This window comes from Podarcis muralis, chromosome 7 (assembly GCF_964188315.1).
Source record: "Podarcis muralis chromosome 7, rPodMur119.hap1.1, whole genome shotgun sequence".
NCBI lineage: Eukaryota > Metazoa > Chordata > Lepidosauria > Squamata > Lacertidae > Podarcis > Podarcis muralis.
Window position 1 is genome coordinate 91,402,823 of NC_135661.1, and position 69,841 is coordinate 91,472,663.

Sequence of the window (69,841 nt, forward strand, 5' to 3'; positions counted from 1 at the left end):
CCCAAGAGTCATCTAGTCCAACCCCCTGGGGTGCAGGGATCACAACTAAAGCAAAGCTCTCCTTCGAAACCTCCAGGCCTTCCAGTCTTCCTGGTTTCAGGGAGAGGGCAGAGCCAAGGATGTGCCAAGGCCAGGCTGCAGCCCATGCCAATCATCATCATCATCATAATTTTTATTTATACCCCGCCCTCCCCAGCCAAGACCAGGCTTAGGGCAGCTAACAACCGATACAAAAACAAATTGATTGAAATACAACTTAAGAAACAAGATTAAAATACAACTTTAAAACATTAAAATGCCCCCCTGCCACATTGGGGGGGGGGCGTTTTCTTTATTCCAAGAGGTGGGGGGGCGGTATCACTTGCAGCCACTCCCTCCCTCCCTCTTCTCCTTTTGAGAACAGAAGATGGAGAAATGACTGAAGGGAGAGAGGGAGAGACAATCACGCGGCACTCCACCACCCCCCCCATCTGGGGCGGGGGGACACCCCACCCATCCTAGGTGAAGAGCGCAGCAAGAGTGGGATGTGACTCAGATTGCCATGGCAACGGGGACCAAAGCACCAACAAGGTTGGAGGAGCCTTTCAGCATCTTTCTCATCCCATGAAATTCATTTTCTCTGGTCAAGGCCAGATTCCAGCAGCTGGAAATGTCAGTGCTAAGTGGGAGGTTGTTGGGGGGGGGAGAGAGATGCCCAGGATGAAGACCCCCCTGGGAATGCCCTGGTTGGGGGGGATTCCAGATGTGGCCACCAGCCCTCCCTGCAGAGTCCCCTTTGGCCAAGGTGAGAGGGCTGGCTTTCTTCACATGCTTGTGGGTTGGCAGCTGCAACACACCCCTTCTCAGGACCCCCACCCCAAAGAAGGAGGCCTGTGGGGCAGGAGCTGAGCAGCTGCAGCCATAACCCAGTTGCTGCCCATGAATTTGTCTCATCTTCTTTTAAAGCCGCCCTGTGGGAGGGAGTTCCACAGTTTAACTCTGCGGAGCACGAAGAGCACTTGGACCTCTGACCAACAACAAGAGGACACCATCACCTGTGAGCAAGTGGAACAGTTGCCAAGAGAACACCTGGGCTTCAGGGTCAAGGACCACCTGCACCAATATAGGATGGGGAACACCTGGCTTACTGGCAGGACATTTTAAAAGGATCTTGGGGTCTTGGTGGACCACAAGCTTCACACGAGTCAACAGTGTGAGGCAGCAGCAAAAAAAGCTAATGCTATTCTAGGCTGCGTCCACAGAAGTCTAGTGTCCAGATCAAGGGAAGTCATAAAGGTAAAGGGACCCCTGACCGTTCGGTCCAGCCGTGACCAACTCTGGGGTTCATCTCGCTTTATTGGCCGAGGGAGCCAGCGTACAGCTTCCGGGTCATGTGGCCAGCATGACTAAGCCACTTATGGTGAACCAGAGCAGTGCATGGAAACGGCGTTTACCTTCCTGCCAGAGCGGTACCTATTTATCTATTTGCACTTTGACGTGGTTTCGAACTGCTAGGTGGGCAGGAGCAGGGACCGAGCAACGGGAGCTCACCCCGTAATGGGGATTCGAACTGCCGACCTTCTGATCAGCAGGTCCTAGGCTCTGTGGTTTAACCTACAGCACCACCCGCATCCCAAAGGAAGTCATATAAAGGTAAAGGTAAAGGTACCCCTGCCCGTACGGGCCAGTCTTGACAGACTCTGGGGTTGTGCACCCATCTCACTTAAGAGGCCAGGGGCCAGCGCTGTCCGGAGACACTTCCGGGTCACATGGCCAGCGTGACAAAGCTGCATCTGGCGAGCCAGAGCCGCACACGGAAACGCCGTTTACCTTCCCGCTGGTAAGCGGTCCCTATTTATCTACTTGCACCAAGGAAGTCATAGTTCCACTCTATTCTGCCTTAAGTCAAACCACACCTGGAATACTGCGTCCAGTTCTGGGCGCCACAATTTAAGGAGGATGTTGACAAGCTGGAGCACATGCAGAGGAAGGGTCAATGAGGAAAAGCTGAAGGAGCTGGGAATGTTTAGCCTGGTAAAGAGGAGACTGAGAGGAGATATGAGAGCCACCTTCAAATATCTGAAGGGCTGTCCCATGGAAGATGGAACTAGCTTGTTTTCTCCTGCTCTGGAGAGTAGGATTCGAACCTGTTGCAGGAAACCACCCCCCCCCATCATTCAACTCCACACACACACACACACACACACACACACACACACACACGACATACATGATGCCTCATTCAACTCCACACACACACACACACACACACACACACACACACACACACACACAACATACATGACGCTTCTGTTATAAATTCATAGAAAATCAACCATACATCGGATCTGCACCGTTCCACTTTTATTTTACTCCACAAAGGAAGGACTACAGAATGGGGAAGGTTTGATACTGGTCAGCCATAATCTCTTGAGGGTACCAACAAGTTGGTCTAGGACCAACCTTGATGGTCCTAGACACAAGACCATCACACTCACAAAGGACCTGCATGTGGAAGTGGATTCAGAGGGACTGAAACAAGGGACAGTGATCAGCTCTTTCCTCTGGGGGCAGGAAACAGTGAACTCCCCTTTGTCCTCTGGAAAGTACTCATGGGGAGGGGGAAAGGAGGAATCGGCCAGGTGACAAGACACTCAGGTTACCACCACAACTCCTCCCTCAACCCCTCCTCTTTGTGATGTGTCAATGTTGTAGTCATGATGTACCGGTAGTTATGATGTAATCTTGGGGGTGTAACATGCGGATTAGTAGCTAATAAAAGTTGGGGTCTTCTTTTGCTCAGGGCTTCCATCTTGTTCCTGTCATGACAGTCTTCAATCAAGACCAAGCCTACTGGCTGCTGTTTTGCTCCGGCATTCCTGGCTGGTGTCCTTGTTTTTTCTCCCAGGGAGCCCTCAGATTTCTCTGTTAGCGGAACCCATGGCTCCAAAGAAGGGAGGTTCCAACTAAACATCAGGAAGAACTTTCTGACAGCAGGAGCTGCTTAAGAGTGGAACAGTCTCCCTCCTTCCTTGGAGGCTGGATTATGGCCACCTTCCCTGGATGCTTCCTCTGCCCTCCCTCTCTATGGGTCCAGGAGCCTCCAGGAATTGCTCTAGGGCAGGGGTAGGCAACCTAAGGCCCGGGGGCCGGATGCGGCCCAATCGCCTTCTCAATCCGGCCCCCGGACGGTCCGGTAATCAGCGTGTTTTTACATGAGTTGAATGTGTCTTTTTATTTAAAACGCATCTCTGGGTTATTTGTGGGGCATAGGAATTCATTCATTCCCCCCCCAAAAAAAAATATAGTCTGGCCCCCCACAAGGTCTGAGGGACGGTGGACTGGCCCCCGGCTGGAAAAGCTGGCTGACCCCAGATCTAGGGGATAATGGCCATAAAGGAAACCCCCCCTCCAGCTTCCACCACCAACCCCCTTCTCAGCCCACCCCCATGAGAAGGTGGAAGAGCCAATCTGGCCCTGACGCAGGGGGTGGGAGGAATATTTTCTGTTTTGCAAGTTGATTGGTAATTATGAAGGGATCGCAATCCCACATACATATCAGGCAAGCTTTGCTGTTTCAAAGTTTTGACCCTGCTTAGGAAATGACAGCAAAATAAACATGCTAAATTAGATCTCTTTTTCCTCCCCAGCAGATGAGATTATTATTCTCCTGATGCTAATTACCCTCGTTTGGTATTGGAAGAGTTTCCAATCATTCAGAATATCCCAGGAAGCCTCCATTGCTGCGTGCTAGATCAACCAAGAGGCATCGTTCTGGTCTGGCTTCATGACTAACCCTCTGGACTCTGCTGTGGGAGCTGAGATCCCTGCATTGCAGGGGGTTGGACTAGATGACCCTCAGGGTCCCCCCCCAACTCTGCACTTCTATGATTCTAACTCCCACGCGTCCAAAAAAAAAAAAAGGTATGCAAGCAGGCACAGGAAGGCCACAGCTCTCCCTGAACCTTTCTGACCCCCACATCTCCTTGCCCCCCCTTCTGTCTTGGGCAGGAAGGAGGTGTTAACGGAGAAATCTGAGGGCTCCCTTGGAGGACCCCAGCCAGGAATACCAGAGCAAAAACAGCAGCCAGTCGGCTTGGTCTTGATTGAAGACTGTCGCTACAGGACTCCCACCTGCCACAAGGTGGAACAAGATGGAAACCCTGAGCAAAAGAGAACCCTGAATTTTATTAGCTGCTAATACCCCAAGCTACACCCCCAAGACTACATCATAACTACATCATGACTACATCATTGACACATCACAAAGAGGAGGGGCTGAGGGAGGAGTTGTGGTGGTAACCTGAGGGTCTTGTCACCTGGCGGGTTCCTCCTTTCCCCCTCCCCATGATTACATTCCTGAGGTCAAAGGGTCACTGTCCTTTGTTTCAGTCCGTACTGAATCCACTTCCATATGCAGCTCCTTTGTGAGTGGAATGATCTTCTGTCTCGGACAGGGGTGTCAAACTCAAATTTATCAGGGGCCGCATCAGCAGTTTGGTCACCCTCAAAGGGCCGGTTGTATCTGTAGGACTTTACATGAATGCGTGTAGAATGGCCGGCGCTGCTAGAGGGCAGACGTTCTCTGGCTTGTAGACTGCCGTGCATGCGCTGAAGAGGCGGCTTTCTTGTGTCCAAAAAAAAAAAAAGAAAGCAAGAATAAAATGTGAAGGCTGGCAGCTGGCGGCGGCTACACGGGCCACATAACGAGGTCTGGCGGGCCGGATTCGGCCCGCGGGCCTTGTGTTTGACACCCGTGGTCTAGGACCATCAAGGTTGGCATGCCAACTGGATAGGGCTCGCTGCGGACGTGTTGGCTGTCTTCTGTCAAGTCCCACCCCCCTTTGATAGTCCTTCCTTCATGGTGTAAAATAAAAGTGGAACGGTACAGATCCGATGTATGGCTGATTTTCCATGAATTTATAACAGAAGAGTTGCGTATGTTGTGTGTGTGTTGTGTTTGTACAAACTGAATGATTGGGGGGTTCCTGCAATGGTTGGGACCCCCCAGGGCAAGGAGCCCCACTTCAGATGGGTTAGGCTCCCCCACTTTCTCTTTTGCCCACCCCAAGGAGCAGGAGGAGGAGGGAGAAGCCAGCTGCCCAGGAGGAAAAGGAGGAGAGTCAGGATCCAGCCCATGTCTCAAACAGGGCCCTCCTCACCCTGCCACCCACCCCCCACCCCTGGCCAAAGCTCCAGTAAACTGTGGAGAGATTCAACCTCCATGAGAGAGAGAGCAGGAAGACGTCCTATACATATATAAATCTATATATACACACGCACAAACTCTTTATTGATCTAATAATGCCTGCCAGAAAGGTTTAGCTTTGGCTTGGCTCTTCTGCTGCTGCTTTTAGTGACTCTCCTCCACTCTCTTTCAAGGTCCTGAGAAATAAACTTCAAAAAGTTCCGGGATGCTTTTGCAACCTCCCAGGCTCCCGTTTCGCTTCCTCCTTCTGTGTCATAGAATCAGAGAACTTTAGAGTTGGAAGGGGGGCTCTAGGGGTCATCTAGTCCAACCCCCTGTGAGGTGTTAGGATAGATATTTCCGTTCCACCTTAAAAGGGAGCAGGCTTTGTGAGTCACCGAGTCTGCGTATTTCCTGTTCACAGGATGTTTATGCTTTCGTTTCTCTCTGTGCCTGAGACATCGAAGCAGGCAGTCATGTTTTTTTTCTTTGTTCTGACCAACGCTGAATAAACTTGTAAATATGCTCTCCTGAGTGCATTACCAGGAATAATCCAATCAGGACAAGCCAGACTGGATTGCTTAACTAAAGAGATTTGAACCAATCTACCAACTAGCTCCCTACAATATACAGGGGAATGTCACCCTGTTGCTGACACGCAAGCGTGAGTGGCCCCCGGGGGAAGAGGATGCTAGGCTAGATGGGCCATTGGCAAGATCTAGCAGGTTACTTACTATCTACGTTCAGAAAGCAAAATACCCGGATGTGCCTCTCTGGTAACGGCAGAGCCGACATGAGCCGACAGGATGGGGGCCGCCAAGAAGACGAAAAAGTCCCCCGAGTCCATAAACTCTAGACTTCAGCTGGTTATGAAAAGTGGTAAATATGTATTGGGATACAAGCAGACTCTGAAAGTGATCCGACAGGGCAAAGCCGAGTTGGTCATCCTAGCCAACAACTGCCCAGCTCTAAGGAAATCAGAAACTGAATATTATGGTATGTTGGCCAAAACTGGTGTGCACCACTACAATACTGAATTGGGTACAGCTTGTGGAAAGTACTACAGAGTGTGTACACTTGACCCAGGTGATTCTGACATCAGTAGAATTATGCCAGAGCAAAACAGTGAGAAGTAGATCTTGCTGAGCTTTACATTTTGTGTAATAAACTGGTTACAAATCTGAAAAAAAGAGAAAAAAGAAAGCAAAATACCCCCGGAGCAGCGGGGAAATGTCCCAGGCTTATTTTACTCCCACAAAATCCAAGTGAGAAGTCAGGTTGCGCTTGGGGTCTCCTCCCTCTGTGATGCATCCGGAGAACAACACGCCTTTTAGCTGGGGGGGGGGCCTCCCCAGTTGGTGGCACCGCCAGTTGCCACCTTCCCACCACACCCACCAGGCCCCTCGGGTGACCTTCGACAGGGAAGGCGCGCCCATAGCCCACCCCCTCCAGCAGCAGGGAGGGAGGGGGTTTCAGGAGCTGGTACATCTTCTAAGTCAATAAATAAAGATAATCCTTAAATGCCCATTTAGCTCCACTTCCCGGCAGAACCTCAATTGAATTTAAAATAAGCCTCCGGCGAGCAAATGCGCCGCTTGACAAGGACCTTCAGGGATGCTCCGAGAGTCGCCTAACCCCGTTGGCAAATGCGCCCAGATTTGCAAATCGTGCAGAAAGCGAGCCTTTTATCCAGCGCCATCTGCTCAGAGCGGCATCGCGGAAGACACAGCCTGCCTCCCGGAGATAGGAGGGGGGAGCGGGAAACATGGAGAAGGGGCTTCGGAGATTCTTCTCCACCTCCCCACACCCTCCCAGCTCCTCCTCCTCCTCCTCTGGGCAAGCAGAGAGGAGAATGCAATACTCTAAAGGAGGGAAGAACACGAGCAGAACCAAAGGAGACCCATCTGGTCCATCCTCCTCTTCTCATGGTGAACCAAGCAGAAGAGAAGCCCACAAGAAGGATTCGAACAGGATGGATGGCGGCCAACAGATTGAGGTTGAATCCTAACAAGACAGAAGGACTGTTTTGGGGGACAGGGGGTGGGTGGGTGTGGAGGACTCCCTGCTCCTGAATGGGGCAACTGTGCCCCTGAAGGACCAGGTGTGCAGCCTGGGGGTCATTTTGGACTCACAGCTGTCCATGGAGGCACAGGTTCATTCTGTGTCCAGGGCATCTGTCTACCAGCTCCATCTGGTACACAGGATGAGACCCTCCCTGACCGCAGACTGTCTTGCCAGAGTGGTGCATGCTCTGGTTATCTCCCGCTTGGACTACTGCTATGCGTTCTCCGTGGGGCAGCCTTTGAAGGTGACCCAGAAACTGCAAGTAATCCAGAATGCGAGAGCTAGACTGGTGACTAGGAGTGGCCACCGAGACCACATAACACCGGTCTTGAAAGACCTACATTGGCTCCTAGTACAGTGGTGCCCCGCAAGACGAATGCCTCGCAAGACGAAAAACTCGCTAGACGAAAGGGTTTTCCGTTTTTTGAGTCGTTCCGCAAGACGAATTTCCCTATGGGCTTGCTTTGCAAGACGAAACGTATTGCGAGTTCTTGCGAGTTTGTTTCCTTTTTCTTAAAGCCACTAAGCCGTTAATAGCCGCTAAGCCGCTAATAGCCGCTAAGCCGCTAATAGCCGTGCTTCGCAAGACAAAAAAACCGCAAGACGAAGAGACTCACGGAACGGATTAATTTCGTCTTGCGAGGCACCACTGTACGTTTCCGAGCACAATTCAAAGTGTTGGTGCTGACCTTGAAAGCTCTAAATGGCCTCAAAGGCCCAGTATCCCTGAAGGAGCGTCTCCACCCCCATCGTTCTGCCCAGACACTCAGGTCCAGCGCTGAGGGCCTTCTGGTGGTTCCCTCCCCGCGAGAAGTGAGGTTACAGGGAACCAGGCAGAGGGCCTTCTCGGTGGTGGCGCCCGCCCTGTAGAACACCCTCCCACCAGATGTCAAAGAGAAGAACAACTACCAGACTTTTAGAAGACATCTGAAGGCAGCCCTCTTTAAGGAAGCGTTTAATGCAGTACTGTATTTTAATTTTGTGTAAGAAGCTGCCCAGAGTGGCTGGGGAACCCCAGCCAGATGGGCAGGGTATAAATAAATTATTATTATTATTATTATTATTATTATTATTCGAACACAAGAGCAACATTCTCCCCTCCTTTGGCTTCCAGCCACTGGGGTTCAGAAGCCTTCATAACATAAGACTAGCCTGCTGGATCTGGCCCAGCATGCTGTTCAGAGAGTGGAAAAACACCCCTAAAAGCCAGAAGAATCCAGATAGACTTCCTCTGGACCTGGAGGTTCCATCAGGTGTTCCCAAGCAGGGCCAATTTCCATGCTGAATTCAAAATCCTCCTTAAGGGCACTCATCTACCCTTCAGACGTGCCAGCAGGGGGGCAGGCAAGCCAGGCCCCCACCTCCTGCCTGTCCCCTGTGATGCCCAGAGGGGGGTGAGGCAGACCCTCAGAGGCAGGACATGGGCTTTGCCCAGTTCCCATCTCCTCCAAGGGGGAATAGGTGAAGTGCAGAAGAAGGGAGGGAGGAGGGGAGCCCTGGAAATCCTGGTCCCTGCCTTGCAGGTCTTTTCCCACCTGGCCTGAGAGGGCAGGGTCCGGACTGACTCCAACTACAAAAAAACCCCTGAGGCTGCTGAACAGAATCTTGGGCGGGGGGGGGGGCCGTACTGTTTGGAGAGGGGGTCGTTGTTGCTGCTATTACTGCTTTTGGCTTTCTGTGGCTTTGTTTTTCATTTTGTTGTACAGTAATTTATGTGGCAATTGTTCAGTTTGGTTTTGTATCCTTTAAAGCTTTATTTATTCTTTATGAATGACAACCTATGTTGCAGATACACTTTCTTTTCATGTTGTAAGGCAGCCTCAACATGGTTTGAACCATGGAAATGCAGGATTAGAAGAAGGAGGGAGGGAGGGAGGAAAGGAAGGAAAGAGGGGAAGGAGGGAAGGAAGGAAGGAAGGAAGGAGGAAGAGAAGGGAAGGGAGGGAGGAAGGAGGGAGGGAGGGAGGGAAGGAAGGGAGGGAGGGAGGGAAGGAAGGAAGGAAGGAAGGAAGGAGGAAGAGAAGGGAAGGAAGGAAGGAAGGAAGGAGGAAGAGAAGGGAAGGGAGGAAGGAGGGAGGGAGGGAGGGAGGGAAGGGAGGGAGGGAGGGAGGGAAGGAAGGAAGGAAGGAAGGAAGGAAGGAAGGAAGGAAGGAAGGAAGGAAGGAAGGAGGAAGAGAAGGGAAGGGAGGGAGGAAGGAGGGAGGGAGGGAAGGAAGGAAGGAAGGAAGGAAGGAAGGAAGGAAGGAAGGAAGGAAGGAAGGAAGGAAGGAAGGAAGGAAGGAAGGGCGTTTTTCTCCTGCACTCCTGCAGTGTCTCCCAAGACAGAATGAGGGTAGGACTCGAACCCATGGCTTCAAGTTACAAGAAAGGAGATTCCGACTAAATATCAGGAGGAACTTTCTGACAGTCAGAGCTGTTCATGGTCTCCCTTGGAAGGGGGTGGACTCTCCTTCCTTGGAGGGTTCTAAGCAGATGCTGGATGGTCATCTGTCATGGATGCTTTAGCTGTGGTTCCTGCTTTGCTGGGGGGTTAGACTAGATGACCCTTGGTGTCCCTTCCAGCTCTGCAGTTCTATGATTCTACCTTTGTATCATGTTTTCTTCAGAGTCGCCTCCTGATTCCAGAACTGGCCCTGTCACAGGCACCACAGAACACCTGCTCCGCCTTCGGAGTGGTGGCACCTGCACTCTGGAACTGCCTGCCACTTGACACCAGGCCTTCTCCGTACTCTTTTCCACACCTGCTAAGAACATTTTTCCCTACCCAGACACGGACGGTGCCAGTGTACGTTTTAATCTCTTTTCATTTCATTGCTGACTTTATTTCTGAGTGTTTTAAAGAGCTGTGTTTACCGATCATTTCATTGTTTCCTTCTCCTTGCGGACTGCTGCGCAGCTGTTGTGTTTTACAATTGAGCCGTGTCTAAATTTCACAGAATAAAACCAAACAAGCCCAGAGTCTCCCGCTGCACTTTCCGAGTTCGCCAGAGGACGGTTTCTCCAGACATCTCTTTTTCAGAGATGGCGAAGAGACTGGCCATCACTGCCTTGCCCGACATTTGCCTTTTTCTGCATCAGCCTCCTCTGGAGTAAAGCCATGGCGGCCAGCTGCCTGCCAGCTGCCCCTTCCCCTCTGAACTGCAGTTAAGCCATGCTCCTCCAGGACAAGACCAGCGCCAGATTGTCACTTTGCATTCATCTACTTAAGCCGAGATGGTTTCTGTCTTGCTGTGTTTTGTAATAAAGAATTTATTCCATGTTTGCCTTTGCTGTCATTTGAGTTTACCGACATGCTCCGTGTTTTGTCTCTTTGAATTTCCAAGGCTCTGTGTTTCGATGTTTTGAACGCTTGCTGGAATCAGCTGAGGCTCCTGCTCAGAAAGCAGCGTCTAAGTAATCTCAGTCCGTCCATCCGTCCGTCAATCAATCAATCAATCATCTTTGCTGATGCCCCAGAGGTCTGGAGGGAGGGGGGAATGGAGGGGGTGTCCCTTCCCTCCCCCTCCCCTTTTATGAAGATCACCCACTCTGAGACCCCACAGCTAATTCTCCCCAGCCTCCTCACTGGCCCAAGTAGCACCAATTCAGCCAGCTAACCCTGGGGATTATCTAACTGATTATTATTTTTTATTGTTATTCATATTTTTATACTGTATTGTATGCTGCTTTTATAATTAAGTGTTTTAAATTATCTTCCCTGAGCCCGGTTTTTGAACTGGGAAGGGTGGGGTATAAATAAAAATAAAATTGAGTGGCTGGGGAAACCTAGCCAGATGGACAGGGTATAAATAATAAATTGTTGTTGTTGTTGTTGTTGTTGTTGTTGTTGTTGTTCAGAGGCACAAAAGGCCCCCAGGTGCCCAGGAGGACGGGCTGGGATCAGGGAGGATGACAGAGCAAAGGAACCACAATCCTGCAAGCCGGGGGTTTTCGTGGGGTGGGGAGGAGAAGGGGAAATTCTGGCTGAGAAGGTGATGGAAGAAGGGGAGTCATTCTTGGCGCTGCTCCTGCAGTGTTGCTGAGCGATAAGGGGAAAACTAAGGGGGGGGCCCGCTTTGATGTGTGTGTCTATGGAGCCAAGAATCCAGAAACACTCATTATTCCAGGTTGACACCAAAACAGGTGCAGGGGTGGATTGAAGCACCCTTTGAGTGCTGGATGGTGCCTTGCAGGGCTGGAGGAAAGGCAGCAGGGTCCCCCATTCGATCCAGCGCAGGATGCGGCCTCAAAAGGTGTCAGCTGCCTCTTCAGCTTCAGGCCAGAATCCGTTTGGGGCACAGCGCAGCTCCTGCAAAACCCTGCTGCACGAGGCTGTGACGTGGCTCTGCCCCATGACCGAGGCTGCCATATTTCGAAGAGCGAAAAAGAGGACATGTCTGCCAACTTTTGACTATGGATCGCTGTGACGACTCTCGTTGTACATCCCTGTGGAAAAGAGGACGTGTCCTGGGAAAAGAGGACATATGGCAACCCAGGCACCACCATAACTTCTCCCAGCACTAGGCACAAGAAAATAAGCAGAGCCTGGCTGCAGGATCAGGCGCAAAGGGGCCCACCTAATCCAGAATCCTGTCTTCACAGTGGCCAACCGGATGCCTCAATGGTGTTACGGAAAAATCTAGGTGTGAGGCTGCTCAGTCCCCCAGCTGGTCGGGCAGAGCCCGCGGGTCCCTGCGGAATAAAGGAAGGAGTCCAGCCCCCAACCGGAGCAAATTGCTGAAGATCCGAGTTTATTGCGCAACAGGTTCAAAAGGAGATTGAACCCCGAGGATGGGGTGACAAGGACTTTTAAAACTTTCCCACCATATCCCAGAATACAGTTCATATATCATCATTGCTACATCACTGACATGTCACAAAAGGGGAGGGTTACACATGATTAGCACAGACAGATGGGTCAGGGCAACACACAAGTATAAGATGAGCATAGACAAAGATGTCTTAAGTACAACCACCCAAAAGTACAATAGAAGTTCCTTTGCATGTCTGGAGCCTGAGGCAAGTCAGGTGATGAGATTTGGCTTCCTTTGGCTAACAAGGAGCCCAGCAATTGTCACCTCTAAGAACTTCCTGGAGTCCTTTTTCAAGGGGAAAATAGCTTTGGAATGGAGGAAACTGGGAAAGGAGATGATTTTATATTATTTTTAAAGCTAGGTGACTTCCCTGAGCTGTCAAGTTGGAAGGATATATTCAGGCATAATATTTGTAATATTTAACTTTAAAGATGTGCCCCCCCGTAATTTCCATAACAATGGGAAGTGTGCAATCAGGATTTGAACACAGGAGCAGCTCTCCCCTCCTCTGGCTTCCAGCAACTGGGATTCAGAAACATCTCTGCCTCTGACCACAGAGGCAGCCTCTGGCCATCGAGGTGAGTAGCCATCAGTGGCCTTAATTTCCTCTATGAATGTGTCTAATTCTCTTTTGAAGCCATCTAGCTTGGTGGCTTTCTTGGTAGAAAAGCGATGACAAACCTAGACAGCATCTTAAAGAGCAGAGACATCACCTTGCCAACAAAGGTCCGTATGGTAAAAGCTATGGTTTTCCCAGTAGTGATGTATGGAAGTGAAAGCTGGACCATAAAGAAGGCTGATGGCCAAAGAATGGATGCTTTTGAATTCTGGTGCTGGAGGAGACTCTTGAGAGTCCCATGGATGGCAAGAAGATCAAACCTATCCATTCTGAAGGAAATCAACCCTGAGTGCTCACTGGAAGGACAGATCCTGAAGCTGAGGCTCCAAGACTTTGGTCACCTCAGGAGAAGAGAAGACTCCCTGGAAAAGACCCTGATGTTGGGAAAGATTGAGGGCACAAGGAGAAGGGGACGACAGAGGACGAGATGGTGGGACAGTGTTCTCAAAGCTACAAACATGAGTCTGACCAAACTGCGGGAGGCAGTGGAAGACAGAAGTGCCTGGCGTGCTCTGGTCCAGGGGGTCACGAAGAGGCGGACACAACTAAACAACAACAACAGCTTAGTGGCCATTCTGCCTGCTGTGTTAGCCCCATGTAGGTGCATGACAAGATCCAGTCCTGGGGGGCACTGAAGAATCTGGGGCAAGATCCCTCTCCTTCAGAAAGGTGTCCCACCTGCACTGAGGGTGGGCATTCGGCTGCGATGTGAGAGGTGGGTCTGGAAGGGGGCAGCCCCAAAGCAAGCGTCTCCCAGAGCCCACCAGTGCCGGCTGGGCCTGAAAAGCGGAAGAGAGGAGGGGACATTTTATCACATGTGGGATTGTAATGAAATTAAGAAATTTTGGGAAATGATATACAATGAATTGAAGAAAACGTTCCATCTAACATTTGTCAAAAAACCTGAAGCATTTCTGTTAGGGATTGTAGGAAAAGATCTGCCAAAGAAGTTGAAAATATATCTTCATGTCTGTGACAACAGTGGCGAGAGTCTTAATAGCACAAGGATGGAAGAACGAGGAAATCCCGACTAAAGAATTATGGCAAGAGAAATTGATGGACTCTGCAGAACTGGCAAAATTGACACATAAACTACGGGACAAGGATAACTGTGACTTCAAAGATGAATGGGAACCCTTTACAAAGTATCTGAAGATGCAACCAAGTGAATTGAACTCCTTGGCAGGCTTTGAATAAACACTCACAAACTTTTTATTGATAATTAACAGTTAGATAAATTAAGGACTTATACAATTCTGCAACATGCAGAGAATAGCATTTATAGAGAAAGCAGAGATTGGAACTGGGGGAAGTCGGTGGGCAGGGAGGGGGGTTGTTTTATGGGAGGGAGGGGGGAAATGGGGGGGATTAAGGATGATATGTTTTAAGATAATATGTTTTGTTGAATTACCTAATAAAAAAGAAAGAAAAGAAAAGTGGAAGGGAGGTCAGCCTGGCCTTGGCAGCACCTCCGAGGCCCCTGGCATCTCGCAGACAAACAAGCCGGTTCCTGGTTTGCAGGGCTTGGCAGGCGCGGCGGGGGAAGGAAGAGCCGCCCGTGCTCTCGGCAAACACCTCCCTGCGAGCTGCCAGCCTGGAAACTCATTAGATGAAGCTTTAATATCAGATCCATCCATGCACGCCAAGGCCTGATTGGCAGGAGGGCTTTGCGAGACGTGCCAGGCAAGGCTCTCCCCCAGAACAAGGCAGGCTGCTCCGCCCTCATTGGCATGCAGAGGCAGCTGCCGGCGGAGGAGGAAAACCGGGGGGGGGGGGGGAGGTGGGAGGAGGGACCTGCGGAGAGAGGCGGCCAGAGGCCTCTTCCAAAGGGAGGACCGGCCCCTCCAGCCAAAGCCCAGCCTGCCTCTCCGGAAGCCGGCCGTCCAGATTATCTCCATCACAAAAATGGGGGGAATCTGCAAAATCCACCCCTTGAATTGTGGCATAAAAATGTACGCAACACAGCAGTCGCTGAGAAAATAACTCATAATCTCCACATCCTAAAAGGAAAAGAACCCAGGGAATGTTTTTACACAATGTGGCAGGACTTGAACGTTTCGCGTCTCAACTAGCAAACTGCAGGACTCCAGTGAAGGAAAGAAGAGAGACAATCAGACTTCCTGAGGAGGAGAGCGCTTTAAACATCTAGATGGGAATAGGGGAAAGTAAGGTAAAGGACCCCAGGATGGTGAAGTCCAGTGAAAGGCGACGATGGGGTTGCGGCGCTCATCTCGCTTTCAGGCTGAGGGAGCCGGCGTTTGTCCACAGACAGCTTTCCGGGTCATGTGGCCAGCAGGACTAAACTGCTTCTGGTGCAATGGGATACCGTGACGGAAGCCAGAGCACATGGAAACGCTGTTTACCTTCCCGCCCCACCAGTATCTATTTATCTACTTGCACTAGTGTGCTTTCGAACTGCTAGGTTGGCAGAAGCTGGGACTGAGCTGCAACAGGACACTGTGATGAAAGCCAGAGCACATGGAAACGCTGTTTACCTTCCCACTACAGCGGTATCTATTTATCTACTTGCACTAGTGTGCTTTCGAACTGCTAGGTTGGCAGGAGCTGGGACTGAGCAACGGGAGCTCACTCTGTTGTGCAGATTCAAACCACCGACCTTCTGATTGGCAAGCCCAAGAGCCTCGGTGGTTTAGACCACAGCGCCACCCGCGTCCCTATACTTCCCTGTACAACATAGACATCTCAATATTGACTTTCTAGGCTTGCATATTAGTTTTGCTGTTGTTGTTTGTAAAATATAACGAGCGTTCTTCATTTTATAAAACTAATAATATTAATAATAATAGTTATAGAGTTGGAAGGCACCCGAGGGTCATCTAGCCCAACCCCCTACAATGCAGGAATCACAGCTGAAGCATCCAGGACAGATCATCCAATCTCCGCTTAAAAGCCTCCAAGGAAGAAGAGTCCACCCCCCCACCCCCCCGAGGGAGACCGTGAACAGCTCTGACTGTCAGAAAGTTCTTCCTGCTGTTTAGTCGGAATCTCCTTTCTTGCAACTTGAAGCCATGGGTTCGAGTCCTGCCCTCCACAGCAGGAGAAAAGAAGTTTGTTCCCTCTTCCATGTGAAGAATAAACAAACCTGTCACTCACATAATCATAGAACCGCAGTATTGTAGTGTTGGAAGGGACCCCCAAGGGCAATCTAGTCCAACCCTCTGCTATTTTGGTTCTGGAGCATCCCTTGGTAACATCCAGCACAGATTAGCAAGCCTGCCGGGTCCGGCTAACACTCCCCTGTTCTGCTCACAAATAAAACAGCAGCAGCGTTTCCTGCATTTTGTGTATCCCAGTTGCAGACCAAGGAGCACAGCTATTTTCAGATCACTGCAGACGTGCCAAGCCAAGTTGAGCTGAATGAATTCTAGAAGAATTGGCAGGTTGCCGTGCAATTCCTACATAGGGACGGCGTAAGCACCTCAGTTTAAGGAGGAGATTGGCAAGCCTGAAGGTGGGCAGAAGAGGGTGGCTGAGAGGGTCAGGAGTCTGGAAACCAAGACTTGTGAGAAACAGCTGGGGGAATTAGGCATGTTTAGCCTGGAGAAGTGGGACGCGGGTGGCACTGTGGGTTAAACCACTGAGCCTCTTTGGCTTGCCGATCAGAAGGTCGGTGGTTCGAATCCCCGAGACGGGGTGAGCTCCTGTTGCTCGGTCCCAGCTCCTGCCAACCTTGCAGTTCGAAAGCACCTCAAAGTGCAAGTAGATAAATAGGTACCGCTCCGGCGGGAAGGTAAATGGCATTTCTGTGCGCTGCTCTGGTTCGCCAGAAGCGGCTTAGTCCTGCTGTCCACATGACCCGGAAGCTGTACACCGGCTCCCTCGGCCAATAAAGCGAGATGAGCGCCACAACCCCAGAGTCGTCCGTGACTGGACCTAAGGGTCAGGGGTCCCTTTACCTTTACCTTTTAGCCTGGCGAAGAGAACTCTGAGAGAAGACATGAGAGCCATCTTCAAATATCTGAAGGGCTGCCCCATGGAAGATGGAACCAGCTGGTTTTCTCCTGCTCTGGAGGGTACGACCCAAACCAATGGATTCGAGCAACAAGGAAGGCGATTCCGACTAAATACTGGGAAGACCTTTCTGAAGGTAAGAGCTGTTCAACAGTGGAACAGGCTCCCTGGAAAGGGGGTGGACTCTCCTTCATTGGATGTTTTTAAGTAGAGGTTGGAGGGCCACCTGCCAGGGATTCTTGAGTTGTGATTCCTGCATGGCAGGGGGTTGGACTAGATGACCCCTGGGGTCCCTTCCAGTTCTACCATTCTATGATTCTAAGCTAGTGGAACAGAAGGGTGCTCGTTGCCAGTGTGGAGCAATGGGGCTTTCCAACCAACTTTGGCAGAACTGACGAGCCAATGCCAGCCGTCCGGGTTGTGTTGTTGTCCAAGCGCTTCCTTTAGTTTTCTCACATGGTTGCAATATTCAAGGTCACCTTCCTGAGAAAGCGCGCTGCAAGATTCTCCTCTGGGTTTTTTTAAATAAGGGGGGGGCAGGGAACTGTGCTACTCTGCAGGAGATTCTGGACTTGTCATCCGGAGGCTCGAAGCTCCAACTGAGCTTTCAGTTCAGCTTGAGAAGTCAAATGGGGTTCAGTCGAAGAACCAGGTCCTTCAATAAGGGATGCCATCGTCATGCTGTTCTCCACAGTGAGCTTCTTGGCCAGTTCCAAGACTGTCACCTCCAGTGTGTCTCTCAGTGAAGATTTTGGTGACTTTGGTGGTAAAAGTAAAGGGACCCCTGACCGTTAGGTCCAGTCGTGGCCGACTCTGGGGTTGCGGTGCTCATCTCGCTTTATTGGCCGAGGGAGCCGGCGTACAGCTTCCGGGTCATGTGGCCAGCATGACTAAGCCGCTTCTGGAGAAACCAGAGCAGCGCACGAAAACGCCCTTTACCTTCCCGCCAGAGCGGTACCTATTCATCTACTTGCACTTTGACGTGCTTTTGAACTGCTAGGTTGGCAGGAGCAGGGACGGAGCAACAGGAGCTCACCCCGTCGCAGGGATTCGAACCGCCGACCTTCTGATCGGCAAGTCCTAGGCTCTGTGGTTTAACCCACAGCGCCACCCACGTCCCACAGCTTTGGTGGCACTGGAAGCTATTACTATGTTCAACGGGTCTTAGAGCAGATGGCAAATTCAGATATTGTACAGTACGGTGAGATTTCATCTCAAGGCTTAGCTTGGAAATCGCCATCCAGGACAAGAGCTTCTTCCTCTCGCCAGACCAGCAGCATAGCAAACCCCATTCTGCAAGATCCGTCTTTCAGCCAAGCTGTCAGTGGAGTTACAAATATGTGGAGCCCGTGGTTTGTCTTGTCTCCTGCCTTAATTTGGAAATAAAGTTCAAAAGCCTTTTGCACAAGCAAAACTTGGTTTCTGAGATTTAAGAAAATACGAGGCCTGTTGGCTGAGACTAAGCCCCCTGCTCTCACAGTAAGACCCCGGCACAAGAGCCTTCTCCCCTCCTATGGTTTCCATAGGAGTTCAGAAGAATTGCTATCTCCATTGTTAAAGGCTGGGAACTGTTCCTTTTCCCTTATGGGGTACCCAAGAGCCCGTATAGAGTCCTTAAGTGGGTTCCCTATTGGTAGGAGAAAATAACAGAGGCCAGCCAGAGAATATTGAGAAGCAATGCAGCTAGTAAGCCTGATCTTTATTGATCTGTTGCAACAGGGTCCTCACTCCCCACACGCAGGAGGAACCCAGAACAATGGTGCGCAAGGCCTTATATAGACTTTTGAAATTGCCCACCCTGTAACCCAAAATATCATACCTACATCACAGAAGGAGGCGGTCTACAGCAGAAATCCTGCCTGCCAGGATACCTGATAATGGTCACTGACTGCATTACGTGGGCAGCCTGGCCATTCTTTTGTGATGGTCAATGTTTTAGTTTCCTGAGTCCAGGTCACGGGCTCACCCCATTCATGCACAAATATGCCCTTAAGACAGGATTTGCAAGCAAAAAGACAATTGGGAGGCTTTCCCCATTTGCCACCCTTACTGCAGAGGAATATTTGAGGTCATTGGGAGAGTCAAAATGGCTTCAGGATTGCTCTCAGACACACATACTTAGATATGTGTGCATTTATGGATATTTATTCCATATTTGAGACCTTAACATTCTTGTAACACCGTGGAGGGAGAGCGTAGCTGTCATGGCTCATAGCCAATGATAGCCGTCTCCTCCATGACTTTCTCTCTTACTCCCATGCAGGCTGTGGCATCAGTCGCAGCTGGTAGCCAGCATTTCTGGGCCTCCCGTGGCAGAGACAGCTCCAGAAGCACCCAAACGCTGTTCCTGCCCTTTCACGGAGAATGCAAACCCATCCAGGCCAGGTGAGCAACCCGTTTTCCACACGTGAGATTCGTTCACTCTCATTGCCTCTGTCTTGCCAGGATTCAAGCGCAGCTCGTTCCCCCTCATCCAGCCCAGACCCCACACAGCCCCTCTGCATTCAGGGGCCACATGGAGAAACACAGCCAAGTGTCACCAGCCTCCTTCGCCCCCAAACTCATGAGTTCCCCCTGAGGCTTCGAGTGTCAGTGGGGGCGGAGAGGTTCCCTAGCTAAGCGTCAAGGCGAGGGAGGTTTACAGAGAGTGTCACGGAATCAAGCTCATCCATTTTGTTGAATTAAATAAACTAAATAGGTTTAATTGGGTTTTGAATAAATGTGCAATTAGCTGCTACTGTTTTGAATTTTATTGCGTTATTATATTCCTGAGCTGGTTGTGCAAATCGCTATTCCGAATAAAGCTTTTATAGGGGGGGGGGCTGGGAATGAGTTTATGGAGCCAGTGGGGTGAGGCCCCAAAAAAGTTCGGGAACCGTTGATGTAGATGTGAAATGGCATTGGCAATAGACTAGTGCCCAGTGGCACCCCATAGCATAAGTGCCAGGGGGTCCAAAAGCAGGGGTGGAGGGGGAGCTTGGGATGGGGGCGCTGAGGGGCCTAGGAGGTGGGATGAGGCTCTGCTATGGGTTTCGCTGTGGGTGCTGGGAGGCGTGGGTCCACAAGGTCCTTCCTGCGGACAGAATGAATGACAGGCACCACAGGACAAGCATCTGTTGAACATAAGAGGAGCCTGCAAAGTCAGGCCAATCTTCTTCTTCCTCTTTGGTGATCCCTTGTAGCTGAATAAGATTGTCTTCCATGAACACGGCCTTAACAATGAGTCCGTAAGTGACTGTGGAGGCCAATTCTGGATCCCCACGTCCTTCCACAGTGAGGACATTGGTTCCTGGGTGGGAGTTGATCCCGGTGTGGATTTGCCAAGCATGCCTTCCGCTTAGCACGTCTCTCCCTTGCGTCCTGAGTTCGAGTGTCTTCAAAGCCCAGGACACCTTTGGTCAAGGCAGTTCTCCAACTGGAGCGCTTGTAGGCCAGTGTTTCCCAATTGTTGGTGTTTATACTAAGGTAAAGGTAAAGGTACCCCTGCCCCTACGGGCCAGTCTTGACAGACTCTAGGGTTGTGCGCTCATCTCACTCTAAAGGCCGGGAGCCAGCGCTGTCCGCAGACACTTCCAGGTCACGTGGCCAGTGTGACATTGCTGCTCTGGCGAGCCAGAGCCGCACACGGAAACGCTGTTTACCTTCCCGCTGGTAAGCGGTCCCTATTTATCTACTTGCACTTTGACGTGCTTTCAAACTGCTAGGTTGGCAGGCGCTGGGACCGAGCAACGGGAGCGCACCCCACCGCGGGGATTTGAACCGCCGACCTTTTGATCGGCAAGCCCTAGGTGCTGAGGCTTTTACCCACAGCGCCACCTGTTTATACTACATTTTTAAAAATTTGCCTTGAGAGAATCTTTTAACCTCTTTTGTTGACCACCAGCATTACGCGTTCCATTTTAACGTTCAGAATAGAGTAGTTGCTTTGGAAGACGATCATCCGGCATCCGCACAACATGACCAGTCCAACGAAGCTGATGTTGAAGAATCATTGCTTCAACAGTGGTGATCTGTGCTTCTTCCAGTACACTGAGATTAGTTCGCCTGTCTTCCCAAGTGATGTGTAAAAAATTTTGGAGACACCGTTGATGAAATCTTTTGAGGAGTTGGAGATGGCGTTTATAAGTGGTCCATGTTTCACAAGCATACAGTAAAATTGGTAGTACAATAGCTTTGTAAACGAGCATTTTGGTTTCCCTGTGAATGTCTGGTCCTCAAACACTTCAAACGGGAGAAAGCCGCACTCGCAGAGCTCAGGTGATGCTGGATTTCGGCATCAATGTCGGCCCTTGTGGAAAGACAACTGCCCAGGTAGGAGAAGTGATCGACCTTTTCCAACATTACACCCTTGAGTTGGATTTGTGGCGCTGCAGAGGGGTCATTTTGGGGCCCACCTGGTCCAGCACCCTGTGCTCACGGTGGCCAACCAGCTATGGAAGGCAGAGCGGAGCCATCCTGACTAGGAGCCCCCAATGGCTCTCTCCTCCTCCACTGCCTTCCAGCTGCTGGACTTCCGTCTTGGTCTCCAGTGGGGCGCTATCCCAAAGGGGGCAAAGCTCAAGGCGCCAGGCGCTATCTTTCCCAGCGCTGGTGCCTCCGTTGCTCCCTCCTCCCAGCAAACTGCTCTCCAGATCAAAGCGAGGAGGGAAAGTTAAATTGGCGATTGATCTTCAATTTCAAGAAGATTGCAGATTTATCTTCTGAAGGCACCGCAGCCCAAGGAGCTGGAGGGAGAGGCAAGGCGCCACCAGGAGAGGCCATAAATTATCCCGCCGCCCAGATGCCAACGCCGTATTTCAAACGAGGGCGAGGCGGTGTTAACGGCCTAAGAGGAGCGATTCTCATTTGAGATACAAGTTGGCAAACAGGATGAGTGATGGCTGCACATGGCAGGCGGCCGATGAATTAATTACGGTTTCAAAGGCATGGTCAGAGGCAGTGGGGGCAGGGGGGGCAGGTTTCTTTCTTTAAAAATATCACTCAAGTTTCACTTTGTCCTTTATACTCGTTTGAGCTCTGCAGCCCTGACAGATGTGCTGCGTCTCAGCAGCAGGGCCTGCCGTGACAGGAGCATGCTTTCCTGACATGGAGCCAATTAACCCCTCCAGAGTTAAACACGCATTTTGCAGTTGTTGGAGCCCAAGGCTTAACTCCTGCTCCACCCCCCACCCCCATCTGCTTCCTCTGAAAGGGTCTCAATCTCACTGGTGATGGGAAAGAGTCTTCCCTGACTGAGAGAGCCCTGGAGGGCGGCTGTCAGTTACGGCTACATACCAGGCAGGTCCAGATGTCCAGAGAGTCAGGCAGAACTGCTCCCTCCTCACAGCAGTGGTGGATCCCAACAGAGGGGGGCGATTAAAGGCCTGGGAATTGTGGGAATGTTCAGGGATGCAGGAGAGGATATATTGTTTGTTTATAGCCTTTCCGACTTGTGTTAACAAGTTCACAATTTAGCAGAGTAACATTCCCCTTTTTAAACTCACAGCGGATGCGTTTGCTCAGGCTCGCTAAAGCTTCTAGAATAACTGTTCTGGTATTTTCCCCTTATTCCCTCATAAAAAATAAGGCACGACAGAGTCTTCTAGTATAAAAAGGTTTACTCACACAACATTCTGTTCACAATCGGATCCCAGAAGGCAGACTTAGCTTAGAAAAGTAACATACACCTGGAAACTATCTCATAAGGAGCCAGTCCCTTTGTCCTCTCTTGGCTGGAGGCCAAGAGAGCATCTTTGGCTAAGCAGATGTTGCTTCTTTGATGCATGTAGTCAAAGAGAGAGAGATGGCTGCCCTGCCCTGTGCTTTTGTCGTTACCTGCACAGGTGAGGCCACGCCCACCTCTAGTCACATGCAGAGGAAGTCTGTCCCAGCCCAGAAGGAAACAGGAAGTTGACCTGCTGGCTGGACAAACATTCCTCCCCATGTGTAAACATGTTCACTCTAGGAATGTTGTACTTGACTGCTCTTGTGTTTCACATCCCACAGAAATCAGTACTCATGAGGAAGGATTGAGAGAGCCAGGGATGCTTAGCCTGGAAAACAGGAGAGGTAACATGAGAGCCATCCTCAAAAATGAAGGGTTTTTACATAGAATCGTAGAAGAGTTGGAAGGGGACACCAGGGGTCATCTATTCCAACCCCCTCTTGCAATGCCACAAGGTGGAACAAGATGGAAGCCCAGAACAAAAGAGAACCCAAACTTTTATTAGTTGCTAATCCCCATGTTACACCCCCCCAAACTACATCACTCATACATCACGGTTACATTATGAAAGGGGAGGTCTTGTGGCAGGAATCTGAGCATCCTGGACCCTGCCCCATGGTTCCCCTTGCCCTCCACCAAACACCCATCAAGTGTAACAAAAGAGATCTTTACATTTCCCTGTTTCCCAGCCAAGTTCATCCCACCCTTTTGTCTTCATCTGGGCTTGTTCTTTCTGGCATGGCTACCTGTCTGGCACTCAGGTATCAGGATGCCAGGGATTATCCCTCAGGCAGAGGGGCTGCTGAGGAGCTGAGCTCACCTGTCTATAGGAATTTCTGAAGTTTCCCTGTGAACCAGTACACAGATACAGTGATCAGTGAATTCTTACATTTGGTATTCTGCAGCAAAGGCCCTTTGAATAGATAGGAAAAATCTGTGATGAAGTGTTTTGTGGGGACAAATCACAAAAGTCACAAGAGTGATTGTGCTGATTTTGGTAGTGGGCTGCGTGTGCATGATATCTGCTGGAGGGGCAACACCCCCCCCACACCTATACATAAATTCCTGCAACTGTCCCAAAGAAGCCCTCCCCGCGTAGCCTAGGTAAGCGCAGAGCTCCTTGGGGGAAAGCCGGGTCAGCCCCCCTCCCAGGGCGGAGGAGGAGGAGGCCCCCCTCTTGCCCAGGGATGTGAGCTGCAGCGCGTGACTAATGACTCCTGCAAGGGAAGGCTGGATAAACAAGGGGGGGGGGGAGAGAGAGAGAGAGAAACGCCAGGAAAGGAGAGCAATGCCGCAGCAGCAGCGCATTCTCCCCCCCCCCCCCCCGGAGACGCTGCTCGGAGGGAGGGAGACAGCGGCGCTTGTGCTGATGCGAGGAGACAAGGCTCTTCCGTGTCAGCTGCAGGCGCTTGCAGGAGAAGCACCGGCCCCACTCTGGCTGCTCAGACTCAGTTTCCACACACACACACACTGAGGCACAGCTCCCCCTGCTTCTCCTTGCAACGTGGCAGGTGTGGTGGTGCTGTGGTGGGGGTCGGCCTGGGACCTGGGAGAGACCAGGGTTCAAATCTGCCCACTCCACAGACAAGGGTGTGACCTTGGGCCAGTGCCGGATTTACATATAAGCTCAACAAGCTCTAGCTTAGGGCCCCGTTCTCCTGGGGGCCTCCAAAAAATTTAAAGGGAAAAAACCTGAATGTACATTTCTAAAATGTAAGATAAAAAACAAATAAAATAAAACCTACCTCCAGCAACAGTGTTTTGTGTTGTCTAGGCTCCTGCCTGGCGTGCTCTGGTCCAGGGGGTCACGAAGAGTCGGACAGGACTAAACGACTAAACAACAACAAGGCTCCTGCTGCTGCTGTCCCCCATTCTCTGATTCCCTGGCCAGTGAGACGTTCCAGGGGCAGGAGACAGCACTGGAGATCTAACTCTGCCATCATTTTTGTAGTATTTGCTTTATTCCCAAATATACACCAGAGAGAGCATTAAGTGGAGTCAAAGAGGAGACATTCCTGCAAGGTAGCAGATCCAGTAGCCCACATGAGATCCCCAGAGAAAGGGAGAGGAAGGGAGGCAGTGTTGTGTGGTAGTTAGGGATGCGGGTGGCGCTGTGGCCTAAACCACTGAGCCTCTTGGGCTTCTGCGACGGGGTGAGCTCCCATTGCTCTGTCCCAGCTCCTGCCCACCTAGCAGTTCGAAAGCACACCAGCACAAGTAGATAAATAGGTACCTCTGTGGCGGGAAGGTAAATGGCATTTCCATGCTCTCTGGCTTCCGTCACAGTGTCCCATTGCACCAGTAGCGGCTTAGTCCTGCTAGCCACATGTCCCAGAAAGCTGTCTGTGGACAAACGCCGTCTCCCTTGGCCTGAAAGCGAGATGAGCGCCGCAACCCCATAGTTGCCTTTGACTGGACTTAACTATCCAGGGGTCCTTTACCTTAGAACAGGCACCCCCAAACTTGGCCCTCCAGCTGTTTTGGGACTACAACTCCCATCATTCCCTAGCTAGCAGGACCAGTGGTCAGGGATGGTGGGAATTGTAGTCCCAAAACATCTGGAGGGCTGAGTTTGGGGGTGCCTGCCTTAGAGTGCCAGACTAGGATCTGGATGGGGGGACCCAGACACGGGTATGCAAGAAGAAGAAGAAGAAGAAGAAGAGTTTGGATTTGATATCCCGCCTTTCACTCCCCTTCAGGAGCCTCAAAGCGGCTAACATTCTCCTTTCCCTTCCTCCCCCACAACAAACACTCTGTGAGGTGAGTGGGGCTGAGAGACTTCAGAGAAGTGTGACTGGCCCAAGGTCACCCAGCAGCTGCATGTGGAGGAGCGGAGACGCGAACCCGGTTACCCAGATTACGAGTCCACCGCTCTGAACCACTACACCACACTGGCTCTCAAGAAGAGCTTCCCTCTCCCATCGCACTGGTGAGGGTTACTCTGGGGTTCAAAATCCTGCAGCAGCCCCCTCTTCAAAGATCAGTTGCTGCAAGGGATGGTCTGGCCAGGGCCAGAAAGGCCTGAAGCTGGAAGGGACCCAGAGTGGCTACTAGACCTCAATAGCCCTCTCCTCCTCCTCTTCCTCTTCTGTGAATTTCCCCAGTCCTCTTTCAAAGCCACCCCTGCCTCCTGTGCGATCAAATTCCAGAGTGTGACTCTGCGCTGTGTGAAGAGAGCTCTGACCTCCCGTTCCAGATGTGAGGGATGGAGGAGCAGGTGAGGCCAACAGCTGCCTGCCTGCCCATCTGCCTGGCTGCATCACTTCAGAATTTCCGCCGGCAGAGCCGCAACGGGGGAACCACCACTTTGCTTGTGCACCTCGGCGCCCAGCAAGCTGATTTATTTATCAGGATGTCTCTTTTGATGCCAGGCTCTGGCGTGGCCGCCTCTCGGCACACTTTGATTTGCAGCCTCTCAAACTGAGCCGAAGTGGCGAGGAGCGGCTCCCTGGTGGCCTCGTTTGCAGGCCCAAGGATGCGCCAGTGGTGCAGCGCATAAATCCCGGGCAAGGCAGGGCTTATTTCATAAACATTTCCGATGAAAGACAAGCTTTGAATGAGCTCCTGTAAATCCATCCTCAGGTTTTTTGGGGAGTGCGTTTGACACATCCCCTTGAAAAGAGGCCACATCGCCTTTGCCACAACTGTGGGGGAAGTTGGTTCATTGGTGGGGGGCAATTTTAATTAAGAGAGACTTAATTAGGGTCTGTCCACACTTGACGGGAAAATCCAGCCTTTCATTGTTCGGTGTGTCGTCTTTGGGACTGGACTTGAGCGCTTTCCATTCGGAATTCTCTCCGGAAAAATCTGAATTTCTCCACACACTCTTTTCCTGCTTGTATCTGCCTCCAGCTCCTCCCACCTCACTTTTCAGGGCTGAGAATGTGCCCTTTAATTTTGTGTGTGTGCCAACAGTATTTTGTGTGAAATCGGGCATCCGGACATGAGCAGAGAACTCTCTACTGTTTGGGATTCCTCTTTGAAGAAGCACAAAGTAAAAAAAGAAGAGATTTTAATAAATAATGATGATGATGATGGTGATGAAAAAAGGGAAATCAACACACACACACACTGCCCAGAAGTCAAATCCCCAAATGGTGGAATGGCAGAGTTGTGCTTGGTGGAAAACAGGAGAGGAGGAGGTGGTGGTTTTCGAGGTCTCCTAGCCATTATGAAGGCATCATGTTCATTGCTGGAGACCACAGGAGGGGAGAGGGTTCTTGCACCTGGGTCCTGCCTGAAGGTTTTCACTGGGGAGGACAGGATGCTGAACTGAATGGGCCCCCACTGGCCTGACCCGGCAGTCTCTCCTGAGGTTCTCATGGTGCGTTCTAAATATATATATATATATATATATGGTTTTATAGGACTGATTACATAATTATCTCCCTGAGTCCCTTTGTCCCCCTCTCGCTCTGCTTACAATCTCCTCTCCCCCTCCACCCCCCGCAAAGAATTCTGGATGACAGCTTTATGCACCTGCTGTGGCCCCCTCAGGCTTTGTGCCATCATAAGCCGCCGCTGCTCTTTGAGGAGCCAAAAGAGTCTCTGCTGCTGTTTTCCTACTCAAGGAAGACGCCCCAAGCAAGGATTTTGCTCCTGAGGAGACGGGGGATCTGTCTCAGTGACAGAGCATGGCCTGACTTATCTCCCCCTGCAGCTGGAACATCTGCCTACTGGCAGGGCCGGCACTTCAGGGCCTCCCTGGCTTTGCAGAAGAAGAAGAAGAGTCTGGATTTGATATCCCGCTTTATCACTCCCCTTCAGGAGTCTCAAAGCGGCTAACAATCTCCTTTCCCTTCCTCCCCCACAACAAACACTCTGTGAGGTGAGTGGGCCTCAGAGAAGTGTGACTAGCCCAAGGTCACCCAGCAGCTGCAGGTGGAGGAGCGGAGACACGAACCCGGTTCCCCAGATTATGAGACTACTGCTCTTAACCACTACACCACACTGCATACCATGTCTTAAATTCAGCAGCGGGCGGCAAGTGGCAAAGGCAGCAGCCAACCAGCCTCTGGCCTGGGCTCTGCTGCAGCCGCCAGTCTTCAGGGCACCCCCTGGCCCCAGCAAGCTCTCCCTTGCCCAGGACCTGCCAGATACACCAGAGGGGCAGGATACAGCCAAGGGGCGCCCTCCTCTCTGTGGGGCTGGCATTCCTCCTAAGAAGAGACCTGCCAGCCTTTTCCTGGAGGGAGGGGGCTGGCGAAGGCTGCTTCCCCCATGGGCTACGCCCTGCCCTCCAGTTGGAGGCAGCCATGCTTCTGAATAGCAGCTGCAGGATGAAGGGAGAGGGCTCTGGGTGCGAATCCTGCTTGCTCCTTTGCCGCAGGAACCTGGCCCGCCGCAGTGAGAATCTTCCTATGCAAAGAGGCCAGGGCTTCCCATTCATTAAAGCCACTATATACTCCCTCATTGACTCGTCCCTCCAAGCTGGAGGAAACCAGAGGCCCCCCCCTTACTCCTCCTTGCGCCCCCCCTACAACTCCAGCCGAGTCTGCAGCAGGAAGACGAAACGCCGGCCTCCATCTCCGCCCAGCCAAACGTTGGATGGAGAGAAAATGTGACAGGCAGAGCTGCGGGGGGTGGATTTGCTGCCCCCTCCCGATGTTCTTGACGGTGCAATTGCAGCCCCCCAGGGCGCCTGTGGCAGCTCATGCCAACATCAATCAGCCGCGCCGCGCCGCGAAGCCCTCCCTGCCGCTCCTTCTGCCTGGGCTCCCCAACGAGCCTCTGCCCCGAAGATCCTCCTCTAGGCGGAAGCGGACGAGGCTGCTGCTGCTACTTCAAGCGCCGCTGCCTAGTTTTGGGGAGGGGGGCGCAGGATCCGTAGGAGCAGCATACCAGCTGTGTTATGCCGAGTCAGAGCGCAGGTCCATCTACGTCCTCGGTACTGTCTGCACTGGCCGGCAGCAGCGCCTCTCCGGGTTTCGCGCAGAGATGTCTCCCAGGGCCACTCAGCCGCCGCTGCGCTTCCCCCTAAAACGAAAGCGAGATCCTGGTCCTTCTTGGGGCGGACTGAACAGCAAACGGCCGGCCGCCTGAATACGAGACAGCTGCCCTACCGCCGAGCCCACCTCGCAGGGTTGGCGTGCGGAGGAACGGGAGGGCTCTAGTTTAGCTGCGCGGGAGGGGCTCGCTCGCTCGCTCTCCCCCTCCCCTTTCTTTCTTCCTTCGGTTTCCAAGCGCATCTCCGGAGCGTGGGGGGCGGCGGCAACAACAGCACCCCCCCCCTGCGAGGCTAGCACAGCTGCCCCCTCTCTGGGGGCGGGGGGGTCAAGAGGCTTGTTTCTCCCTCCGCTTCCCCCCACCCCGCACCGTGGGGTGCGGCAGCGAATCCAGCTCCGAGGGCCTTCTGGCGGTTCCCTCGCTTCAAGAAGCCAAGTTACAGGGAACCAGGCAAAGGGCCTTCTCGGTGGTGGCGCCCGCCCTGTGGAACACCCTCCCACCAGGTGTCAAAGAGAAAAACAACTACCAGACTTTTAGAAGACATCTGAAGGCAGCCCTGTTCAGGGAAGCTTTCAATGTTTAATAGGTTATTGTATTTTAGTGTTTTGCTGGAAGCCGCCCAGAGTGGCTGGGGAAACCCAGCCAGATGGGCGAGGTATAAATAAATTATTATTATTATTATTATTATTATTATTATTATTATTATTATTATTATCATCATCATCATCATCATCATCCCCGGCCATTCCGCCGGGCGTGCGCCCGTGCGTCTCGGGGGGAGCCGTGCGCCGGGTTGAGGCCAGAGGATGCGCTCCCGTTGCGCGCGACCACCAGAAGCGGAGCCGCAGCTGCCCGCCTCCCTTCCCGAAACGGGGTGGGGGTTCCTGGACCTCGGGAGGTGCTAATGGCTTGCCCAGGCCTCCCTTTTGGGGATGCCGCGCACGCAGCCGCCCTCCCTGCCTCCGCCGGCGGACAGCTCCTCTTGGCAGCTGTGACCTTTCCCTGCAAGGCCGCGTCTCCGGGTCGCTGCTGCAGCTGCTGCAAATGTTTCCCTTTGCCTCGTCCATCTTGCGGGTCCCGGAGGCTGCGGACCTTTCCAATTCCTGCTTACTCGGACAGGCGGCGCCGCCGCCTCTGTGCAAGCAGGCAATTAGGATGGCGGTGATTAGCCATTAAACTCAGCGGTGCCAACTTGAATAAAATATTGGGGTGCGGTGCCCAGGTATGGGATGCTCCCCGCATAATCAATCAAGGTGCATGCGAACCATTTCAATGGCAATGGCCCTCAACTTGTGGGGGCCCTCCAATATTTTATCGGGGGGCCGAAGACCCCTTGGCCCCTAGGAGTTGGGTCCTATGATGAAATTTAAATGCGGCCCTTCATCCAAAGATCACAGGGGGGTTGACAATGTAAAATGCATAACATGACAATGAAGAAAAACCAATAACGCCCCCCCAAAAAACACACACGCAAAGGGTGGATCTACACACTGGGGGGAGGGGGACGCTATAAATAAGTCATAAATTAAATTGTTATAACAAAAGGAAAAAACACCATTTAATATGACATAGAAAAGTTTTGTGCTGGACAGCACCACCTGGTGTTGCATGCTTAGAACGTGTTCCAAACGCTGTGGTTTTTTTTTACTAATGTAGCTGTCCTTTAACGTCACATTTTAAAGGCCACCCAACTTATTTATTTATTGCAGTTCTAGACCCCCCCCCCTTTTCTCCCAGGACCTCAAGGCGAGTTCATGGTGCTTCCCCTCCTCGCTTCATGCCCTCGCTGCCCTGCCAGGTAGGTGAGGCCCGAGGCAGAGCGACTGATACCCCAGGGGAGCTGCCTGGTCTTCCAGCCGCCCTCTTCCTCTATCCTCCCCCCCCCCCCGGCATTTCTCTCCTCCCATCACCCTGCGGACGCAAAAGGAGCCTGTCTCTGGGGCCAAGCGAGGTCCTCTCTCCCCCGGTTCTGCTGCCTCGCCCTGCCCGCCTCGGGTCCTTCTCCGCAGACTCCTGGTTTCCACAAGATCAGCAGCTTTGGGGCTCCTCCAACCCGCCCCCAAAAATGGTGTGACAAGATTTATTGATTAATTAAAGGGCGAAATCCCCCCCCCCCCGTTTTTATTGCCTCCGATGTTCTGCTTTCATTAGCGGGGCTGCGGCTAAATTAATCCCGCTCCTTTATGGGCAGCCGAGCCTTATTTAATTTTCTGAGATGCAGATGCGCGTCTCCGCCGGTGGGTCCAGAGGAGGAGGACGGGGAGGAGGAGGCGGCCACGATCCGGGAGCTCCTCGCCCCCGCCGCCTCCGTCCTCCTCGCATCCCGGCCGGGCGCCGCCTCCGATCGCTTTCCCGGCTGCAGCCGTAATTACAGGGAGCGCCGCGCCCTCGCTTCTCCTTAATGAGGAGCCGTCGAGGAGGGCTCGCCTTTGATCAGCGGCTCAGTGTGACTTCTCCAAACCAACCTTCGGCTGCCTCCGCGAAGGAGAACCCACAGCCCGGATCCTGACACAAACACGCACCGGCAGCGGGGAGGGGGCGCCAGGAAACGGCACGTTGTATACAGGGAAAGGGAAACGGGTGGAGGAGGAGTCCCGGACTCCTGGGTTCCTCTCCCAGTTCCGAGACGGAGGGGCTGGCCCTGGGCCCAGTTAGTTGCTTTGGTTGCTGGGAGCAGCTCCCGAGGGCCCGGTCCCCTGCCTGCCTCTGGGGCCTCCGCCCCCCCCCCCAACTACTGGAGACCCCAGGAGGGGGGAGGGCTCTTGAGCCGGGATCCTCAGAGGCATCTGGTTGGCCCCCGTGAGAAGCTTAGATGGGCCGCTGGTCTCATCCAGCAGCCAGGCTCTTCTTGGGTTCTGATGGAACCTCCAGCTGCAGCAGCAGTCTATCCCTATTCCTGGGTTCTCACCACTGTGGGAAGATGGTCATGCAAACAATTCACCAGCCTAACTTCCGGGGGCGGATTATCCTTTCTGATACTGAGCACCCCCTAATCTGTGCTGAGGGACCCACTTCTTTTATCCCCAGAGGTCCAGGGGCGGTTTCCTGCTGGGGTCCAATTTGCAGCCGTTGATCCTAACCCCCCCCGACCCCACTGCTCCCCCCTTGAAAAGGCCAAAGAGCTCCCAAGGTGCCCCCTGGCCTGCTGGGCCCCTGGCGGGCCCTGGACGAGGAGGGGCTCTGCCTGGGGGACGATCCCTCCCCCCCCCCCGGCCATCGCAGGAAGCAGCGGCGCCTCCACTGGGAGAGCTGCATCTCCCCCCCCCCCGCTGCCTCCTCTAATGTCCCCCTAGGCAGCACTCGGGATAATTATCCTCCCCTACAAATAAGTTGTAAATGAGATGAACAGAGTAGCTTTTAATTATGTCAATTAAAATGCAGCCCATTACGGTGCCTGAAACGCAAGCCAGGATGGCTTCGCACGGCTGCCGTCAGGAAGGGGGCGCCTCAGGAGGGGGCGCCCCTCTCGGCCCACCTGAGGGGCCCCCGGAGCCCAGCAGGGCCCTTGGGGGCTAGGGGAAGGGGAGCCCCCTTGCTTGCAGCGGGACTTATTCCCAAGGAAGTGCAGGAATGGCCCCAACCCTCTCCTCCTCCTCCTCCTCCTGTGGGGCCTCAGTATCCCTGGCGTGGAGATGATGCTCTGAGCTGCAGCCTGAGGGTCCCCTGGCTCTCCTTTAGCCGTGGTTCCCACATGGAAGATGGCGCATGCTTGTTTTCTCTTGCTCCCGAGGGCAGGACTCGAACCCATGGCCTCAAGTTACAATAAAGCAGATTGGGACTACAGGAAGGACTTTCTGAGGGTAAGAGGCTGTTCAAAAGTGGGAAAGTCTCCCAAAAAAGGTGGCGGACTCTCCTTCCTTGGAGGTTTTTAAGCAGAGTTTGAGTGGCCATCTGTCATGGACCCTTTAGCTGAGATTCCTGCATTGCAAGAGCGGGTTGGGCTAGATGACCCTGGGGGACCCCTTCCAATTCTAGTTCTCTGGTTCTGTTTTTGACAGACTGCGACACTTTGGGCTCCAGCCTTCTCACCCCGACCCCGACCCCATCACCTGCCAGGAGATTTTTGGCCTCCCAAGAATTTATTAATATAAAATCAATTGCTCTGAATTATTCACCAGGCATCCATTAAAGATGCATGAGTGTTACCTGAGTGTAAACCGCCATCCGATCGCTGCAGCGCATGAGGAACGTGACAAAGCCACTCTCAGGTCATGGGGAGGGGGCTGGGCTGGCCGGGGGGGCTGAGAGGGGGGCAGCCCCGGGCTGAGGAGGGTCCTTGCAGGTGTTTGTTTGAGGGAGATGACAGGGTGGGGTGGGTCTCGGTCACCTTGCCCCTCTGGCGAGGCTTGGGAGGAGGGTCTCTGGAGCTCCTTCCCCATAAAATGGGGGGAGCCAAAGGAAAAACACACACACCGCGCAGCTGCCAAGGTGCAGAGGCCAAGTTGAAAAGCCTCAGTGACTTGATCGACAGGAATTTGGACGTTCAGGGACAAAAGGACCTTTAACCAAGACAAATGTGCCGTGTATTCCATTCGAAAATGTTGATCACTTCTCCTACCTGGGCAGTTGTCTTTCCACAAGGGCCGACATTGATGCCCAAATCCAGCATCACCTGAGCTCTGTGAGTTTGGCTTTCTCCCGATTGAAGTGCAGAGTGTTTGAGGACCGGGACATTCGCAGGGAAGCCAAAATGCTTGTTTACAAAGCTATTGTACTACCAACCTTGCTGTCTGCTTGGGAAACATGGACCACTTATAAATGCCATCCCCAACTCCTTGAAAGATTCCATCACTGATGTCTTTGAAAATGTTTACACATTTGGGAAGACAGGCAAACTAATGCCAGTGTACTGGAAGAAGCAAAGATCACCAGTGCTGAAGCAATGATTCTTCAACATCAACTTTGTTGCATTGGTCATGTTGTGCGGATGCCTGATTTTCATCTTTCAAAGCAACTACTCCTTTTCAAACTTAAAAATGGAAAGCACAGTGCTGGTGGTTAACAAAAGAGGTTTAAAGACTGTCTCAAGGCAAATCTAAAAAAAATGTAGCATAAACACTGACAACTGGGAAACACTGGCCTGCGAGTGCTCCATTTGGAGAACAGCCTTGACCAAAGGTGTCATGGGCTTTGAAGACACTCGAATTCAGGACGCAAGGGAGAAACATGCTAAGAGGAAGGCAGGCTTGGCAAATCCACACCATGATCAACTCCTGCACAGAAACCAATGTCCCCACTGTGGAAGGAGGTGTGGATCCAGAACTGGCCTCCACAGTCACTTACAGACTCACTGTTAAGGCCGTGTTCATGGAAGACAATCTTACTCGGCTACAAGGAATCGCTGAAGAAGAAGGATTTCATGGAGGGAGGGAAGCAGATGAGGCTGAAGGGGGCATTGGGTGAAGCTGTGATTGAGCCACACTTTGCCGGGAGAGAGGCCTCTGAGAAGCACCAAAGGATTTTGCAGCACTCGTGGGCTCCCAACGAAGCAAAACCTTGGAAGGGCCAGGGTGGAAAGAAGAAAGGACTTCTCCCTGCCTTGCAGAGTTAACCTGTGGAACTGCCTCCCACAGGAGGCAGCAATGGCCACCAGCGGAAATGGCTTTAGGGGAGGATTTCAGAAATCCAGGCTGCAGCAAAAGCACAAGGCAGTGTCTACCTTTGGTTTGGCCACCAGGCTTCCAGCTGAGCCCCTTCTTTGGCTCTGACTTGCACCTCCACGCAGCAGCAGCAGCTAGATTTAAGTATTTGCATCATCATCATCTGGGTCCCAGGAGAGCCTCTGCTGCACAACCCGCCTGCTCCTGCAGCCTCCTCTGCCCCCCCCCCCCCGGGTTGCCATTGCTGGGGCCGGTTGCCCAAGACTCTCCTGAAGGAGAAGAAGGAGAGAAAACCATCCACCCCCCAGTGTTTCCACAGCCCTTCGCCTGCCCCGCTAGGCCAGGGTGAAGGAGATAATAATATCTCCTTCTCCTCCTTCCTGGGCGTCCTTCCTTTGCCACCCGGCCTTGGCACCCGGCCCAGCCCTCCCTCCCTCCCTCCCCAGAGGTCTCAAGCATGCAGAGCGCCAGCCTGGCCCATAAACAGCACCAGCCGGGGAAGGTGCATTATGCCACATTTATGGGCCGGCCATAAAGCGTGAGCACTCCCTTCTTACGAGGTGAGCCTTTTGCCTCCACTCTTAATGGCAGGTGAGCTGAGGGGCTTTGACTGCTGTGATTAAGTCTCATGGGGGGGGGGAGTGGAAAGGGGGGGGGGACCTCCTTCTGTGGCTCTGATGGCTTCTCTCAAGAGCACCAGCCGGGCAGAGGGGAAGCAAAAGGGCAAGAAGCAAGGCAGACTTGAGGGGCCACGCTTGGCTCCTTGGGGTGCAGAGATTCATTGGGGCTACCAAGGGGTCTGGGTTCGGTGATCTGCAAGCCCTCCTGTATTTTTATCTTGTGAGACCTTTGGATGAAGGGCAGCACATAAAATTATTATTATTATTATTATTATTATTATTATTATTATTATTATTACTACTACTACTACTACTACTACTACCACCCCACCAATCTATGTTTAAATTTAATACATAAGTAAACTTTGAAGCGTAACCTCAGACAGGATGGCCTACACTGCAGGGTTGTTGGGGGGGAGGCAAGAAGAGCCTGCTCTTTGGGGGGCCTGTCTAGTCCAGGGCCCTGTTCTCCCAGTGGCCACCCAGAGGCTCCGCTGGGAATCCCACAGGACTCTTCGCAGTGGCGATTCCCCAAAACTGGCAGCCAGAGGCAGGCTGCGGAGGCCACGGGGACTGGCAGCCATTGGAAGGAGGATGGAGGAGGAGGAGGAGGCGGCTTGTTCCACCCACTGCAAACCTTTGGGGAACAGGAACGCAAGAGGCTAAGGAGAGCCCTGCTCCTGGATCACACCAGGAAAGCATCTAGTCCAGCCTCCCGTCCTCGCGGGGGACAACCAGATGCCTCTTTTCAGGAACCTGGGAGCAGAATTCGCACCCTGTCCCTTCCTGCGGCTTCTAGCAACTGGCATTCAGAAGCATGGCTGCCTCTGACAGCAGAGACAGGGAAGAGCCATCCCTGGCTGGTTGCGATCAATAGTCCTCTTCTCCTTGGTGGCCTCCTGTGGCAGGGAGTTCCACGGTTTAAGCCATGGGAGCCCTCACTCCAGCCCCAGAGAGAATCCAGGCACCCTGGCACCCATGCCCACCCCATGGCACCTCCCCCCCCCACATGCCCCCTTGCTCCTCTCTTGGCTGCAGAACCAGGGACCTGTCCCAGCCGCCTTCCTGGCCCCGATCCCTCCCCCGTTGATTCCTCTGCCGACGCAGAGCTCTCCCTGCCAAAGATTTAACCCGGCACATGTTTAAACCCGTCAGCCACGGCACGGCTGGGCCCTGAGTTATGCGCCTGCCCTTAATCTCGGCCGCAATCCATTATGTTTTATGGGTCCTCCTGGCGCAGAAGGAGGGAGGGAGAGAGGGGGCCTCCCCAGGAACAAGCAGCTTCCTTGGGGGGGGGGGATGAGTGAGCTGGCTCGATCAGGTCCAAAGCGACCCTCTAGTCCAGCCTCCTGTTCTCACATTATGGGAAAACCACAAGCAGGATCCGACCGCAAGAGCAACACTCTCTCCTCCTGCGACTCCCAGCCACTGGGATTCAGAAGCACCGACTGCCTCGGCGGCCAGGAGCCTTGGAGAGCTCTCTGCTCCTCCATAATTTGTCTGTCAAATCCACCAGAGAGGACGGCCAGCCCTGCCTCCATTCATCAGACACAGTGAAGGAGCCTGATGGGCAGCCGGCCCTTGGTGTGGATCCCTGTGGAAAGACACCAGTGGATAATGTACTAAGGACGGACAATGGTCTGGAGTCACAATGCTCTCGCTCCCTCCTCTCTCCTATGCTTTTCCTTCTTGCTTTGAGTCACAGGTTGGAGTCATGGATGCTTGAGCTGAGAGGGTTGGACTAGATGACCCTCAGGGTCCCTCAATCCTTCTTTTTTGTTTTTGTTTTTTATAAAAAAATTATTAGGGTTTTTACATTACAAAATAGAAAAAGAAAAAATACAAAATACAAAATCAAAATAGTTAAAAACAATCAATTCTTTCATCACATTATTTTTCATTTACTTGTTTCCCGGACCTCCTCGTACCTCCCTTTTTTGTATTCCAGTTCAATTTATTAGCTCAGCAGTTTCTTTCCCTCTTTATTCTACCCAGATCTTTAATCTTAAATTGTTATAACATTAAATTTTTACTTATAAAAAAACCATTTTTTCATATTCTTTTATACCATTACAGCTAGAAACCACTTAATTTCAATCCAACATCATTCTAACATTCATTAATTTTACAGTATCTCTGTAAATAGTCTTCAAATTTCTTCCAGTCTTCTTCCACTGACTCTTCTCCCTGGTCTCGGATTCTACCAGTCATTTCCGCCAATTCCATGTAGTCCATCACCTTCATCTGCCATTCTTCCAGGGTGGGTAAATCTTGTGTCTTTCCAATACTTTCCTTCTTTTTTGGTGATCCCTCGTAGCCGAGTAAGAATGTCTTCCATAAACACAGTTTTAACAGTGAGTCTGTAAGTGATTGTGGAGGCCAATTCTGGATCCACACGTCCTTCCACAGTGGGGATATTTGTTTCCAGGCGGGAGTTGATCATGGTGTGGATTTGCCAAGCCTGCCTTCCTCTTAACACGTTTCTCCTTTGTGTCCTGAGTTCGAGTGTCTTCAAAGCCCAGGACACCTTTGGTCAAGGCTGTTCTCCAACTGGAGCACTCGCAGGCCAGTGTTTCCCAGTTGTCAGTGTTTATACAACATTTATTTTTAGATTTGCCTTGAGAGAGTCCTTAAACCTCTTTTGTTGACCACCAGCATTGCGCTTTCCATTTTTAAGTTCAGAATAGAGTACAATGGACGCTCGGCTTGCAAGCGTTCGCAACCCGCAGTGCCGCGTCTGCGCACATGCGGGTTGTGATTTAGCGCTTCTGCACATGTGCAAAGCATGATTTAGTGTCTTTCCGCATGCATGAGCGCCAAAACCTGGAATTAACCCATTCCGGGTTTGGTGCTGTAGCAGGAACCCCCCCACCCCAATCATTCTGCTTGTACAAACTTCACACACACACACACACACACACACACACACACACACTACATACGCCACATTTCTGTTATAAATTCATAGAAAAATCAACCATACATCGGATTTGCACTGTTCCATTTTTATTTTACTCCATATGACAAGGACTATCAAAGGGGGGTGGCTTGGTTCTGGTCAGCCATAATCCCTTCACCATCCCAGCACATCCACAGGAGCCCTGCCCAGTTGCTATGCCAACCCTGATGGTCCCAGACAGAAGACAATCAAGATCACAAAGAACTTGCATATGGGAGTGGATTCAGCATGGACTGGAACAAAGGACAATGATCAGATCTGGGGGCAGGAAACTGCCAACTCCCCTTTGTCTCCTGGAAGTGACTCATGGGGAGGGGGGAAAGGAGGAACCAGCCAGGTGACAGGACACTCAGGTTACCACCAACTCCTCCCTCAACCCCTCCTTTCTGTAATATATGCATGATGTTTCTGGGCGTGGGCTTGACCTAGAGGAGGGGAATTTCAAAAGTTTTTATAAGACCTTGCACACTATTCTTCTGGGTCTTTCCTCTCTCCTGAAAGTGAGGGGAACACCCTGTTGCAACAGTTCAATAAAGGCCAAGCCTACAGGCTGCTGATTTGCTCCAAGTTATCCTGGTTGGTGTCTTTGTTTTGTCCAAGGGAGCCCTCGGATTTTTCCGGTAACAGGTGCGGTGCGAAAACGTGCAACCTGAAGCGTCTGTAAGCCGAGGTATGACTGTAGTTGCTTTGGAAGATGATAATCAGGCATCTGCAACATGACCAGTCCAACAAAGTTGATGTTGAAGAATCATTGCTTTGACACTGGTGATCTTTGCTTCTTCCAGTACACTGATATTCGTTCGCCCGTCTTCCCAAGTGATGTGTAAAAACTTTTTGGAGACACCTCCCTGAATCCACAGCGCTCCTCCAGGGCCAATTTCGTATCTCACCTTTGAGCCCCTGATGCTCAGAGTTTGGAGAGAGATTGGGGGGGGGGGGTGTTTGCTTTGCTTTAGCAGTGCAGCAGCGCCACCTCCAGGACCAAATTGGATTTGCAGGGCATGTCGGCAACAGAGAACTTCAGCAAAAGTTGCCAGCCGCCGAAAATATTTCCCGGTGGGGCTTTGGAAGAAACGCTGAAATGGACAAAGTTTCTTTCCACTGAACGGGTCATTGAGGGCGGGGGGAGCGCATTGTAATCTGGCCAACGGAGAGACGCTCAAGGGGGGGGGGAGCTCCTTCCCTGCACACAAGATCACATTCTGACATGCTCTGCTCCAACCAACATCCCACCCTCCCTTGAGGAACAGCTTCAGCTGTGGCCGCAGGAGAGGCGAGGGCCCCAGAGAAACTCAGAGAAAGGCCATTTCAAAGGGTGTGGAACTCCCTCCCACTGGACCTGGGTGGCTTTGGAAGAGGACTGGAGAAATACATGCAGGAGGGAATTCATGCTATGGGGGGATACCGTCCACGATGGCTGGCCTCTGCACTCCACAGGGGAGGCGCAGCAATGCTTCTGAATGCCAGGAGGGGAGAGTGCATGTATCTCTTGCTGGTTTCTCACAGGCAACGGTTCAGCTGCTGTGAGAACAGGATGCTGGGCTAGATGGTGTTACGGAATTTATGTAGACATCACACACACACACACACCCCAAAATCAACACAATCACACCTGCAAATGTCTGCACAAAATACTTCATCACACCGTTCCCCCCAATCTCTATTCAAAGGGCCTCTGCTGCCCATTAACAAATGCAACAATTCACTGATAAATGTATCTGTTATTGTTGTTAGCCGCCCTGAGCCCGGCTTCGGCTGGGGAGGGCGGGATATAAATAAAATTTATTATTATTACTATGTACTGGCTCACTGGGAAATCACTGGTGATAGAAAAATGCCTAAAAATATGATATATGTAAACTGCTAAAGGTGAGGTAAAATGAAAATCAGATTGGGGGGACTTGGGGAAGCTCACCTAACAATGTTTAGCAAAAATAAGGACAAGACAAGAATTTGTTTGTATTGTTTATTTGTGTCATAAAATGAATAATTTTTTAAAAAAAAATAAGAAGAAGAAAGACCCAAGTGGTGAAGAGCGTTGCTCTTCCGTATTGCTCCTGAACCCAGACGGACTCTTGGATTTGGGGAAATCGAGGGGCCTTTGCTCCAGGGTGGCCTCACTAGACGCCACAAGGCAGAGCCCAGCTCTGTAATCAAAGCCACACCTTTTTATTTACACTCTTCCAGGACACGCCCCCCCCCAAAAGTCCAGGCTCAGGGCAGCTCAAGTAGGAAGGAGGGGGCAGGGGGAAAGCACCAGGGGGAGGAGGAAGGTGACCCCCACGCCAGGCTCCCCCGACCTCGAGAAGCCCCCCCCAGTGCCGCAGTTCTCAGGGGGGCGCCTGGTGCTGTTTCCGGTGGCGCAGGATCTCGGTGGGCGTGAGGAGGAGGCTCTGCTGGCAGGTGGGGCAGTGGTAGGGGCGCTGCAGGGCAGAGGTGGCCGATGGGGTCTCCGTTTCCTCTTCTGGGGAGGAGCAAGAACCTTGTGAAAACTCACACAAAACACAGCGCCCCGAAACGTGCAGCGGGGGGCTTCCCTCGCTCCGGGTCTGGAGGCCGCAGCTGGTGCAGAATGCTGCAGCGCAATTGCTGACGGGAGGGAGGCCTTGCCAGCACTTCGTGGATCTGCGCTGCTTGCCCCTTTGCCACCCAGCTCGGGTTCAAGGTGGCACCGTTGGTATATAAAGCTCTTAACAACCTGGGACCAGTTTGCCTGCAAGGTCGCCTCCCCCCAGATATTTATCCCCCCTCCACCCGCTTCGATCCGCGGAATTGGCCCAGCAACTGGTGCCTCACGATCCCCTGCTCTGCATCACTGAGCATGGCAGCGGCTGCACTGCGGAACTCCCTGCCTCTTGAAATCAGGGAGGCCTTTTCGCAGCAATGCCCCAAACTTCCTTGCTTAGACGAGGCTCCGCAGGCGTGTCAAGTGCGGCTGCACATCCTGATCTGCTTTCGGTTTATTCTTGATTTTGAATGTTTCCAAGAGTCGTCTCTGGCGATCCTTTCACCCTCTCTGCAAACCGCGCTATGAAAAATATCGCGGGACGAAGGACCGGAGCTCTTCCCTCGCAGAGAACCTGATCTTTTATTTCCCTCCCCTTTTATGAAGATCACCCGCTCTGAGACCCCACAGCTAATTCTCCCTGGCCTCCTCGCTGGCCCAAGTAGGACCAATTTAGCCACTTAGCCCTGGAGATTATCTAATGCTTATTTCCCCTAAATTGATTTTTGAATTTTGAATTTTAATTGATTTTTTATTGTTATTGTTATTCATGTTTTTATACTGTCTTTTATGCTGCTTTTATAATCACCGTATTTTTCTCTAAGACGCACCAGACCACAAGACGCACCTAGTTTCCGGAGGAGGAAAACAAGAAAAAAAATATTCTGAATCTCAGAAGCCAGAACAGCAAGAGGGATCGCTGTGCAGTGAAAGCAGCAACCCCTCTTGCTGTTCTGGCTTCTGGGATAGCTGCGCAGCCTGCATTCGCTCCATAAGACGCACACACATTTCCCCTTACTTTTTAGGAGGGACAAAGTGCGTCTTATAGAGCGAAAAATACGTTGTTGTTAAATTTGTTAAATTTGTTGTTAGCCGCCCTGAGCCCGGTTTTTGAACTGGGAAGGGTGGGGTATAAATAAAAAATTATTATTATTATTATTATTATTATTGAACAAAGTCCCTCCCAGCCCCCCAGAAAGTTAGACCCCCCCTGCAAGCCCCCAAACTGCAACCCCTTTGGGGAAATGCCCCAGCAACCGCCCCCTGCTCCCCCCGCGGGGCTCACCTTCCTGGCTGGGCTGCTCCCCCTCTTGGCCTGGGGCCTGGCAGGTCTCCTCGTGAGCCAGGCGCTCCATGGGGGTGAAGGGCATGTAGAGGCCGCAGCGAGGGCAGGTCCAGAAGCTGCGCAGGCAGTCGCTGTACAGGTCGCCCTCTGTGCCCTGCGGGAGACGGAGGGGCCCAGAGGGGTTGGCACCCACCCCCAGGCAAGGGAGGGGCAGGCTCCGCGCCCCACAACCAGGCTCCGGCCTGCCCCCTCGCCTGTCCCCCCCTCCGCCCCCAGAGGACAAAGAGCGCTCCTGCGCCGCAGAGGGTTGGGCTACGTGGCCTCTGGGTGCCCCCTCCCCACTCCCCTGAACTCACCGCCAGGCAGTTGAACGTCAAGAAGCTGCCCACTCTGCAGCCGCCCTTCTCCTGGTCGGGGGCCACCTCCACCCCCTGGAAGAGGCCGGGGGGCACCTCCCCTCCCGCAGAAGCCGCCTGAGGACCCACGTAGAGGTTCTGCTGCTCCAGGGGCATCAGGCGCCGCAGGCTGTAGGGCACCTGGGGGAGGGGGGGCAGCAGGGGAATCATTATTATTAGTTAGTTAGTTAGTTAGTTAGTTAGTTAGTTAGTTAGTTATTTCCCACCCATCCAGCTGGGTTTCCCCAGCCACTCTGGGCAACTCCCAACAAAATATTAAAAATACAATTAAGTATCAAACAATGGCAGGGTTAAATTTCCAGTGCTGTCTCCTCCAAAGGAGACGAAATCCATGTTCCATCGCCCGGCCCCTGGAACTTCTCGCTGGCCAGGGAATCAGAGAACGGGTGACATCATCATCATCATCATCATCATCATCATTTCATTATTTATACCCCACCCATCTGGCTGGGAAGCCAAAAGATTAAAAATACTTTAAAACATCAGTCATTAAAAACTTCTAAAAGTCAGATTTATCTCCTTGGCATCTGCTGGGAGGGCGTTCCACAGGGCGGGCGCCACCACCGAGAAGGCCCTCCGCTTCTGGATCTGGAGGCTCCGCTTCTGGATCTGGAGGCTCCGCTTCTGGATCTGGAGGCTGCTGCACCTGGTGTCTCTAGGGAGATGCCTGGAATCAGGATCTCCCCTCCCCTCCTGCGTTCTCCAGCCACTTGGGGCCTCCTGCATGGAAGCCAGGATCCACAGACCTGCCCCCCCCCCCGGCCCAGCCGGCCCCCCCACCCGCTTCTGCCCGCCCCGCAGGGCCGGCCAACGCACCTTGGCCTTCAGGAAGTCCAGCAGCTCCTGGGTGAGTTGGCGCACCTGCCGGGCGCTGGGCCGCCCCTCCTGGGCCTCCTCCCCCCGGGCCCCTCGACTCTCCAGCTGCCGGTCCAGGACCTTCTCCCAGGAAGCCCGGAGGCGGAGGGCCGCACGCAGCAGGCGGAGGGCCACATCCGGGGAGGGAACCCGCAGCTCCAGCCAGGAGTCGGCCACGAGGCGGGTGCAGTCGCCGTTGGTGTCCAGGGAGCGGGCCAGGAGCAGCAGCGCCTGCGAGGCAGGGGGAGAGAGGCAGGATTGCAGGGGGCACCATGGGGTCATCCAGTCCCACCCCTGCGAGGCAGGAGTCGCAGCTGACGCATCCCCGGCAGACAACCGCCAGAGCTCTGCCGAAAAGCCTCCCGGGTATTTCAGGGGAGGGGAGAGGGCTAGGACGCCTGGGTCCCCCTCACTCGGGGGGGGGACGTTCACCTGAAGAGCTGGCAGGCGGAGGCAGTTGACCAGGTAGGGCTTGTTTGTCTCCAGCAGCGAGACGAAGGCCAGGATCTGGTGGCGGCTGCTCAGGCCCTCCTTGTCACCTGGAAAGAGGGAAGGAGAGGTTCACAGGCTGCCCCACCCGCTGCCCCACCAAGCTCCTTTCACGTTCTCATGGAGCTTCCATGTCCAGAGGCAGTCTATCTCACTTCCGAGGTTCTTGTGGGTATTTTTGACCACATGGTGAGAACGGGGTGCTGGACTAGATGGGCTGGAAGACCCCATAAAAGGGCTGGTCACACAGCCACCTTCCCTTCTTCTTCGCTCGGCCAGCAGCACATGGGCTCAGTCCCCATATGGGATGAACTCTCTTCTGTAACTACAAGCTGAAGTCTTCCTCTAGGGAACCAACTGTGAACTGAATGTGAGTAAACTTATTATCATTACTTTTAAAGAAGATTGTTGTGTCTTTATTCTTGTTAGGAGGGAGGGAAAGGAAATTTAACAGGAACAAAACCCAATCTGGACAAAGCCAGAATGGATTGCGTAACTCAGACCTAGGCAAACTCAGCCCTGCAGATGTTTTGGGACTACAACTCCCATCATCCCTGACCACTGGTTCTGTTAGCTAGGGATGATGGGAGTTGTAGTCCCAAAACATCTGGAGGGCCGAGTTTGCCTAGGCCTGGCTTAACTCAAGGGATTCAAATGAATCTACCACCTAGCTTCCTGCTATTCACTGGGGGATGTGCTCTGCTACTGACTCACCAGCATGAGTGAAGAAGGATAATAATTCATCAATATATCCTCTCCTACTATCCCCAACATTCCCCCAGACTGGAGGCTGAGCTAAATGGGTCCGACAGAGAAGGCGCTCAGAACAACATCACCGTGGGGCTGGAAGGGACCCCAAGGGGTATCCAGCTCAACCCCCTGCTTTGCATCCATGGCAGGTGGGCCCCCAGCCTCTGCTTAAAAACTGCAGAGCTGGAAGGAACACCCCCCCCTAAAAACCTCCAGGAATCGACCAGCCACTCCAATTCCCGCTTCAATGAAACTCGCACTCGCAGCCCTGGCTCCAACTTTTCCCCACGGCTGAGTTTGCTCATTCCCACCCAGTACAGGATCATGCCCCCCCACTCTGCCCCCCAGGGGTCTCCCCTTGCCCAGGGGAAAAGATGCTGAGAGCCCCCAGATGCTGAGGGCACCCTCTTACCTCTCTGCCCCCCACGTTCTGGACCCCTTTCCTGTGCCGGCTGCAGCAGCTCTGGGGAGGCAGAAAAGACGCTGGTGGGGTGGAGGACGACCCCCACCTTCTCCCTGGTGTGGAAGATCTGGGGAGCAAAAAGGAGGAGGGCTCAGCGTGGGGCAGGGGGCAAGGTGCCCACATGCGGACTGAGGGTGGGGGCTGCTTCCCGAGGCCCCTCCTGGCCCAGAGACCCCTCCCAGCTCCCCCCACCCACAGGGGCCCTGGCACTCGCCTGGTCAGAGTCCTTGCGGGTCTGGTTGAAGGGGTCGGGCACGGCCAGCTGCGGGTAGAGGCCGCGCCCCAAGACCAGCTGCAGGAGGGCCAGCCGGCCGGGCGACAGGGCCTGCCCCACGGAAGAGGCCGCCCGCAGCTCGGCCACGTCGTGGCGCAGCTGGAACTTGACGTCCTGTTGGGGGGGGAGAAGCAGGAGGATCAGGGGGGCCGATGTGCAGGAAGAGATCCCCACAGACCTCGGGACCAAGGTAGACTGCTCTGGACTGGGATGTAGTGATCAGATGGGATTACTATGAGGAATTATACTGTATTTTTTGCTCCATAAGACGCACTTTTTTCTTCCTAAAAAGGGTAGATGTCTGTGCGTCTTATGGAGCGAATGCGTGGTCCCTGGAGCCAAATTGCCCAGGGGCGAAAAGCAGAACATGCTCTTTTTTTTAAAAGAGGGAAGTGAGTGTTGAAACAAAGCCGCTGAGCAGCTGATCAGCAAGCGATCGGCAGGGAGATAAGGGACTCTAGCGATAAAGGAGGCTGCCTGGGAGGGGGGAGGTAAAGACAGCAAACTTGCAAGGAGAGGAGACAGGAAGACTAAAGCAACAAGGAGAGAAATTGGAAGAAAAGGAGGAGCAAAAAACTGCTCCAACTGAGGAAAAGACACTAAGGCAAACAAGAGGGAAGGGGGTGTTGAAAGGAAGCAGCTGATCGGGAGGGAGATAAGGGAGGCCAGCAATAAAGGAGGCTGCCTGGGAGCAGGGAGGTAAAAGCACATGGATCCTCAGGATTTTTGCATTGGGCTACCCCAAACACACTGTCAATTCACATGTCTGTGGCCACAGCATGAACCACAAAAATCATACATTCACTGTTTTGTTCAGAATATTTTTTTTTCTTGTTTTCCTTCTCTAAAAACTAGGTGAGTCTTACAGTCAGATGCGTCTTATGGATAGAAAAATACGGTAAACTATGCATCAAGCCGTTGTGTCTGCGATGAAAGCATGGCGTTGACTGGGGTTGATTCATTGGCAATAATTTCTGATCAAATCCCACCAGCCTCTCCATCTCTGCCATTTCTCTATGTCTGAGAAGCACGTATAAGCCTTCTGGGACACAGGCCAGTTGCTGCACCAGGCATCCCAGGCCATAACGTGAATAGGTTACTTTGATGTAGTTTCTTAATCTTGAGCGAGATCTTAGGGCCAGGAAGAGAGTTCACAAAGAGATGGTCAATTCTATCCATCCTTCCTCTCCTGTTTATTGCTGTTTAAGACCTCCGGGTTTGCTGAATGCATTCCTCCTCTAGTCCTGTTTTATTTACTCTCGGATATGTCTGCACGCTCAGAGCAGTCTTTGTAGTTAACAGGATTTCTCCTGATCTGACTTTGTCCCACGTGGGATTTTTGAAATGCTCAGAGGAAATCTGATTGGTTCTTACGAACACTGTGTCAAAAGTTCTTTTGTGAATAAAACGACCTGGGCCGAGGGGTGGAGAGAATTATTATTATACACACCCCTCCCAGAGTCTTGCTGGTCAAGCCTGGTGTGTATTCTGTTAATCAGAGTCCAATCCTTCCCTGCTTTGGGAACGCTACGCTGGGAGGCTCCATGGGAACAGAGGAAGAGCCCGGCTGCCGGGCCCCCAAGGGGAAGGGACCCCTCCGGACCCCCTCACCTGGATGTCGACGCCGCGCTGGGGGTCCCCTTCCCCGCCCGAGGAAGAGCTGCCCCCCTCCTCCTCCAGACGCAGCACCTTCCTCCGCCGCCCCTCCCCCCGATCGTGCTCCCTCTTGATCCGCTGCAGCTCACGGCGCTTGCGGTGGCGGCTCTGGCGGGCGTGGGTGTCACTGGGCCGGGCGGGGGGCTCCAGCAGCCGGTGGTCCCGCAGAAGCTCCTGGCAGAGAATAACAATTATTACTATTATTGTTATGTACTGAAGTTCTCACTCTGGGCCAGCAGGGGGATACTGTAGATAGTTTTCACTCAGGTCCACGTCAGTTATTTTAGGCAGGAAACCCTGGGTTGTTGTTGCTACAATGTTGACAGCCAGCTGCCTATAAAAGCAGGCCGGCTGAGCTGTTTGCTGTTCAGTTTCTGTTCCAGCTTACAAAATAAAGAGCTGCTTTGGAGAAATCGCTGTGTCGTCTGCCATGTCTACCCACTATTCAACAATTATTATTATTATTATTATTATTATTATTATTATTATTATTATTATTATTTAGGGGCTTCTAAAAGTAAGATTTGGAGACACGGGTGGCGCTGTGGGTTAAACTACTGAGCCTCTTGGGCTTGCCGATCAGAAGGTCAGCGGTTCGAATCCCCGCAATGACGGGGTGAGCTCCCGTTGCTCGGTCCCTGCTCCTGCCCACCTAGCAGTTCAAAAGCACGTCAAAGTGCAAGTAGATGAATAGGTACCACTCCAGAGGGAAGGTAAACAGCGTTTCCATGCGCTGCTCTGGTTCGCCAGAAGCGGCTTAGTCATGCTGGCCACATGACCCGGAAGCTGTACGCCGGCTCCCTCCGCCAATAAAGCGAGATGAGCACCACAACTCCAGAGTCGTCTGCGACTGAACCCAACGGTCAGGGGTCCCTTTACCTTTACTAAAAGTCAGATTTATTTCCTTGACATCTGGTGGGAGGGCGTTCCACAGGGTGGGTGCCACTACTGAGAAGGCCCTCTGCCTGATTCCCTGTAACTTGGCTTCTCGCAGTGAGGGAACCACCAGAAGGTCCTCAGAGCTGGAGCTCAGTGTCCGGGTAGAATGATGGGGTTGGAGACGCTCCTTCAGGTATACTGCGCCGAGGCCATTTAGTGCCATGGACCCTGCCACCTGCCCACTCGGTCGCAGAGCAGAGCGGGGACCGCCTTCCGTGACACTGGCCAGCGCACGCCTCCTCTGCACCGGAAATAGCGTTTGCGCATGCATGTGCACACTCCAGCCCACCGCAGCATATGTGGGACCGTGAAGTGGCCGAAGCCACAAAAACTTTGCCGACTCCTGGTGCAGAGCATGCACCACTCTGGCGAGACAGTCTGCGGGCAGGGAGGGTCTCATCCTGCGCACCAGATGAAGTTGGCGGACAGCTTCCCTGGACACAGAGGGATTATGCGCTGGGAAGGGGCACCCCAGGGGCCACGTAGACCAACCCCTTGTCCTCCCCTCTCCCAGATTCACACCCACCTGGAACTGACGCCGCAAGTTGGCGGCTTCGTAGAGCCGGTGCTCCTCCAGGCCCCGTCGGCGGCACCAACGGCGGGATCCGCTCCGATTCTCCGATTTCTCCTGCCGGACAAGAAGGAGATTCGACTCCGTCAGGACGGACCGAGACAGACGAAAGCGGGGACAGAGGCCAGAAGGGAGAAACTGAGGAAGAGCCCCGGTCCTTTTCGTTGGGGATAATTCAGACTGAAATTCCCAGGTGTCAAAAAAGGTTATTTATGTATGCCGCTACTGCGGTCCATGTTTCGTTAGCCGAAGAAATGGAAAACGAGCAAGGTCCCGACTAAAGAGGATTGGTAACTTAAGTGGGCAGAATATGCAGATTTGACATATAGAATAAGGGAGCAAGAAGAACATACGTTTAAAGAAGATTGGAAAATGTTTGTTGAATATATGGGGGGGGATTATGTATGTTTGCAAATGTGGGCAGCATTAAGATAAATTCAGCAGCGTAAATAAGTTTTGATGGATGTAATAATGGAACACTGAATGGTTTTAGCTTATGTAAAATATGCAGGGATTTATGATATGCCAAATGAACCATGGAAAGTGAAGAAGGGAAGTCATTGATATTTTAAGGTTACTTAATCGAATATTCTGAAATGCAAAATAGAAAATTTAGTAAAAATTACACAAAACAAAAACCCAGGAAGAGACCCTCTGGATCAGGCCCAAGGGGCCCATCCACTCCAGAATCCTCTTCTCCCCTTGGCCAAATGCCCCCCCCAAAAAAAACCCAGGACGCCAAATAGACTGTCTCTGGAGCTGGAGGCTCCACCAGAAGAAAAGCTCTTCCCAGATCAGGCCGAGACCGAGCGTTCCTCACCCACCTGCACCCAGGCGTCAAAGACGTTGAGCAGCGTCAGGGGGTCTCCCAGGGGGCTCTCCAGGGGCCGGCGGGCCGTGGCGCAGTCTGGGTCGCTGCGCCCGCTGCTGCTGCGCAGGAAGGGGGAGGGGACGCTGAGCGCAGCCGCGACCGAGAGGGTGGGGGCCGCCAGGCCAAAGAGGGTCCCCAGAACCAGCATCTTCCCTGCGGAGAAACGGGGAGGGGGGCAGCCTCAGCCAGAGAGCAAGAGCCCCTTCGCCCCCCCCCCCAGGAAGCGCCTCCTCCCACACTCCTCACTTAATCCCCACAAGAACAGCCCTGCAAGGAAAGCCAGGCTGAGAGGCAGCAAGAAACTCAGGGCCAATAATTAGGGAAATGTGTAAAATTAGGGAAATGTATAAACTTGAAAAGTATAATAATATAATATAATATAATATAATAATATAACATAACATAACATCATAACATAACATAACATAACATAACATAACATAACATAACATAACAACATAACATAACATAACATAATATTTAAGGAATATCTTAAAAATTATACGGATAAGGCAAATCTCCCGACAGATATAGAATGAATCTAGAAAATAGAGAAAATGCATAGCAAAATCTGGTTAGGGGGAAAAAAGATTTGTAAAAGAAGAAGAATTAAAATGAAATGTGTATAGGACAATAAGTGGTAAAATATCACATTGCAAAGAGTGGGAAGTCAAATGTGTAAGGTGTGTCTACGTTAGGTATGTATTACGGTAATGTATGTAATGTATGTTTTGCATATATTGTATTGTTTAAGTGTATTTTAAATGTTGTATAATAAATCAAATCAAATCAAATAAGAAGTTCATGGCTGAGTCGGAGGAATCGAACTCTGGTCCCCCCTGATCTCCGCCTAACCCTCTAACCACTCCACCGGCTCTCACCCAGAATAAGATTCCTGGCATGGGGAGGGGGAGAGATGCCCCCACTCTCAGCCCCCCCCCGGGGCAGTCTCCCCAAGGCACTCTGCACATGCTCACTCCGAAACGCCACAGCACATAAACCCAAAGCAAAATCAAAAGAGCTGCTAATCCAGCAGAGGCTCCCGTGGGTGACTGGCACAGACGCCCCCCCCCCAGTCCACGCGGGGCCCCCCTTCCCGGACTCACCAATCACCACGTCGACCGGCAGCTGGGCCAGCAGGCTCCCGATGGGCGTGAGGTTCTCCTCTGGGTCCAGGGCCCCCTGCTGCTTCAGGTAGCGGATGGCCGTCTCCAGGCTGGCTGGCGGGGGGGCCTCCAGGAAGGGGAAGGCGCGGGGGTCGCCCAGCCCCATGCTCTTCATCTGGGGGGGCAACAGAGCCCAGGAGGGAGGCTTCTTCCACCGTCCCCCAATGCCAAATCCCTCCCCCCCCCCCAGCAGCAGGATGCAGCCCCTCCTTTCCGACAAAGAATCACAGAATTGTTGAGCTGGGGGGCCCCCCGAGGGTCATCCAGCCCAACCCGCTGCAATCTGCCACCTGACGGGAGACTCGAACCCACGACCCTGAGATGAAGTCTCATGCTCTACCAGCTATGGGGAATGTCGCCTGCCTTCCCACTCGCTATGGGTCAGACCCATGGCCAGATTTAGGTATCAGCTCAACAAGCTCTAGCTTAGGGCCTCACTCTCTGGGGGGCCCCCAAAAAAATTTAAGGGGAAAAAACTGGATGTACTTTTCCAAAATATAAGATAATATGCGATTTTGGTTTTAAAATCCAAATGCGATTTTGGTTTTAAACACAGTGTAAGGTAGTCTCTGGGACGCGGGTGGCGCTGTGGGTTAAACCACAGAGCCTAGGACTTGCCGATCAGAAGGTCGGTGGTTCGAATCCCCATGATGGGGTGAGCTCCCGTTGCTCGGTCCCAGCTCCTGCCAACCTAGCAGTTCAAAAGCGCGTCAAAGTGCAAGTAGATAAATAGGTACCGCTCTGGCGGGAAGGTAAACGGCGTTACCGTGCGCTGCTCTGGTTCGCCAGAAGCGGCTTAGTCCTGCTGGCCACATGACCCAGAAGCTGTACGCCAGCTTCCTCGGCCAATAAAGCGAGATGAGCACCACAACCCCAGTGTCGGCTACGACTGGACCTAACGGTCAGGGGTCCCTTTACCTTTACCTTTAAGGTAGTCTCTATGGGAGTATATTGTATTTAATTATGGGGTATCAGAGTTTTTAGGGGGTTAATCAGGCTGGGATAGCAGGCTTGTTGGTTTCTGAATGTCTGATGTAAATTTTTTCAATTTTGTTGTTCTGTATGGGACAATGACAATAAACATTATCGTATAAAAAACAAATCAAATAAAACCTACATACAGCAACTGTGTGTTGTGTAGGCTCCTAGGATGTAAGTCCTGGCCCCCGCCTGCTAGCCTGCTCCCTCAAATATTCCTGGTTTGCTCCTTTCTATATATAGGGTGCTGACATTCTGCATGGACAGGTTGCAGGGCAACATGGGCAAATGGCTTGAGATACCTATGAGGTCCATCAATTGCAATCTAGCATATATTCAACAGAAAAACAGTGATGATTTGCTGTCGACAAAGGTCAGTTGGACATATCAAGGGCCCCGTTGCCTTCAGGAGCTGAGGGCCGCATCAAACCTCAATCCAGCCCTGGTCAGAACAGCCATTTCACCCAAAAATGCCATCACTGAAATCAAAGAATTGAAGAGATGGAAGGGACCGCTGAAGGTCTTCTAGTCCAACCCCAAAATACTGCCGGAATCTCAGCTAAAGAATCGACGACCGCCCGACCTCTGCTCAAAAGCCCTCCAGTGAAGGGGTCCCTCTTTTGAGGTTGCAGAATTGTAGAGGCGGGAGGGACCCCAGAGGGTCCTCTAGTCCACCCCCTCACAATGCAGGAATCCCTGACAGGCAGCTGCCCATTTAAAACTGGAAACTTTGGCAGGATTTGAGTAACGCTTGTAAGGCACTAAAAATGAAGGAAAAAATGGATTATTTGAGAAAAATAAGATGGAGAATGGTAAGCATCGAAGCATAGAGGAGAGTAGAATCCTAACTGGTGTTGTTAATTTAAATCTGTAACGTGAAATTTAATTTTAAAAAAGATTTTAACAGAAAGTGGGTCCCAGCCCCCCGGAGCGAAGGGGTTGGTGCCCCCTGCCTCTACCCACCTGCAGAACAAGGGCGTCAAGCGCCACCCGCTGGATCTCTGGCACGGGGTAGGGGGCGAAGGCGTCGTAGTCGGACTCGGCGTAGAGGCGGAAGCAGACGCCCGGCCCCGTCCGGCCTGCCCGGCCCTTGCGCTGCTCGGCGCTGGCGCGGCTGATCCAGAACTCCTGCAGCCGCTGCAGCTTGGCCTTGGGGTCGTAGCTCAGCTCCTTCACCTTCCCTGCCAGAGAGAGACCAGGAAGAGGGGGGCCCTTGCCCCATAAGTCGCATTAACCAGGGGGCAGTTGACCTGCCAGCCTATTTAATAATAGGAAGCTGATGTGCATTTTAACCCGTTCCAGTACTTTCTGTATGCGCTAAGCCAGTGTGAATTTTTCCTGAAAATTTATTATTTTATCTTTTTGCAAACAGCTTTGCTACAATCAAGGGGTGCTCAGATTTTAATAATAATAATAATAATAATAATAATAATAATAATAATTTATTTATTTATATCCCGCCCTCCCCAGCTGAAGCCGGGCTCAGAGCAGCTAACAACTAAAATAATACAACATTCTAAAATCATTTCATTATAAAATCAGCTCAAATCAGATTAATGGCAACTATTGGGCTAGAGTTCTGTGAGGATTGCCAAAGGAGGGGGTCAGACTGTGCCTTGGCCAAAGGCCTGGTGGAACAGCTCTGTCTTGCAGGCCCTGCAGAAAGATGTCAAGTCCCGCAGGGCCCTAGTCTCTTGTGGCAGAGCATTCCACCAAGTCGGGGCCAGTACTGAAAAGGCCCTGGCCCTAGTGGAGACCAATCTAACCACCTTGCAACCTGGGACCTCCAAAATGTTGTCATTTGTGGACCTTAAGGTCCTCTGTGGGGCATACCAGGAGAGGCGGTCCTGTAGGTACGAGGGTCCTAGGCCGTATAGGGCTTTAAAGGTTAAAACCAGCACCTTAAACCTGACCCTGTACTCCACCTGGAGCCAATGCAGCTGGTGAATGTGATCTCACAGCGAGGACCCCATAAGGAGTCTCGCCGCAGCAGTCTGAACCCGCTGGAGTTTCTGGGTCAGCTTCAAGGGCAGCCCCGCGTAGAGCGAATTACAGTAGTCAAGCCTGGAGGTGACCGTCGCATGGATCACAGTGGCTAGGTCAGGGCGGGAGAGATAAGGAGCCAACTGCTTAGCTTGGCGGAGATAAAAATGCTGCCTTTGTTGTAGCTGCAATCTGCGCCTCCATGGAGAGGGAGGTGTCGAAGATTACACCCAAACTCTTAACGGACGGTGCTGGCACTGATTGCACCCCCGCAAGAGATGGGAGTTGCCCCCCCCATCCCATATTGTCCTGACCCAGCCACAGGACCTCTGTCTGCAAAGGATTTAACTTCAACCTGTTCTGGCTTCTGGGATAGCTGCGCAGCCTGCATTCGCTCCATAAGACGCACACACGTTTCCCCTTACTTTTTAGAAGGGGGAAAAGTGTGTCTTATAGAGCGAAAAATATGGTATTTGACTATGGACTCAAAACCCCAAAATGTATTTTATATAATTGACTTTTTATTTCCATTCTTTGTATACTGTATTGTTGCATTATTGCTGATGCAAATAAAGATTCGTTCATTCATTCAAACCGGCTGCCCCCCAGAGCTCGGGGCAGAAGTGGCCGCCCCTTACCCGAGTCCACGACGAACCGGACACCGTCGATGGTCACTGAGGTCTCAGCGATGTTGGTGGAAACGATGCACTTCCGGACTCCTGGGGGGGGCAAGTCGAATACCTGCAAGGCAAGAGGGCGTCCTGCATCTCCAGGGCCCACGGGGAACGACCCACGTGCGCCAAGGGAGCCTCTTTCTGGGAGGCTGGGAGGGGCAGACCCCCAAAAAAAGAAGCCCCGGCCCCACCCACCTTGTCCTGCTCGGCCACGGACAGGGTGCTGTGGAGAGGAAGAACCACCCAGCGCTGGGTGTGGGTGGCGTAGGTCTGCGCCGCCTCCACGACAGCCCCGATCTCGGCCACCCCACTGAGGAAGACCAGTAGGTCGCCCCTCTCCTCGGGGGGGTACTTGTGGTCGATGGACTGCATCACCTGCAGGAAGGGGCGGGGGTCCAGCCTCTCCTTGCGCCCGCTAGCGCCCTCCTCGGGGCGGAGGGGCTCATACAGGACCTGTGCAAGGGGGAGGAGAGAGGAGGCAAGCCGTGAGATGCTGCCGGCCTGGGATGGCCCTGCCTGGCCCTTCCCCTGCCAGGCAGCCATTTCTTCCCTTCGTAGCCCATCTCCAAAGAGGCTCAAGGGGGGGTCACGCTCCCCTCCTCGTGGAATCCCCACCACAATAACAACCCTGCAGAGGCAGCATGCCCAAATGGGTGGATCTGAGCCCAGGCCTCCGGCGCTCTTAACCAAAACACAACCACTGCCGCACACCGCAAGTTTCTAGCCCTCAATGTTACAGAAGTGAAGCTGGGGAAACACAAGGGCTGTTTCCGGAGATAGGGCACAAATTAGGAAGTTGTGGAAGGGGCAGTCAAAGGGCGAGGGTTCGAGGAGAGAGCAAAACTCACACACACCCCAACACACATGAATAACTGAGAATTGTGCAATTGGAAGGGAACCAAAGGTCATCTAGCCCAACCCCCTGGCAACGCATGGCCTTATAAGAAACTGGAGTGAAAATAGGCCCATACATTCTCCTTGCACAGCCTTTTCCTGCCTTCCTTTGCTGTCCCATCACTCCCCGAATTCCAGAGTCTCATGCAAGGAAACCCCCCAAAAGAGGTTTACGTCCAATGGGGGGGCAGGGCCTGTTCAGAGCCCCTAGTCCCCAGACATCATCATCATCATCATCATCATCATACAGTGGACGCTCAGGTTGTGAACGTGATCCATGCGGGAGGCACGTTCGCAACCCGCAGCACCACGTCTGCGCACGCGCAGGTCGCGATTCGGCACTTCTGCGCATGCGCAAAGCGCAATTTAGTGCTTCTGCAAATATGCGAGCGCCAAAACCCGAAGTAACCTGTTCCGGTACTTCCGGGTTTGGCACGCTGTGCAACCCAAAATCGCACAACCTGAAGCATCTGTAACCCAAGGTATGACTGTAATAATAATAATATTTATACCCCGCCCATCTGGCTGGGTTTCCCCAGCCAGTCTGGGTGGCTCACAATAGAATATTAAAAACACGATAAAATACATCAAACTTTAAAAACTTCCCTAAACAGGGCTGCCTTCAGATGTCTTCTAAAAGTCAGATAGTTGCTTATTTCCTTGACATCTGATGGGAGGGCGCCACCACCGAGAAGGCCCTCGGAGCTGGACCCCGCTGCCCTTCAGGGATACTGAGGCAAATGAGCCACAGATCCGCGCCCGCCCCCCCCGCAGAAGCAGCCGCAACCTCCCCACCCCCCAGTCCCATCCGGGCTCCCCCTCACCGTGATGGGGAAGAGCCGGCCGGGGACCTGCACCACGGGGGCCCCCCCAAAGTAGTCCGCGAAGAGGCGGATGTTGATGGTGGCCGACATGAGCACCAGCTTGAGGTCGGGGCGGGCGGGCAGGATCCTGCGCAGGACGCCCAGGAGGAAGTCGCTGTGCAGGTGGCGCTCGTGGACCTCGTCCGCAATCAGCACCCGGTAGCCGGGCAGGGAGGGGTCGCGCTGGGCCTGGCGCAGGAGGAGCCCCTCCGTCAGGAAGACGATCCGCGTGGCCGGCGAGCGAGTGCTCTCAAAGCGGATCTGGTAGCCAACCTGCGGGGGGGGGGGGGAGAGAGAGAGGGGGTCAGCACCCAGGAAGGCCAGAGGGAGGGAGGGAGGGAGGGAGGGGCTTGTCTAGGGGCACACAAGACCCTCCAGGGACTCACCAGCTCCACAGGCAAAGCAGTTTCAACAACCTCGTCAGCCCATAAGCAGGGCTGGATTAGGCCAATGCCCACCTCACCCAGTCCCCTGTCCTCACCAATCTGGAAGCATTGGTGCCTCTGACAGCAGGCACTCTGCACATGCTCCTGGGCCCTCATGCTCCCCAGCTCCAGCCCTCTTCCTTTTTTTTATAAATCATTTTTATTAACTTTTCCATTTTAACAATCCAATCAAATCATGTTAAATATTCCAAATTATACATATGCATATCAAATAATCCAAATATTCTGCCAAATTATAATTTTTTTATTGGGACTTCCCATGCTTCAGGTTCAGGGGGGGGGGGGCTTTGATCATCTCATATCTCTACTGCTTTTGAGAGTCATTTCTAATAGTTCCTTTAAATCTTCCTGTTCACCTCCATCCCTCTTCCAAGAGCCCACCTGAAACCCCCTGGACGCCATGCAGTAGAGGAAAAGGCGCTCTGCCTATGCTCAGGATAAGGTAAACTTTATTCGCATTAGCCAACGGCCACAGCAACATAAAACAAGCAATATATACAAATAAAATATATACAAATAAAAAAGACAGCAATGGGTGAAAAGGGCAATCCAATGGCCAAGATTATCGTTCAGATAGTGGCCCTTAATCTCATTGCACCCTCGATAAACCCAGCAACCTTTGCTGTTGTCCGATCATTTTGATCTGATAAAAGAAAGAACAACGTGGCCTCAGATGGGCGGCCTGGGATGCTGAGCAGGAGTGGGGTGATGATCTCGTTCCTCAGATCTTTATAAAGGGGGCAGGACAGGAGAACATGAGCCACTGTTTCCAGACTCCCATCTCCACAGGGGCAGAGTCGTTTCCCGGTTGGAATCTTTTGGTATCTGCCCTCAAGTACAGCAGAGGGCATCACATCCAGTCTGGCCAGTGCGAAGGCACGTCTGTATTTTGGGATAGTTAATTTATACAAATATGGTGCCAGGGAATCAAACTGAGAGGGGGGGCAAAAGGCATACCAAGGACAGAGTTTCTTTATAATGGCCAGATTGTTCTGTTGCTCTAAGTCCTTCAGACGCTGTTTTGCTTTAATAAAGGCCGTAATGAGAAGCTGCTGTGGGTGGAGTCACGTTTCTAGATCATAACCTGGTGAATTTTATTTTTAGAGCAAGAAATCTATTCCAAAACGAAAGCATAGAGCTACTAAGAATTTTGGAAAACAGAGCACCGATAGTTCCCCTCGTGGCCCCCAGGGGTGATAGGAGGCTAGGAAGGGAGGATCAAAAAGGAAAAAACCCTAAACAAGAAAACAGATCCCAAATGAGCCAGCTGGACCATCACAAACAAGATCCATCCATTTTAAAAATGAAAGATGCCCCCTAGGCTGAGGAGCCCCCGGCTCACCTGATCTCCGTACTGCTGGAGGCTCTCGTAGGCCACCCTCTGGGCCAGTGCCACGCAGGCCAGGCGCCGGGGCTGGGTGCAGGCCACGTGGCTGTAGCCGGCAGCCAGCAGGTACTGGGGCACCTGGGTGGACTTGCCGCAGCCCGTGTCCCCGGCCACCACCACCACCTGCCCACTCGCCACCGCCGCCAGCAGCCGCTCCCGGTAGCGCGCAATGGGCAGGGCGGCACGCTCCCGCTGCAGCCGCGCCAGCCGGGAGAAGCTCTGCTTCTGGCCAAAGTCCCAGAAGTGCGCCAGGGCCGCGCGGAACTCCCGCAGGCGCTCGGGGGCCACGCCAGACACCTCCCGACGCGGCGCCCGCAGGTTGGCGCGCAGCCGGGGGTCGTAGGGTCGTGGGGGCCCCGTCGTCGTCGCCCCGGGGCCGGGCTCAGCCGGGGGGGCTCCTTCCTGAGGCTCCTTCGCACCGGGGAAGCGCCGCCGCAGCCGCTCAAAGAAGGTCCAGAACTGGGCGTGCTCATTGGCGCTCGTGCGGGGCAGGTATAGCTCCTCCAAGCGGGCGCGGAGGGCCGGGCAGCCCCAGGGCCCCTCGGGGGGCTCCGACGACATCCTGGATCTCTTCTCGCAGGCACCTGGGAGGATAAACCTAAATAATAAAAATGATAAAATTTATTATTAATAATAATAATTTATTATTCATACCCCGCCCATCTGGCTGAGTTTCCCCAGCCACTCTGGGCGGCTTCCAACAAAAGATTAAAAATACATTAAAATATCAGTCATTAAAAACTTCCATATACAGGGCTGCCTTCAGATGTCTTTTAAAGAGAAGATAGCTGCTTATTTACATCTGATGGGAGGGTGTTCCACAGGGTGGGTGCCACTACCGAGAAGGCCCTCTCCCTGGTTCCCTGTAACCTCCCTTCTCGCAATGAGGGAACCGCCAGAAGGCCCTCGGCGCTGGATCTCAGTGTCCGGGATGGACGATGGGGGTGGAGACGCTCCTTCAGGTATAATGGACCGAGGCCGTTTAGGGCTTTCAAGGTCAGCACCAACACTTTGAATTGTGCTCGGAAACGTACTGGGAGCCAATGCAGATCTCTCAGGACCAGTGTTATATGGTCTCGGCGGCCGCTCCCAGTCACCAGTCTAGCTTGGCGCATTCTGGATTAGTTGTAGTTTCTGGGTCACCTTTAAAGGGAGCCCCACGTAGAGCGCATTGCAGTAGTCCAAGCGGGAGATAACCAGAGCATGCACCACTCTGGCGAGACAGTCCGCAGGCAGGTAGGGTCTCATCCTGCGTACCAGGTGGAGCTGGTAGACAGCTGCCCTGGACACAGATTTGACCTGCACCTCCATGGACAGCTGTGAGTCCAAAATGACTCCCAGGCTGCGCACCAGGGAGTCCCCCTCACCCGCCCGCCCCCTGTCCCCCAAAAACAGTCCTTCTGTCTTGTCAGGATTCAACCTCAATCCGTTAGCCGCCATCCATCCTCCAACCGCCTCCAGGCACTCACACAGGGCCTTCACCGCCTTCACTGGTTCTGATTTAAGAGAGGTAGACCTACTCAGGTAGGTAGCCGTGTTGGTCTGAATGCAGTCAAAATATATTTTAAAAAATTAAAAAATTGTCCAGTAGCACCTTAGAGGCCAACAAACTTAGTTTAATATTTTCTAATATATTATTATTTATGGGTCTCCCCAGCCACTCTGGGCGGCTTCCAGCAAAATATTAAAATACAAAAATTCACCAGAGATTAAAAGCTTCCCTAAACAGGGCTGCCTGGAAGCGGCGGGCTCGTGAGAACCGACGGACACGCAGCCGGGAAAACTCCCGACTCCTCCCTCTCCCCTCCCCTCTGGCCACCCACCGACTGGAGACCCTTCCCCGGACGCTTCCCCCCCCCCGTCCTGCCCGCATCCGCGAATTCCCACGTTCTCTTTACACGCGTCTCCCTTGCCTCGGCACGTCGAGGAAGGCAAGCTGGCGGCTGAGCATGCGCAGTCGCTCGTGGCGGGCGAGCATGCGCGGGACGGGCCGCCGACGCTCCCGGCGCGCGTCATGCCCGCTTCCCGTAGCCTATAGATCTAGAAGCCCTTTAGAGGGATGCGCGCACGGGCAGCTACCGGGCTCCTTTGGAGAATTCGTGGATGCTTCGCTCGCGGGCTCTGCTCGGTTCAGACGGGCGCTGTGCACGTGAAGCCCCACGGCTAGACTGGGGGCGCGTGCAGGGGGGGGCTTGAGTAGAGAGGCTTCTGCCCAAGGGAGCCCCCTTTGACCGCGCCTGAGGCTCAAACCAAAGAGAGGGGAGGAGAGATGCGACGGGGCGGGCAAGGAGCCTGGCAGGCAGCCCGGACAACCGAAGCCTGTTTTCGGGTGCCCAAAAGGCCAACTGGGGAGAATCGCCTGCATTTCCCTTTTGGGGAATCCGCGGAAAGCCCTCCTGCAGGAGTGTCCGCAGATGGCAGTGACAAACCTAGACAGCATCTTCAAAAACAGAGACATCACCTTCCCAACAAAGGTCCGTATAGTCAAAGCTCTGGTTTTCCCAGTGGTGATGTATGGAAGTGAGCAGGAGGCCTCATTAGCTAAAGTGGTGTCTCAGGTTAAGAACAGTTTCAGGTTAAGAACAGACCTCTGGAACAAACTAAGTTCTTAACCCGAGGTACCACTGTATATTCATCACGCAAAAAACAGCAACCATTTGTTGCTGACAAAGGACAGCTGGACATATAAAGGGAACCATTACCTTCAGGAGCTGAGGGCCGCATCAAACCTAAATGTGGCCCTGGTTGTGGGAATGTTGTGGCTAGTAGGAGAGGATATATTGATTAAATATTATCCTTCCTCGCTCATGTTTGTGAGTCAGAGGCAGGGCGACATTCCCCAATATATAGCAGGAAGCTAGTTGGTAGATTCATTTGAATCTCTTTGCTTAAGCAATCCAGTCTGGCTTTGTCCAGATTGGGTTATTCCTAGTAATTTCCCCTGTTATTCCTCCTAAACAGAATAAAGACACAACAATCTTCTTTATAAATAATTGGAGGTTTACTCACATCCAGTTCACAGCTGGATCCCTGAAGGCTTAAACTTGTAGTTACAGAAGAGAGTTTATCCCATATGAGGACTGAGCCCATGTGCTGCTGGCGGAGAGCCAGCAGACAGAAAAAGACATCAGTACAGTGGTATCTCTGGTTGTGAACGGGATCCGTTCTGGAGGCCCCTTCACAACATGAAAAGAGCGCAACCCACAGCGGCGCATCTGCGCACACACGGGTTGTGATCTGGTGCTTCTGTGCATGCGTGTGACATCATTTTGTGCTTCTGTGCATGTGCAAGCGGCGAAACGCTTTCCAGTCCTTCTGGGTCGCCACAGGACTTATCCTGAAAGAACATAACATGAAGCGGAGATAAATTGAGGTATGACTGTATCAGAATGAACCTGTTGCAGGAACCCCCCCCCCCCCCATCATTCAGTTTGTACAAACTCCACACACACACACACGCAACATACGCTACGCTTCTGTTATAAATTCATAGAAAATCAACCATACATCGGATTTGCACTGTTCCACTTTGATTTTACTCCATGAAGGAGGAAAAATGGGGAAGGTTTGATACAGGGCAGCCATAATCCCTTCACCATCCCAGCACATCCACAGGAGCCCTGCCCACTTGCTATACCAACCGTGATGGTCCTAGACCAGGGGTCTGCAACCTTTAAGACAAAAAGAGCCACTTGGACCTGTTTCCGAAGAAAAAAAACCTGGGAGCTGCAAAACCATTGCGACATTTAAAACAAATATATCTCCGGAGCCGCAATCTGACAGCGGGCGGGAAGGTGACGTCGGAACGGTGCGTGACTAACACACGCACCGCCCCCATGCGACATCACAGCCAGTACAGTGCCCGCCACAGTGGGGAGTGTCGGGGCGCACAATGCGCCTCCTCCCCTCGCTAGTATCCGGCCTGGAGCCGCGGCAAAGGTGTAAAAGAGCCACATGCAGCTCCGGAGCCGCGGGTTGCAGACCCCTGTCCTAGACAGAAGACCATCAAGATCACAAAGGACTTGCATATGGGAGTGGATTCAGCATGGACTGGAACAAAGGACAATGATCAGATCTTCCCTCTGGGGGCAGGAAACTGCAAACTCCCCTCTGTCACCTGGAAAGTACTCATGGGGAGGGGGAAAGGGGGAACCAGCCAGGTGACAAGATACTCAGATTACCTCCACAACCCCTCCTCTTTGTGATGTGTCAATGATGTAGTCATGATGTAGTTGTGATGCAGTCTTGGGGGTGTAGCTTGGGGGATTAGCAGCTAATAAAAGTTGGGGTCTTCTTTTGTTCTGGGCTTCCATCTTGTTCCACCTGGTGGCAGGTGGGAGTCCTGTCGCGACAGTCTTCAATCAAGACCAAGCCTGCTGGCTGCTCTTTTGCTCTGGTATTCCTGGCTGCTGTCCTTGTTTTTTTGTCCAAGGGAACCCTCAGATTTCTCCGTTAACAAAACGAAGAACAAGAACAAGAAGGGCAACAAGGGAAGATGGCTGTGTGACCCAGAGACAGAGTTGGCTGCTCTGGCACCCAGAGCGGCACACATGCTGTGCCCCTCACTAGCGTGAGGAAAGATAATCTTTAATCAGTATATCCTCTCCTACTATCCGCAACATTCCCACGGAAAGGGTGGCCCGTGGCTCTTTCTGACCAAGGGGACGCCAGAGCCAGTTGCCCAGGTCCCTCACCTTTCTCAGGTGTGCACCTGCAGCCCCCTTTTCGCATGTGAAGAGGACGGCTGGACCCTCTCCACCTGGGGGGGGGGGCTGACAGGCTTCCTAAGAACTGCTGCTGCTGCTGCTGCCCAGCAAGGACTGGGGTATTGGGGGGGGGGTTGTGTCAGGGGGGGTTGCTTTTATTGATATTAATTTTTGTATCTTTATTTTTATGTGAAAATTGTTCAGGTTGGTTATGTAGTCTTTGATATGTTTTATTCATTTTTATGACTAGTCATACCTCATGTTACGTTTGCTTCATGTTACGTTCTTTCAGGATACATCCCACGGCGACTCGGAAGTACCGGAAAGGGTTACTTCCGGGTTTTGCTGCTCGCCCATGCACAGACGCGCAAAATGACATCACGGCATGCGCAGAAGCAGCAAATCGCAACCCGCACATGTGCAGACGCGCCGCTGCGGGTTGTGCTCTTTTCATATTGCGAACGGGCCTCCGGAACGGATCCTGTACGCAACCAGAGGTACCACTGTACTTTGCTATGTTTGTAACTATGTAAATCTTGTCATGTTGTAAGCCGCCTTGAGCTTTGTTCAAACTGTGGAAAGGCAGAATATACAAGTAAAATGATGGTGGTGATGATGGTGGTGATGATGGCATCTGGACTAGGGGGGCTGGTGGGGGGAGATCAGGGCTTTTCTCCCCCTGGGGAAGGCGGTTTGGGTGACTGCATGTGCGTGGATAGAGTGAAGCCTCCATTTCCTGCCAAAACAGCAAAAGAAGAAAATAGGTTCTCCTGCCTCATCAAAACAGGCCTCTGAAAAAGAGGAAATGTTCTGTGGTGACGTGACTCTCGGCTGAACCTCTCCACACCAGATACGACACCACACACCCAGAGTGGCACCCAGAGCCACCACACCAGTTGCACTCCCCTATCCAGGGCAGCTGTCTCCTAGTTTCATCTGGAACTCAGGATGAGACCCTCCCTGCCTGCAGACTCTCTTATCAGAGTGGCACATGCTCTAGTTATCTCTCGCTTGGACTCCTGCCATGTGCTCCCTTGGAAGGACTACAACTAATCCAGAATGTGGCAGCCAGACTGGGGCCTGGGAGCAGCCGCCGAGACCACATAACACCGGTCTTGAAAGACCTACATTGGCTCCCAGGACATTTCCAAGCACAATTCAGAGTGTTGGTGCTGACCCTGAAAGCCCTAAATGGCCCAGTAGACCTGAAGGAGCGTCTCCACCCCCATCGTTCTATCCAGACACTGAGGTCCAGCTCCGAGGGCCTTCTGCCCCTTCCCTCCCTGTGAGAAGTGAGGTTACAGGGAACCAGGCAGACGGCCTTCTTGGTGGTGGCGCCTGCCCTGTGGAACGCCTTCCCATCAAATGTCAAGGAAATAATCTCACTTTTAGAAGACACCTGAAGGCAGCCCTGTTTAGGGAAGTTTTTAATGTCTGGCATTTTAATGTAGTTTTGATCTTTGTCGGAAGCCACCCAGAGTGGCTGGGGAAGCCCAGTCAGATGGGCAGGGTACAAATAAATTATTATTATTATTATTATTATTATTATTATTATTATTATTATTACCATGTCTACCTCTGATCAGAGGAAACAGTGCTTCTGAGCCCCAGCTGCCATTGAAACCACAGGAGGGGTTAGATCCCGCTTGCAGCTTTCCCTCGAGGAGCCTCTGGTCAGCCACTATGAGACCAGGAGGTGGACTAGATCAGTGTTTCCCAACCTTTTTTGGGCAAAGGCACACTTGTTTCATGAAAAAAATCTCGAGGCACACCACCATGCCAGATGGGGAAAGGTCACTTTTTACTTATGTAAAAAAAAAATAAAAAAATAGTAACAGCATAGAAGGTAATGGTTAGGCTAGCATCCCTCTTCCAAATATGCTAGGTTTTTATTTGCAGGGACTGTTCTACATGGGAAAGCATTCAGCACTGTCATTCCCCCATCTGCCATCTGAATTGGTACTATTCTGGGTCAACTTACTCTGCTGCATGTGTAGATGAAAATGGCACCAAATGTGGGGGAGGGGGCAGAACAGGTTTCAGATACAGGATATTAAGCATACACGTACTTCAGATTGAACTGGTTGCTTGCTTTGCAAGTTTTCATTTCCCAAATGACTGCCTTGGCAAGCGCAATACCTACCAGGCTCAAGGCCGGTCTCGCGCTGCCGCTTCCCGCGCTCTCAAGGACCCGGGAGGAGGAAGGCGTGAAGGGAATCCCGAAGGCGCGAAAACCTCGCGCATGCGCAGGCCTTCCGCCTGCGACAGCCCAGTAGGCCGGCCGAAGCGAGCGGCGATGGGATGTGGGAGGGAGCTCGCTCGCTGCCCCGCGTGTGCCTATGTGGGGCACGTTACAGCCCCATGACGTCAGCGCCACGCAGGCAGCCAGGCAGGCAGACGGCGAGAGCCCCGCGCTGGGCGGCCTCTCCTCGCCGCCGCCGCCCCGCCTCTCGCCGCCCGACTTGCCCGCCTCCCTCCAGGCAACATCTCGCGGCACACCAGGCAACGTCTCATGGCACACTAGTGTGCCGCGGAACACCGGTTGGGAAACACTGGACTAGATGGGTCGCAGTCCTGACCTTGCAGGCTCTTTTCCTGTTCTTCTGCAGAGCGAGGGGTGTGAGGAACCTGCCTTTGTCACGGGAACCTTGGTCCATCTCAGGGGATGTGGGCCCCACGAGGCCCCCAGAGACATCTTGCCTGCCCCACTCTGACCCTCCTGCTACCTGACATGACCCCAGGCATCCTGGCTTGGACTGGAGAAGAAGAGTGAGGCAGGAATGCTTGGCCAACTCCGGGGTAAGAGGCTCAAAGAGAGGCAGCGGTGGTGCAGTGGTTAGAGGGTGGGACTGGGATCTGGGAGAGACGAGGGTTCAAACCCACCAACTCGGCCATGAAGCTCCTACTGGCTGACCTGGGGGCCAGTCCACGTCTTCTCCTTGCATGGTTGTTGTGGGGATTAAACAAGGAGAGGGCGGAACCATGTGGGCCACCTTGAGCTCATGAACAGAAATAAATAAGAAGAGCTCTCACCTGAACCTCGTGAACAAAGCTCATTGTCTGTCTTGTGGTGAATTTCTCCCAATTATATATCTGCAGGGATAGTCAGTAAGCAAGGGATGCACACACAGGCACTGGGGGGGGGGAGGGACACACAGTAGAGAAAACTGTGGGATGTAACATAAACAGTCAAGTACAACCCTTCCTGTTTGCCCAGAGTGAACGCGCGGGGGGTGTTACTCCAGCCAGAAGGACTTCCTGTCCCACCTGGTCTGCAGCATCCTCCCCCTGCATGTGACCCTGGCAGACCCCATAACAGGGCAGGTAGCCATCTTCCTTTCTTCTTCGCTTTATTCCATCTTGATGTATTTAGCTGTCTGCTGGCTCTCGGCCAGCAGCACATGGGCTCCGTCCCCATATGGGATGAACTCTCTTCTGTAACTACAAGCTAAAGTCTTCCTTCAGGGAACCAACTGTGAACTGAATGTGAGTAAACCTCTTATCATTACTTTTAAAGAAGACTGTTGTGCCATTGTTCTTTTTAAGAGGGAACAAAGGGGACTTACCAGGAACAAACCCAATCTGCACAAGCCAGATTGGATTGCTTAAGTAAAGAGATTCAAGCGAATCTACCAACTAGCTCCCTGCAATATACAGGGGAATATACTCTACTACTGACTCTATAGCCTGAGTGAGGAAGCATACTATTAAATCAATATATCCCCTCCTACTATCCACATCATTCCCACAAAATAAAGTTTCCTCTGGGCATCACTAGGCAAACTGGGGAGGCATCAAAGGGGTTGCGCCTCCCATCCCTTGGAGTCACCCAGTCTGAACACACATACACTCTTGTCTTGAAAGGTTTTCCTGTATCACTTATTATGGCTCCTTAGGTTCCCTCTTTTTGTAATGTTGTCTGTCTCTTCACACGTAGTTGAGCAAGGTCTGAACTGTGGAAAGAGAGCGCACAAAAAAAGGAGGAGGATGGCTTGGTAAATCTATTGCAGTTATTTTATTTCATAATGTGCATGCACGGCTTGATTGTTTTTTAAAAAAAAACGCCTCAAAGCAGCTTACAAAAAGATAAGAAAACTGAGAAAAATGTACAACAGTACTTTAAAACATACAAAAGTTTAAATACTCCAACAGGATAAAATCCACCTCGACTCTCTACGCTTCTGGGTCGGCTTGTCTGAGCAGAATGTTATTTGCAGAAAGGAGCACGGGAAAAGCAGCCTGCTCGATGTCAATGGGCAGGGAGTTCCCCAGTGAGGGGGGCGGTGCAAATGGTCTCAGGGGTCGAGGAGCTTGCAGAGACTGTGGCGGTGGGGCTGGCCCCCTCCGAGCTAAGCAAGTAAGAGGAGGGGCCTTGCGCAGACAGAGCGCCCCAGCAGGGTCTCCTTTGTGGTGGCCCCTCCTCACACGACGGTGCTGGCGCTGCGGTCGCTGGGGTCGCTGCGGTCCTCCGTGGTGGCGGCGCACGTGTCTTGCGTCCCCGCGTGGCCGTCGGCCAAGGAGTGTCCGAGCGCGGACTCCTCGCTGAAGACGTTGCGCAGGAGCGCCTTGACGGAGCGGCGCATCTTGCTCTGGACGTCGTGGCCGGCGAGGACGTAGATGACCGGGTTGATGCAGCTGTTGACGTAGGCCAAGCCCACGATCAGGGGGTCCGCCTCGCTCACGGAGCGGCTGAGCCAGGTTCCGCTGGGCTGGGAGGCCTGGATGAGGCCGGCCACGTGGTAGGGCGCCCAGCAGACGAAGAAGCCCACCACCACCACCAGGACCACCTTGAGGGTCTTCTGCGAGCGCGGCCCGAAGCGGGAGCTGCGCACCCGGCGCAGGAGCAGCCCGTAGCAGGCGCAGATGGCCACCAGCGGGAGCGCGAAGGCCAGCGCGAAGCGCGTGAAAGCCACGGAGACCTCGGCCACGCGGGGACCCCCGGGGAAAGCGGCGTAGTTGGTGATGCACAGGCTCTTCTTGTAATGCGTGTAGATGCTGCGGGAGAAGAAGGTGGGCGCCGTGAGCGCCAGCGCCAGCAGCCAGGCCAGGGCGCAAGAGCCCCAGGCCAGGCGCACCGAGCGGTGGTTCTGGCACCAGATGGGCCTCAGCACCAGGCAGCAGCGGTCGATGCTGATGAGGACCAGCAGGTTGACGCTGGCGAAGAGGTTGAGGATGATGAGCGACGGGAAGAGCTTGCAGGCGAAGTCGCCCAGCGCCCAGTGCTGGTCGGAGGCGAGCGGCGCGGCCAGGAAGGGCAGCGCCAGGCAGCAGAGCAGGTCGGCCACGGCCAGGTTGAGGAACCAGGTGGTGTTGACGGTGCGCCGCATCTGGAAGCCCACCACCCAGACCACCGCGCCGTTGCCCAGCACGCCCACCACGAAGACCAGCGCGTAGATGGTCAGCGCCACCCACAGCAGGGGGGTCAGGCCGGGCTCCTCCAGCACCAGGGGGCCCGAATCGGAGGGGTCCGGGTCGGAATCATTGTACTCGGAGTAGAAGTCGCCCAGGTCGTCCATCACTGAGCCCATGGAGTCCTGCGGGGGGAGACAGGAGGCAGAGAGTCGGCTCTAGCCTAGGCAAGGTCCGGCCTCTGGGAAATCGTGGAACTGTAGAACTGAAAGGGACCCCCAGCGGCCATCCAGTCCAACCCCCCTACAATGCAGGAATCGCAGCTGAAGAACCTAGATTGGGGGATCCCAGTGTCATCTAGTCCGTCCCCCCGTCCCCCCCGCAATGCACCAGCCTGGTCCCCAAAAGCTTACCTTTGCGCACACGAACATCTACAGAGCGAGAGAACATTTGCCCAAAGCTCTGATTATGCAAGTGGCCCTAAATCTTGTTTGTTTGTTTGTGTGTTTATGTGTGTGTTTTCCCCAGGCCGGGACTCAAGGCGGTTCACACAAGTAAAATCAAACACAGATTAATAGACCAGCGTTGCTTTCCTAGGAAGGGAGTTCCAACGTTTGGGAACAGCTCCCGGCTGCAGCCGCCAAGGAGTTTAAACAAAAATCAATTTGTATTAGTTGTCATTGCAGAGTTAATTACACAACACATTTGTTCTTTATGATGAAGATCGTGGCGTCATTGTTAAGGTCCTGTTCTGTACAGCGCTGGGCTATTTTAGGTGCTGAGTAAGAAACTTACATTTATTTATTTATTGCAATAAAAGCAAAGAGAGCCGTTCTACCCCCAAACAGAAGGGGGGGAAAATCTTGCAAATTTTACTCGTGAAGCTTCGGGACGCAATGATAAAATACAACATTAAAGAGACTATAAGGCAGCAGAGGTCAGATGACCATCTTTTGGGGGTTCTGCGAGTCAAGCTCTGGGCAGAGGGTCGGACCACAGGACCTTTTGGGAGCGGGGAACGGATGGACAAAAACGACAGCCTGGAGGAGCCCGAACCCGTTTGGACTCAGCGGTCTTATTCTCCGGCAAATTCTGATACGAAGTCGGTTGAAGCTGCTTCAGGGGGCACCGCATCTAAGGCTGGTTTCTTCCGGGACCGCTGGGCTCCTATAACTCAAGAATTGCTTCCAGTCTGTCTGTCTGTCCGGGTATGAATAGCAAGAGAGATCCCACCCGCGTTGCCTTTTTGCCCGCAAACCAGACATGCCGCCCGCAAATTAAGCCTTGTTCTCTTCCCTGCCAAGGCAACGCCCGGAGCTGCCTCCTTCCTCCCAGTCCGAGCCCCCCATCCTCGCCCTCCAGCCCCGCTTCGCCCAAAATGTCCCAGAGCCACCAGCTGACCGGAGGCGGCTCAGGAAAATCCTCGCGCGCAGGAAAGAAGGAAGAGCGATTTTGCTCCTGTCTGGAGGCGCCTCCTCAGAAACGTCAAGTGCTGCGGGAAGCACTAGCAGGGTGGGGGGGGGGGCTGACATTAAGGGCTCCTGGGATTTCACAGACACCGTCCCCGGCTGGAGAAGCCTCGCGGCTGCACAGAGAAAAATGGGCAGCCCAAGTTCCTGGAACGAGGCGCGGCTTGTTTGGAAAGCTGTGAGCGGAGCTGCTGGAGACCAGGAGAGGTCGCTCAGAAGGGGGGGGGGGCGGCGGAGAGGGCGGGGGTCCCGCGTGTGCCAATGATGCCAAGCGCAGGCTGCCCTCGAATCCCTCTCGCATTTTCTCCTCAAGGAGCTCCAGGGGGCAGCGCGTTAATCCCCACGACAACCCCGCGAGGCCGGCCAGGCTGAGAATTAGAGACCCAGGGTGTAGATTTTTTAGATTTAAAAAATATTCCAATGTTAGTCGTATTGCACCTTTGGCTAGAGGGTATCAGGCTTGATTTGGCGTGGCTGCATTCTATGCCTCCTTCCGCAGAAGCCGGATGGGAACCTTTGGCAGGTGCCAATAAGCTGCGCTAGGAGGCATTGAGCCTCAGTGTCACAACTTCCACTCTTCCTCCGAGCTTCCTTCCTCCGCCCTTTCTCTCTCTCTTCCCGGCTTCTTCCCCTTTTGCCCCCTCCCTCCCCTGCCAGCCCCCAACCCAGCCGGGCCCTCCTGGGCTCCCCCTGTTCCCCTGCGCCCTAGAGCCTGCGAGACGCTCCCATTACCGGAGAGCAGGTGGGGAGGGGGCAGAGAAGCGGGGCGCGGGGCGAAGTCGCCTTTGCCGGGGGTGCATTGCCCAATCTGTTTTTGCAGCAGAAGCAGAATCGTGTGACCCGGAGGCAGGCGGGCAGAGGAGAAGAAGAGAGCAGGGTCTTCTCGGGGGCTTTGGCAGCCTACTAGATTTTGGGGGGGGGGGGCGGGACGGCAACCCGGGACCCTGCAATTGTGGCACGCCGGCAGCTCCTTTCATCTTCATCATCATCGTCACCCCCTGCAGGACCCCATTCCTCCCAAGAAACGCCCAAAGGCATCAGATATAAAGGGGGTGAGAAGCACCCAAACCCCGTTGGGGAGGGAGGGGCAGCGGCTCTCCCCCCCCGCATTGCGATACAACCTGTTTTGGGGGGTTCACTAGGGTCGGGGGGCAGCAGCTCCTGGCTTGACAAGGGAGCGCGTCGCGAACTATCCGGAGCCAAATCACTCCCAATAGGTCCTTTTTTGGGGGGGGGGGATAGCACCAGGTGCAAAGATAGATGGGGTGCAGCAGCGGGAGCCCCTCCGCTAAACACGCCTCTCCCAGCCCCCCCCCCCCCCCACGGCAGACTGCCACCTCTGCCCTCTGCTTGCGCGCAGGAGCCCTTCGCCAGCACCGCTCAGATCCGAGGCAGCTCTGCCCGCTT

The 69,841-nt window shown here is 53.0% G+C and overlaps 2 protein-coding genes and 1 pseudogene across 2 annotated transcripts; 1 reads left to right on the top strand and 2 right to left on the bottom strand.

The window, feature by feature from the left end:
* The first annotated feature begins 5,933 nt into the window (after positions 1–5,933).
* LOC114603005 (large ribosomal subunit protein eL30 pseudogene) lies at positions 5,934–6,303 on the top strand (annotated as a pseudogene).
* Positions 6,304–39,396: 33,093 nt separating this feature from the next.
* Positions 39,397–58,862, bottom strand: DHX34 (DExH-box helicase 34). Its single transcript, XM_077932455.1, has 17 exons — positions 58,809–58,862; positions 56,866–57,508; positions 55,039–55,350; positions 53,516–53,773; positions 53,285–53,387; positions 51,627–51,844; positions 49,626–49,800; positions 48,473–48,672; positions 47,604–47,705; positions 46,094–46,312; positions 44,423–44,596; positions 44,158–44,275; positions 42,939–43,045; positions 42,468–42,737; positions 41,592–41,771; positions 41,236–41,389; positions 39,397–39,908 (listed from the first exon to the last, which is right to left on the bottom strand). The coding sequence occupies exons 1-17, from the start codon at positions 58,859–58,861 to the stop codon at positions 39,775–39,777; spliced, it is 3,420 nt and encodes a 1,139-aa protein (XP_077788581.1). The 5' UTR covers position 58,862; the 3' UTR covers positions 39,397–39,774.
* Positions 58,863–65,616: 6,754 nt separating this feature from the next.
* On the bottom strand, positions 65,617–67,145 carry C5AR1 (complement C5a receptor 1). Its single transcript, XM_028742391.2, has one exon. It carries the CDS (start codon positions 67,142–67,144, stop codon positions 66,038–66,040), a length of 1,107 nt encoding a protein of 368 aa, XP_028598224.2. The 5' UTR covers position 67,145; the 3' UTR covers positions 65,617–66,037.
* Between the last annotated feature and the right edge of the window lie 2,696 nt (positions 67,146–69,841).

What these genes read in the sequence shown, in the direction of transcription:
- DHX34 (XM_077932455.1), bottom strand. Translation starts at nt 58,861, where the DNA reads ATGCTCAGCCGCCAGCTTGCCTTCCTCGACGTGCCGAGGCAAGGGAGA. An exon ending in CCGAGGCAAGGGAGACGCGT is followed by an intron (nt 57,509 to 58,808) that starts GTAAAGAGAACG and finishes TTTATTATTTAG; the next exon opens with GTTTATCCTCCCAGGTGCCT. An exon ending in TCCAGCAGTACGGAGATCAG is followed by an intron (nt 55,351 to 56,865) that starts GTGAGCCGGGGG and finishes CCCCCCCCGCAG; the next exon opens with GTTGGCTACCAGATCCGCTT.
- C5AR1 (XM_028742391.2), bottom strand. Translation starts at nt 67,144, where the DNA reads ATGGGCTCAGTGATGGACGACCTGGGCGACTTCTACTCCGAGTACAAT.